The sequence below is a fragment of the Hoplias malabaricus genome, chromosome 1 (assembly GCF_029633855.1).
Source record: "Hoplias malabaricus isolate fHopMal1 chromosome 1, fHopMal1.hap1, whole genome shotgun sequence".
Lineage (NCBI taxonomy): Eukaryota > Metazoa > Chordata > Actinopteri > Characiformes > Erythrinidae > Hoplias > Hoplias malabaricus.
The window spans coordinates 49,702,590-49,768,864 of NC_089800.1; the positions used below are offsets into that span (position 1 = coordinate 49,702,590).

A 66,275-nucleotide genomic window follows, 5' to 3' on the forward strand; every position below is an offset into this window, starting at 1 on the left:
CAGTAGGTGAACTTTGTAGCTCTACAATTACAGACTGTAATCTACCTTTTGTTCTGCATACTTTAGTACCTTTTTCCCTGTTCGTCAACGACCATTACCCCAACAGGTCACCACAGAGATGTTCCAATATAGTAATCTCACTGCTGGACTAAGAATGCTCCACCATCCAAATGAATAAAACATCAGCCGTAGCATCTTGTGTTCTCTGAGCAAAGACTAGAGGACGACTAACACAAATACTGCAGCAATGAACGAGCTACTATCTTTGATTTTATATCTACAGTATGAACCAACAAAGTCGATGTGTCTGATAGGGTGGTTAGTGAGTAGACACAGTGTTTTTTAAAAACTCCAGTAGGTCTACTGTGTCTGATCCAGTTTGCAACACACACTAACACACCACCAACACATCAGATTCACTCTGGCACTCTGCTCTGTCCTGACAGTTGAAGAACAGGATAAAAGGGGAAAGTATGCAGCGCAACAGGTGGAGCACTGTCTGTAATTATTAAACTACAATATACCACTGTATGTCAAGTCTGCTAAACACCTCACACTCACTCTTGTCTCACTCTGATTAGAACCCAATAACAACAGCTAAAAGCTGGCTAATGTCCAGAGTGGAGATGTTTTATGTGCGGTAACTTAGTTGACACGCATTGTTTGGCTCTCTGTGATAACTATGCTTACTGTTTGTGCTGTCATCCTGTTACTCCGCACTGATTTGTTTTGATCCTGCTCCATTCATTCTGCCATGTTGGTAAGGTTCCAGACTGACTCATGCGCTCCTTTTTTGTAGTGCCTAAACTCTGCTGCAGTGTTGAAGAGAATGCACGATCAATACATGTTTTTAAATCCAGATTGAAAACATGTAACTTTAACCTCACGAAGATACAGACAGTCAAGTTTGTAATTTTGCAGTTTTTTTTAAAACCATGGTATGTTATTTGTCCAAAAGTTTATGGACAGGCGTTCAGTTGCACATTAGAGTTTTCAGTCTGTGAACTTATTGTCCTTACTGATAAATATCCAGCATCTGTAATATATACATATATAGAAGCTGTTAACAATCATTTTTAGAAAAATACTTGCAGACACAGTAAAGGATCTATACTCTTACACTATACAGGGGGGTTGTTTGAGTGATGTCTCTCATTAGCTGAGATTGTGCTGAATCTGGGGATACTCTATATTTACTATCAATGACAAAAAGACATCTCGCATCGTCTCGCAAATCACAAAGCAATGCAAATCTAATGTGTACTTCATATCCCTGTTGCTGAGGAGAACTGGGCAGTGACAGAGCTGTGTGCACAAAAATAGAGGAGTGCAAAGTCACAGGCCTCGTGCTGGGCACCAGGCTGGCACAACCCTGGTACCACACTTGAGCACGAGAGCGAAGCTTTGCCCAGTCCCCCACCACCCGCACATATAATCATCATTGCCCACTGATCAGTCATCAGCACTCGAGCAGAACACACTTCCTCCTCGGCTCCTAATTGTGTGCAGCTTGCTGTCAGAGTCATGTTAAAAAGCCCATCCTGAAGTGACAATTACCACTGGAGCTTTAGAGGGGAAAAAAGAGAGGGCTTTGAGAAGCTGGAGATGTTTTTTTTTTCTTGTTCATTTGTTCAGACTTGTACATGTGTGGGTCGTAATGTAGTGAAGGTCTTGCTCTCTTAGTCATACGCACTCAAACGCACACGCACTCAAACACTCACTCCAAAAGTATTTGATCTGCTGCTTTATTGTAGCATTTTGTGCAAAAGAACTTTCAAAAATAAAAAATTGTCCTCTCTCCTGGAGCTATACCCAGATGGTGCTGTCATATGATATTGGGCTTGTACAGCATAAAAGGAGCTAGGAAGAGATGAGGACTTTCACTTCCCTCTCGGTAAACTCTATGACCTATTTCTGAAGTAGCATGTCATATACATAAAGGAGAATTGTCTGGTAAATCACAAGAGAATGACCATACACTACACACGCAGGCAACACTGTCATATCCTTAGACTGCCTTCTCCAACACGCTTCTGTAAGAAATAACTGAAAGCTTATTATAGTTGTGATGGCCGAGATTTGATTTCATGCTTTGTTTAAAGAATATGTAGATTCTTCAGACAAATCATCATCATCATCGTAACTATCATTGATCAAATCACTTTTAACTTCAACAGTCCTTGTCCTAAATATTTTTACTATTAATATTACTGTTTCTTTAAGACAGATATGTAAAACAAATCTCCAACCGTTATTACACATTGTTCAAAAACCAGGAAAAACTGCTTCTATCTTCTTAGTGAGTAGGCGGATCTAAAGTGCTGTTTTCATGCCATCACAACTACAACAAATGCAAAGTGAGCAACGTGTTTGTTCTTGAACTGTGTGGACAGAAGAGTGAAGGCTCGGTACCACAATTACGTCTACAATTATTAGCAAAGGTTTATAAATGGTTTATAAATTTATAATATTTATTATATGGTTATTAATTAGGTTGTTAACAGCCTAAAGGTCATTAATAATTATTTGTAACACAGAGATAGAAAGTGCGAAAGTGACCTCTTTTTTGCCTAAATCTGTTCAGTAAGAACTTCAGAACTTACTGAAAATTTCAAGATTAAGAATAAGCTGAGACTTTGGAATGTGAATTTAGTTATTTCATGTGTTAAGGTGCACCACGTTATCATTACTGTATGAAAAGACTCTTTGCTGGTGGTTAATTTATTAAATGGTTAAACTTATTACCAGATATGTGCTGGAGCTGACAGGGTTAATATCAACTGATGGAGGAGACAAAGGACGATAAGTATCCGGCAAGATCTGAGGTTTAACTGTGTAGATGGATGTGGGTTCACTATTTGGCAAACAACAGGTCACTGTTGCCCTTTCTATCTATGTGTTATAATTAATTATTAATACCGATTACTGTATTAACAACATAATTTATAGATAGTAATAAAAAGATTTTAAATAATTTAAAAACCTTTATAAGTGTAGTCTTATTCTAAAGTGGTACCGAAGACTCTTTATACAACAAACAAACAATCCACTCCCCAGTCCACACCAACCAAAAAACTAAGCTGCAAACAGCAGCCCCTGTTGAATTCACAGTTTACAAACTGAATATCCACTTATTCAGGGCGGCTGCTCAAAAGTGTCCATGGGTGTGAGTGAATGTGTGTCACTCTGCGATGGACATGCCACCTCCAGGGTGTGTTCCCACCTTGCGCACAGTGACTCCGGGTAGGTTCCGGACCCACAGTGGCCCTGAACTGGATAAGCTCTGGAATGAATATCCACATATTCACCCTAAAGCTTTTTGCTCTGTCTGTTCATACTGAAGTTATACAGAGTGTTTTAGCCAAGATTGCTTTTTGAATTAAGCACAGTGCAGGATGGCCAGTCAAAACATACGTGATTTCCATATAAAATCATAGCCTGTTTTATTCTAAGAAATAAAGGGAAGATGTCAAAATGAATAATGACTGATTTTGGTAAATCAAACCACACATATGTTGTAACTGAACCTCCATGAATCACCAATTAAAATCACCAATAGAATAGATACGGAAAAGAAGAAGCAATACTATAAATAGCAACAATCTATTTTGGAAAAATGTAAATAAAGATAATTTAAAAAGGCTAATTAAAAAAATGAAAACTAGTTTAGTTCTAAATTATCTGTAGGAAAAATACAGATCTCAGTAAAGCCAGCATTATTCAGCATATCCAGTCATAATTACTGAAATATGTTAGGAATGTTTGTAGAGATTATGAAATTAAAACCACAAGAAGGAACCACATTAGCGAGATTATTTGGATATTTCAGAACGTACAAATAATTACTGTATCTTAGAAGTGTTAGAAGTGCTTTAGTAGTGTTCAGACACCTCTTCTAATGACTAAATTGGGTTTATTTCTTGTAGAATCAAGCCAGTAGAATGTGATGCTCTGGGGTACTAATATTTGGCAGGTCAACATGCCCAGATGAAGAAAATGTGGGGTATAAAGCTTCTCCAGCTTTGGGCTGTAAAGCAGTGGAACTATTCTCTCTGGAGTAATAGAGCACCATCCAATACATTTGGGATGAGTTATAGTTGTGTTTCAAATTTACAACTACTCATCCATCATCAGTGTCTGATCTCACTGAATATTTTGTTGCTGAATGCCTTCAGATCCTCACAGCAGTGTTCCAACACGTAGTGTAAAATATCTTCAGAAAGTAATGGAAGGGGAGGACAAACTCCCTATGAATAGTTTTGATTTCTGAAGAAACTTTAAAGATATGAAAATTGATTTTTTAGGGGAGGCATAGACAGATTAAGAGTCCTTCAGTGTAAATGGAGAATTACTGTAGGCAGTATTTTAACTGTACTTTCTAAAGCTATTAAATAATAATATCATAATGTTATAATTTTATATAATTTTAATGTCAGTATAAGTTGTATAACCCTCTCCAGGGTGTTTTCCTTGCGCTCCATGATTCCAGGTAGGCTCTGGACCCTGAACTGGATAAGGGTTACAGATAATGAATGAATGTTGTATAGTGTGTAGTACATGATTAGATGTTAAAGTTTTTTTGATAGTTTTCATGAAATGCAGTGGAATGGAACTGAGTAAGTGCAACTAGTTTCCCGCCACCTCCAGCACAGAAAAGGGAAGTTATCGATGACAGCGGCAGTGAAGTACATCAAAATAAAATAAGCCATGATTCAACATGAGACAGGCTACGGCTTCCTCATCATCCGGCTTCCCACAGAGAAACATCAGGCTCCACGTGCTGCGCCACAACAGCCTTTAGGAAATCACAATGGTGGCATATTCACAGGCAATGAAAAAATGTGATGTCTGATATTATGAAACAGCGTTAAGTTTTGATGCCTTCATCAGGAAAATAAGACATTAGATGAATCACTAATGCTCCTGATGTTTATTTTAGTCAATGGTCAAATTTTCCTAATTCTTGGGAATTCCCAGTTGTGTTAGACTCACTTGAGGTACCAAAATAGACATGTACAAGCGCAGATGTTGACTTCAGTTAATCTTGTGTGCTCTAAGGAAGAAATTCATAATTGTACAGTGGGGAAAAAAATAAAGACTAGAAGACTAAAGCAGGAAAATACAAGGCAATAATGTTGTAAATACTGAGAACAGAGATGAAATGGGAAAGTGATCTGTGTGTGGAAACTCATCCCAAAGTACAGTAATGAACAGGAATATATTAGCTTAGGGGGAAGTCTTCAGACATTATACTTACTTTTAGATTTAAACTTGGACTGAAATACATGTATTTGTAGGGCTAGGCGCTATGGCCAAACGATAGATTTCTTAATTTTGGCCGATACAATATAATTTCCATATTGATATGAACAATAAAAAGCCACAGGAAAACTTCCAAGTATAAACACAAAACATGAAATCACCATCAAACATAAATATAATGTTGTCAGTATTAATATTGTGAAACTGAATTTTAAATTGAGTGCTGAACTGACAACAGTGCCCTTAATGAATGTCAGTCAGTGACAGAAGTTATAAATAATGTACATTGAAATATATATATATATATATATATATATATATATATATATATATATATATATATATATATATATATATATATATATATATATATATATATATATATAAAATAATATCATGGTTATTGAAACATTTTATATTGCGATATACAGGGTGGGCCATTTATATGGATACACCTTAATAAAATGGGAATGTTTGGTGATATTAACTTCCTGTTTGTGGCACATTAGTATATTGAGGGGGGAAATTTTTCAAGATGGTTGGTGACCATGGCAGTCATTTGTGGTGTGCCATTTGTGAGTAGATATTATCCGCTGAAGGAATGTTCGACTGATGCCACTCTCCAGTGAAATGCGGCGAGTGCTACGTTGTGGGCTCTTGCTGAATGAAAGGAGATGGGTGGTCTCCTAAGGTGTCTTGCATTGAAATCTGCTGCAATGACCTGGTTACTGCATTCACCAGACACAATTTCAACACAATTTCTATCCGCTCCTCACATGTTAACCTCTATGACATGTCAATGGCTGAAAACAAAGAGAAACTTGTAAAACACTCATGAAAGAATAAAGTTACATTAAAATCAAGCACACCCTTGTTTTTCTTGTGAAATTCCCAATAAGTTTGATGTGTCACATGACCTTCTTCCCATTGAAAAAACAAAAGTTGGATCCAAAATGGCTGACATCAAAATGGCCGACATGGTCACCACCCATCTCGAAAAGTTTCCCCTCTCCCATATACTAATGTGCCACATACAGGAAGTTAATATCCCAACCATTCCCATTTTATTAAGGTATATCCATATAAATGGCCCACCCTGTATATTGATATTGAATTACTGTCCAGCCCTAGGTGTTTGTCATTCCAAAGCATAGAATATATGGGCTAAGGTGCAACATATATAATTACTTAATCTGTCCAATGTCCAGTCATCTGTCCAGTGCTGTCTTTACATAAATCAAAGAACCAAACAAATTGCTGTGAACTTATGAAGAATTAGAATATGTATCCCACGTAGTTCCCTTAACATACATTCTTAAAAATTTAACATTTTGGAGATTAATGGTATATTTCAGGCATTAAGAGGTGTAAGAACGTACAGAATGCAACACAGTACATATGAGGTATACAAGACGTTTGCTCCCAAACTGCAGTTAGAATGGCACTGATGATATTTACGTACACACTGAATAAAGCTGAGATATTACACCCATATACAATAAAACCAGATCCATGAGCCACTTATGGAACCTACTCCTCCACTCAGTAGTAGGTTATATATTGGGGTTGAGGTCAGGAGACTGGGGAGACCCCTTCTATAGTCTGATTTGTGGCTCACTGGACTATTTTGTATGGTTTGGAGTATGGTGAAGAGCCTGGGATGGCCAGTACAGAAGCTTGATTATTGTGTCAGTTGACTATTTTTGTGTGGATCTGCCATGGATAAGTGTTCTGCTGCAACCAAATCTAACACTGACCCTTTTTCAGCTTCTTGGCAAAGCAGGTCAGCTTTTGTTATTGTTTATGATGTTTTGCTGTCTCATGGTGCCATGTTTCCTTCCCAGGTTCCCTTTTAGAAGTGAAACAAACTGCACGTGGTGGATTGGGTTCTTTTCTGCATGAACATCCTTCTTTTCTTTGTTAGTATCTGAGCAAAAAAAAAAAAAAAAACTCTTGTTTTGGTCTCATCTGATCTCAGAAATGATCTCCAATGTTCTTTCTCCTTTTTCTAGCATGTCTTAGTAAATAGCCTGATGAAATGGAGGTGGTGTGTTATAGTTTTGGAAACTTGGTGACCCTCAGATGCAAATGCACATCTGCACATTCTCCAGCTGTGGTCCGGTCAGATGGTCTTGACTCTTGACCCATGCAATTCACTGGGGGGTGGGATACACACAACTCATCATCTTGGCAGGCTATCCACGTCACAGTTTTAAGAGCTTCGTAATTATTGCTCGGAGAGGAGATGATTATTGTTGGTTATATTACTATGTTCATTTTTAGAACCATTAGCTAAGCCCTGCTCACTATTGTATGTCCTCTGCCCTTCTCCAAGCTGAAGTGTGTGAGGGGGCTTGGCATGTGTGTCAAGTGTACCTCATTTATTCCCATTAGCCTATTATTTCTAAGGCTGCTAAGAAGTGTCACACTATGACACTATTATGTCACAAGCTTTGCACTCAGGCTTTCACAACAAATAGGTGCTTTCTCTTAAAGGTTATTTCTCATTTTCAAAGTGGACGCTATAGACAGTACCATGCCAAAGTCAAAACTCCACCAAAAGTCCACCTATTTATTTATTTCATCCTGTCAAATAGGCTATAAGGGCATCTTTTTGAGAAGACTGGATATTAAAAGGTTGGGAAAATGCAAAAAAAAGTTAGAGAAATACAAAACCTGGAAGACCAGAAATCTGCACCTATCATAGAAATCAACCCTATTGATTCATCATTGAGAGTAAATCAGGCTTCACTTTGCACTTCCTGCAAGAATTGTTGGTACAGCTACATTACATACCATCATTTTGCTACAACAAATATTTATCTTCTCAACATATTTGCTTCATACTCCAGTCTTATTTAGTGTTTCAGTCTTGTTCAGTTCTCCAGGTTTGTTCAGTGGTAGTCACGTGTGCTGCTACATTTTGTTCAGTCCTCTTGCCTTGTTTTGCACTCCAATCTTGCACAGTCTTGAGTATTGTTCAGTTCACCAGTCTGGTTTTGTGTCATGTTTAGTGTTTCAGTCTTGCGTTTCTGTGTGTGTATTTACTGAGGTTTAGGATCTGGAAGATGAGAGGAAAAATGAGAGATGGCCTGTTTTCCCTAAAATCCCCCCCGATTTCTTGGCATGCTTAATGCTTTGCTGTGTGACATAAGACTATGGTAATGAAATCCATTTGTAGGAGAGCAAGGAGGCTACAAAGCTCAGATATCTGCAGGTCAGACTCGTGTGTGATCACAACGGAATTGTTGGGGCTTTCTCACTTACTTTTGTTCTTTTCACTTAATGTTCCAACTGGGCAGCACCGTGGCGCAGCAGGCAGTGACTGTGTCACACAGCTCCTGGGACCTGGACGTTGTGGGTTCGAGTACCCGCTCCCGATGACTGTGTGTGAGGAGTTTGGTGTGTACTCCATGTGTCTGCGTGGGTATCCTCCAGGTGCTCCGGTTTCCTCCCACTGTCCAAAAACTCACGTTGGTAGGTGGATTGGCGACTCAAAAGTGTCCATAGATGTGCGTGAGTGTGTGTCGCCCTGTGAAGGACTAGCACCAGGGTGTGTTCTTGCCTTGGTAGGCTCCGGACCCACTGTGACCCTGGTTACAGGCAATGAATGAATGAATGTTTCAACTTAAGTCTTGAGTTCATAAATGAAGTCAGAGCCCAACATTGGCTGCATTTTTATTTATTTATTTTTTCATGTGTTTGGTGTTAATGTTCATTCATAAAGTTACATGACTCTTGTTGTTGTACTGAATATCAGCTCAGTAACAGCTCAAGACAGATACTACTTGTATTTAACCGTTTACAAGAGCGGTTAGTAATAATCAATAACACATTGCAGTCACACAAACGGATCTGCAGCAGGACTGGGACTGTGCTATTCCAAAGAAACACAAACTATTTCCTTCACACTGCATTGTAAAATATTTCACCAGCTTCAGCTCAAAGCATAAGTTCAAAAACTGCCTTAAAATGTTAAGAAGTTAAATTCAATTAGAATGACAAGAATATTTATTTCAACTCATGACTTTAAGTCAAATCTGGCCTTGAATTTTTTTCTGCAAGTTCAGTGGACTTTAAACTGCTTGTTGTTTCAAAGTAACTGCATATATTGAAAGTAGAGGCGGCACGTTGGCACATCAGCTAGTGTCACAGTCACACAGCTCCAGGGACCTGGAGGTTGTGGGTTCGAGTCCCATTCCGGGTGACTGTCTGTGTGGAGTGTGGTGTGTTCTCTCTGTGTCTGCATGGGTTTCCTCCGGGTGCTCCGGTTTCCTCCCACAGTCCAAAAAACACACGTTGGTAGGTGGATTAGCGACTCAAAAGTGTCCGTGGTGTGAATGTGTGAGTGTGTGTTGCCCTGTGAAGGATTTCTGGGTAGGTGTTTCTGGGTAAGCTCCGGACCCAACGCTACCAGACCTTACAGACAATCGGACAATGAATGAATATTGAAAGTCATGGAATTTTTCCATCCAATGTTGGTATTTAAGTTTAAAGCATTATATATTTATTTATTTATTTATTTATTTATTTATTTATTTATTTATTGTTTGTTTGTTTGTTTTTTGTTTGTTTGTTTGTTTGTTTGTTTGTGACAACCAGTGTCAATAAGAACTATCCGGCTTCATAGCTGCCTTTAATGCTCTTAATTAAAATACACTGGAAAAAAACATCAGAGAATAAGAACAAGCATCATTCAGTATTTTGGCATGGCGTGTAAAGAGAGACTCAGCCGGAACCTCACCAAAGCTGCTGTGTTTCACCCTGAGGGTGAGGCCTTGAACAAAACACAGTTCTTGCTACAAAGAAAGACCTAACAGGCCCAAACACCAGTAAACATCCCATATATTATTCCCACATTCACAGCACACAACAATGAAGATAAAATCCCAAAATCATCCCCCAAAAATTGAAAAAGGTGGGTCCATGGTGAATGCTAGGAGCTCTTCCTGAGCATACCAAAGCCTCGCCCATAGCCATAACTCACAATTTCAAGTTCATTTCACTCCTTAAAATGTCCTATTTATTGGCGTAATTTAAAAACTTGAGCGTTAAGACTGAAAACTCATAATATCCAGTTGAAATCACAAAACTTAAATTGATAACTTAAGGTAAATGGCAAAAAGATGTCATGACTTACTGCTTGACTCATTTTTTACAGGGTACCTTGCTACTTGGTTGCTATAAGCAGCTTTCACAAGTGGAGATAGAGTGGGTTTAACCAGCAGTTAAAGGCTCAGGTTTAAACTAGAGGATCCTTGACAAATGAAAATGTGATCGGCATCAGAGTTGAGATGGTGAAATCTGTGTCCTCCTATAGATAGAAGGGCATTTTGCTCTGAAGCCCAGGCAGCTGCTCTTTAACACTGGCTATGACTGAATTTCATTATAATGTATTTTCCACAAGGCAGGAGTCTATTTGGAGTGTTATAACTAATCAATTGTTATTTTATTTCTCAATTTTAGAAGCAGAGCAGTCCTTCAGTTTTCAGTGTGTAGTTAGATGTGATTGGATTGGTCTTTTACTGTGGAGCTGGACGTTTTCCACAGCTCTGCTGCTTTCATCTCCACAGAAAAGTCATATGAGGACAGCAGAGTGTACGCCAGTCTGAACACAGCAGAACTCCACAAATCCACTCCAACTGCATCTGCTTCTGCTTTACCACATTTCTCTCTCTCTCTCTCTCTCTCTCTCTCTCTCTCACTATGTGTGTGTTTGTGTGTGTGTGTGTGTGTGTGTGTGAGAGAGAGAGAGAGAGAGAGAGAGAGAGATTGCTGGTCATGTTCACTTTGTGTGCTACTTCAGTGATTTGGGGCCAGACCGCTACGTCAGTTCTTAAATGCCTCCAAATGCTGCAGCTGAAATATTCTCCATTCCAGCCTCCAGACATGCCACATCTCATAAACTACATATTAGATTCAGTTTATGATATTTTTAGATATATTCTACTTTTTGCACTGCATTTAATAATTTACATAATGTCACTGTTGCTTTAAAAAACATATCAGAATTTACAACATCAACAATAATTATTATTATTATGTCTTATTAATTTGCCTTTCTCATAACCATATTACACAATCCAGGAGTGATCAAGCCGTAGAAGATTTCACTCATTCACTCCTTCACCACTACATTGTGACGGCTGTATAGACCGACAGGGGAATGGCTAAGAGATTTAGAATTTGAACTAGCACTGAGTAGTCACACGTGTAGGAGCAGACAAGTCACTGATTGGAAAATAAAATTAAAATTGCATCTGTTTGCAGGCCCCTCAGTAAAAAGACCTAAAGGTGAATGACAGGAAAGCCCATCCACATTGTGGAAATATGGACATGTGCACTAGCTGAAAGAAACTTAAAAAAACATGGGTTATTTTGCATTATTTAAACCAAACAGACAACTTTTGCCAGTGACTTCAAATATGATTTTGAAACAGTCTTGTGTTTTCAGTTTTTTGTTTAAAAGTTTCTCCACATTCTAAGTGACTGGAGCCTGGTTTTGAATGAGTGGAAGTAAACAACGTGGCCTAAGACAGGAAAGACTTTCCAATGATTTAGTTCAATATTTCTGTAGGAACGGAAATGATTCTGGACACATGTTAAGGGCTCAGCTCATAAAGGCTTTGTAAACGATCTGATGAGCTGAATCATGTGCGATGAATTATGATTTTTTTAATGTGTGTCAGTTGGTTAGATTAACATTTCCAAACATCTCTTTCAGGCAGCTCGGTTTTGTAGTGAGTTCAGTTTTGGATGTTGTCAGTTCCATAGCTGCTATTTAAATGTAGCCATATCTGATTTATTCATTCATTCATTCATTAATTGTCTCAAACCGCGTATCCAGTTCAGGGTCACGGTGGGTCCGGAGCCTACCCAGAAACTCTGGGCGCAAGGTGGGGACACACCCTGGAGGGAGTGCCAGTGCTTCACAGGGTGACACACACTCACACCTTTATTCTCACACTCATACGTACAGACACCTTTGAGTCACCAATCCACCTACCAAAGTTTTTTGGACTGTGGGAGGAAACCAGAGCACCCGGAGGAAACCCACGCGGACACAGGGAGAGCACACCACACTCCTCACAGACAGTCACCCGGAGGAAACCCACGCGGACAGAGGGAGAACACACCACACTCCTCACAGACAGTCACCCAGAGGAAACCCACGCAGACACAGGGAGAACACAACACACTCCTCACAGACAGTCACCCGGAGGAAACCCACGCAGACACAGGGAGAACACACCAACTCCTCACAGACAGTCACCCGGAGGAAACCCACGCAGACACAGGGAGAACACACCAACTCCTCACAGACAGTCACCTGGAGGAAACCCACGCAGACACAGGGAGAACACACCACACTCCTCACAGACAGTCACCCGAGGGAAACCCACGCAGACACAGGGAGAACACACCACACTCCTCACAGACAGTCACCCGAGGGAAACCCACGCAGACACAGGGAGAACACAACACACTCCTCACAGACAGTCACCCGAGGGAAACCCACGCAGACACAGGGAGAACACAACACACTCCTCACAGACAGTCACCCGAGGGAAACCCACGCAGACACAGGGAGAACACACCACACTCCTCACAGACAGTTACCCGAGGGAAACCCACGCAGACACAGGGAGAACACAACACACTCCTCACAGACAGTCACCCGAAGGAAACCCACGCAGACACAGGGAGAACACACCACACTCCTCACAGACAGTCACCCGAAGGAAACCCACGCAGACACAGGGAGAACACAACACACTCCTCACAGACAGTCACCCGAAGGAAACCCACGCACACAAAGAGAGAACACACCACACTCCTCACAGACAGTCACCCGAAGGAAACCCACGCAGACACAGGGAGAACACACCACACTCCTCACAGACAGTCACCCGAAGGAAACCCACGCAGACACAGGGAGAACACACCACACTCCTCACAGACAGTCACCCGAAGGAAACCCACGCACACAAAGAGAGAACACACCACACTCCTCACAGACAGTCACCCGGAGGAAACCCACAGCAACACAGGGAGAACACAGCACACTCCTTACAAACAGTCACCCAGAGGAAACCCACACAGACACAGGGAGAACACACCACACTCCTCACAGACAGTCACCCGGAGGAAACCCACGCAGACACAGGGAGAACACACCACACTCCTCACAGACATTCACCCGGAGGAAACCCACGCAGACACAGGGAGAACACACCACACTCCTCACAGACAGTCACCCGGAGGAAACCCACGCAGACACAGGGAGAACACACCACACTCCTCACAGACAGTCACCCGGAGGAAACCCACAGCAACACAGGGAGAACACAGCACACTCCTTACAAACAGTCACCCAGAGGAAACCCACAGCAACACAGGGAGAACACAGCACACTCCTTACAAACAGTCACCCAGAGGAAACCCACACAGACACAGGGAGAACACACCACACTCCTCACAGACAGTCACCCGGAGGAAACCCACGCAGACACAGGGAGAACACACCACACTCCTCACAGACAGTCACCCGGAGGAAACCCACAGCAACACAGGGAGAACACAGCACACTCCTTACAAACAGTCACCCAGAGGAAACCCACACAGACACAGGGAGAACACACCACACTCCTCACAGACAGTCACCCGGAGGAAACCCACGCAGACACAGGGAGAAAACACCACACTCCTCACAGACAGTCACCCGGAGGAAACCCACAGCGACACAGGGAGAACACCCCACACTCCTCACAGACAGTCACCCGGAGGAAACCCACAGCGACACAGGGAGAACACCCCACACTCCTCACAGACAGTCACCCGGAGGAAACCCACAGCGACACAGGGAGAACACCCCACACTCCTCACAGACAGTCCCCTGGAGCAGGGCTCAAACCCACAACCCCAGGGCCCTGGAGCTGTGTGACTGAAACACTACCACAGGATACTGAAGTGATTTATGTTAATATTGCTTTTTAATTGTAATGTTATTTACTTGTGCTCAGTATAAGGTTTTAGCTTATAGTTTTACAAGCTCACACTCATTTGTGGCCCAGATGGTTTAAAATAATTTCTTAGCTAGCCTTAAGGCTTTTGTGGCATACAGTATATTCTGAACTGTGAGGAGTGGAAGAAGACCATATACAGTGCTTCCAATGTCAATGTTCTTATCCACTTTTCTCCCCAGACAGTACAGTAGCAGCTAGCAGGAGCTGTTGGGCCCTCGGCTGTGTCCCTTTGTGCCTTATTTACTGCAGGAGCATAGAACCCACAGGAGCCTGAGAGACACAGGTGAAATTATCGTTATGAGTAGACACACAGAATCCTATCCTCAGAGAGAGTGAGAGAGAGAGAGAGAGAGAGTTTTCAAGGCTGAATGAAGTGTTGACTAGCTGGTACAGTGTGAATGTTAGATGAAGCATAATTGTCCGTTTTTTGCAGTTATAAACACATTTCTTCAAGCTCTAGATCTACTAATCTATAGTTATCAGTGGTTATATATGATTCACTAATTACTATGTAAGTAATTATGTAAATATTCATTCATTCATTGTCTGTAAGCGCTTATCCAGTTCAGGGTTGAGGTGTGTCCGGAGCCTACCTGGAATCATTGGGCGCAAGGCGGGAAAACACCTTGTAGGGGGTGATAGTCTTTCACAGGGTGACACACAAACATATGCTCACACCTACGGACACTTTTGAGTCGCCAGACCACCTACCAACGTGTGTTTTTGGACTGTGGGAGGAAACCGGAGCACCCGGAGGAAACCTATGCAGACACAGAGAGAACACACCACACTCCTCACAGACAGTCACCCGGAGGAAACCCACGCAGACACAGGGAGAACACACCACACTCCTCACAGACAGTCACCCGGAGGAACCCCACCCAGACACAGAGAGAACAAACCACACTCCTCACAGACAGTCACCCGGAGGAAACCCATGCAGACACAGGGAGAACACACCACACTCCTCACAGACAGTCACCTGGAGGAACCCCACCCAGACACAGAGAGAACAAACCACACTCCTCACAGACAGTCACCCGGAGGAACCCCACCCAGACACAGAGAGAACAAACCACACTCCTCAAAGACAGTCACCCGGAGGAAACCCACGCAGACACAGAGAGAACACACCACACTCCTCACAGACAGTCACCCGGAGGAAACCCACGCAGACACAGGGGGAACACACCACACTCCTCACAGACAGTCACCCGGAGGAACCCCACCCAGACACAGAGAAAACAAACAACACTCCTCACAGACAGTCGCCCGGAGGAAACCCACGCAGACACAGGAAGAACACACCACACTCCTCACAGACAGTCACCCGGAGGAAACCCACGCAGACACAGGGAGAACACACCACACTCCTCACAGACAGTCACCCGGAGGAAACCCATGCAGACACAGAGAGAACAAACCACACTCCTCACAGACAGTCACCCGGAGGAAACCCATGCAGGCACAGGGAGAACACACCACACTCCTCACAGACAATCACCCGGAGGAAACCCACGCAGACACAGGGAGAACACACCACACTCCTCACAGACAGTTACCCGGAGGAAACCCACGCAGACACAGGGAGAACACACCACACTCCTCACAGACAGTCACCCGGAGGAAACCCACGCAGACACAGGGAGAACACACCACGCTCCTCACAGACAGTCACCCGGAGGAAACCCACGCAGACACAGGGAGAACACACCACGCTCCTCACAGACAGTCACCCGGAGGAAACCCACGCAGACACAGGGAGAACACACCACGCTCCTCACAGACAGTCACCCGGAGGAAACCCACGCAGACACAGGGAGAACACACCACGCTCCTCACAGACAGTCACCCGGAGGAAACCCACGCAGACACAGGGAGAACACACCACGCTCCTCACAGACAGTCACCCGGAGGAAACCCACGCAGACACAGGGAGAACACACCACGCTCCTCACAGACAGTCACCCGGAGGAAACCCACGCAGACACAGGGAGAACACACCACACTCCTCACAGACAGTCACCTGGAGGAAACCCACGCAGACACAGGGAAAACACACCACGCTCCTCACAGACAGTCACCCGGAGGAAACCCACGCAGACACAGGGAGAACACACCACACTCCTCACAGACAGTCACCCGGAGGAAACCCATGCAGACACAGAGAGAACAAACCACACTCCTCACAGACAGTCACCCGGAGGAAACCCACGCAGACACAGGGAGAACACACCACACTCCTCACAGACAGTCACCCGGAGGAAACCCACGCAGACACAGGGAGAACACACCACACTCCTCACAGACAGTCACCCGGAGGAAACCCACGCAGACACAGGGAGAACACCCCACGCTCCTCACAGACAGTCACCCGGAGGAAACCCACGCAGACACAGGGAGAACACACCACGCTCCTCACAGACAGTCACCCGGAGGAAACCCACGCAGACACAGGGAGAACACACCACGCTCCTCACAGACAGTCACCCGGAGGAAACCCACGCAGACACAGGGAGAACACACCACGCTCCTCACAGACAGTCACCCGGAGGAAACCCACGCAGACACAGGGAGAACACACCACGCTCCTCACAGACAGTCACCCGGAGGAAACCCACGCAGACACAGGGAGAACACACCACGCTCCTCACAGACAGTCACCCGGAGGAAACCCACGCAGACACAGGGAGAACACACCACGCTCCTCACAGACAGTCACCCGGAGGAAACCCACGCAGACACAGGGAGAACACACCACGCTCCTCACAGACAGTCACCCGGAGGAAACCCACGCAGACACAGGGAGAACACACCACACTCCTCACAGACAGTCACCTGGAGGAAACCCACGCAGACACAGGGAGAACACACCACGCTCCTCACAGACAGTCACCCGGAGGAAACCCACGTAGACACAGGGAGAACACACCACACTCCTCACAGACAGTCACCCGAAGGAAACCCACGCACACAAAGAGAGAACACACCACACTCCTCACAGACAGTCACCCGGAGGAAACCCACGCAGACACAGGGAGAACACACCACACTCCTCACAGACAGTCACCCGGAGGAACCCCACCCAGACACAGAGAGAACAAACCACACTCCTCACAGACAGTCACCCGGAGGAAACCCATGCAGACACAGGGAGAACACACCACACTCCTCACAGACAATCACCCGGAGGAAACCCACGCAGACACAGGGAGAACACACCACACTCCTCACAGACAGTCACCCGGAGGAAACCCACGCAGACACAGGGAGAACACACCACACTCCTCACAGACAGTCACCTGGAGGAAACCCACGTAGACACAGGGAGAACACACCACGCTCCTCCCAGACAGTCACCCGGAGGAAACCCACGCAGACACAGGGAGAACACACCACACTCCTCACAGACAGTCACCCGGAGGAAACCCACGCAGACACAGGGAGAACACACCACACTCCTCACAGACAGTCACCCGGAGGAAACCCACGCAGACACAGGGAGAACACACCACGCTCCTCACAGACAGTCACCCGGAGGAAACCCACGCAGACACAGGGAGAACACACCACGCTCCTCACAGACAGTCACCCGGAGGAAACCCACGCAGACACAGGGAGAACACACCACGCTCCTCACAGACAGTCACCCGGAGGAAACCCACGCAGACACAGGGAGAACACACCACGCTCCTCACAGACAGTCACCCGGAGGAAACCCATGCAGACACAGGGAGAACACACCACACTCCTCACAGACAGTCACCTGGAGGAAACCCACGCAGACACAGGGAGAACACACCACGCTCCTCACAGACAGTCACCCGGAGGAAACCCACGTAGACACAGGGAGAACACACCACACTCCTCACAGACAGTCACCCGAAGGAAACCCACGCACACAAAGAGAGAACACACCACACTCCTCACAGACAGTCACCCGGAGGAAACCCACGCAGACACAGGGAGAACACACCACACTCCTCACAGACAGTCACCCGGAGGAACCCCACCCAGACACAGAGAGAACAAACCACACTCCTCACAGACAGTCACCCGGAGGAAACCCATGCAGACACAGGGAGAACACACCACACTCCTCACAGACAATCACCCGGAGGAAATCCACGCAGACACAGGGAGAACACACCACACTCCTCACAGACAGTCACCCGGAGGAAACCCACGCAGACACAGGGAGAACACACCACACTCCTCACAGACAGTCACCTGGAGGAAACCCACGTAGACACAGGGAGAACACACCACGCTCCTCCCAGACAGTCACCCGGAGGAAACCCACGCAGACACAGGGAGAACACACCACGCTCCTCACAGACAGTCACCCGGAGGAAACCCACGCAGACACAGGGAGAACACACCACGCTCCTCACAGACAGTCACCCGGAGGAAACCCACGCAGACACAGGGAGAACACACCACGCTCCTCACAGACAGTCACCCGGAGGAAACCCACGCAGACACAGGGAGAACACACCACACTCCTCACAGACAGTCACCTGGAGGAAACCCACGCAGACACAGGGAGAACACACCACGCTCCTCACAGACAGTCACCCGGAGGAAACCCACGTAGACACAGAGAGAACACACCACACTCCTCACAGACAGTCACCCGAAGGAAACCCACGCACACAAAGAGAGAACACACCACACTCCTCACAGACAGTCACCCGGAGGAAACCCACGCAGACACAGGGAGAACACACCACACTCCTCACAGACAGTCACCCGGAGGAACCCCACCCAGACACAGAGAGAACAAACCACACTCCTCACAGACAGTCACCCGGAGGAAACCCATGCAGACACAGGGAGAACACACCACACTCCTCACAGACAATCACCCGGAGGAAACCCACGCAGACACAGGGAGAACACACCACACTCCTCACAGACAGTCACCCGGAGGAAACCCACGCAGACACAGGGAGAACACACCACACTCCTCACAGACAGTCACCTGGAGGAAACCCACGTAGACACAGGGAAAACACACCACGCTCCTCCCAGACAGTCACCCGGAGGAAACCCACGCAGACACAGGGAGAACACACCACACTCCTCACAGACAGTCACCCGGAGGAAACCCACGCAGACACAGGGAGAACACACCACACTCCTCACAGACAGTCACCCGGAGGAAACCCACGCAGACACAGGGAGAACACACCACGCTCCTCACAGACAGTCACCCGGAGGAAACCCACGCAGACACAGGGAGAACACACCACGCTCCTCACAGACAGTCACCCGGAGGAAACCCACGCAGACACAGGGAGAACACACCACGCTCCTCACAGACAGTCACCCGGAGGAAACCCACGCAGACACAGGGAGAACACACCACGCTCCTCACAGACAGTCACCCGGAGGAAACCCACGCAGACACAGGGAGAACACACCACACTCCTCACAGACAGTCACCTGGAGGAAACCCACGCAGACACAGGGAGAACACACCACGCTCCTCACAGACAGTCACCCGGAGGAAACCCACGTAGACACAGGGAGAACACACCACACTCCTCACAGACAGTCACCCGAAGGAAACCCACGCACACAAAGAAAGAACACACCACACTCCTCACAGACAGTCACCCGGAGGAAACCCACGCAGACACAGGGAGAACACACCACACTCCTCACAGACAGTCACCTGGAGGAAACCCACGTAGACACAGGGAGAACACACCACGCTCCTCCCAGACAGTCACCCGGAGGAAACCCACGCAGACACAGGGAGAACACACCACGCTCCTCACAGACAGTCACCCGGAGGAAACCCACGCAGACACAGGGAGAACACACCACACTCCTCACAGACAGTCACCCGGAGGAAACCCACGCAGACACAGGGAGAACACACCACGCTCCTCACAGACAGTCACCCGGAGGAAACCCACGCAGACACAGGGAGAACACACCACGCTCCTCACAGACTGTCACCTGGAGGAAACCCACGCAGACACAGGGAGAACACACCACACTCCTAACACAGACAGTCACCCGGAGCGGGGCTCGAACCCACATCCTTCAGGTCCCTGTGTAAATAATAATAAAAAGAAATTTAAATATTTATAAAAATTAGATAAAAATGAGAAACTGAATTGTGTTTAAGGGAATATAATGGTGTTAATAATAAGGGGGAGTTTTTTTATATTTATTTAATTGTGATTATTTTGTAAATCAGTGCATGGCAAGAGAGCTTCTGAACACCAAAAAGATAGCTTTCACTCAAAATAAAATTTCCAGACGTGAAAAATTGTCATTTTAGGTCTGGCTTTGTTGGAGAAGGGGACACATGCTAAAGAACCTTTAAAGTTTAAAAAAACGTCTAGATGAAATGAGAGTCATGTATCATTACACTGTGTCCAGAGGCCCATGGCAATAAGTGACCCCACTGTGGGCACACATCTGTACCATAAAGAAGAAGAGAAGAGTGAAATTATTGCATTCTCTAGAACTTTACGTCCGAGCCAAGAAACTTTTAGAAAAGAGAAAATGAGAAAGCCACAGTTGGTTTGAATGTGTTTTTTCGTACATCATCAGTGACTGCACCAGGGGTCAAAGGTAATTTCAGGTCTTTCAGTGGCCCAGGCGGCTCGGTGTGGGCTGCTTACAGAACAGAAAGTCTGAGGAGAGAAAATAAAAAGCTGCTGGTGAAAATGAAATGTTCTTGGCTGAAGAGATACTAAGTGTGTGTCCTGATGTAGCTTTTTGCCTGGTTGCCTCGCCTGGCCCCTCAGAGAATGCATGGACCCACATAGGCTTTTGGCAGCTTTCCATATTAGCCTTTAAAAACACACACACACACAAACAAAACGAGCAAATTCCACAGAAGTCTACTCATAAGCAGTCTCTGGAAGGGGGGAGTTCTCTCTCTCTCTCTCTCTCTCTCTCTCTCCCTCACTCTCTCTCTCTCTCTCTCTCTCTCTCTCTCTCTCTCTCCCATTCTCTCTTCTCTCTGTCAACACAGGCCGTTTAAAGGGAACATTGGACCACACTGCTGCACAAAGCGAGTGAGGGAAGAAAAAAAGAAAAAGAGAAGTGAATTCAGGACAGCAGAGAAGAGAAGAAGTAAGTGGCAGCTCTCAGACTGAGCTGAGCTTTTCCACCTGTCCTCTCTCTGCTCAACCACTTCTGACACAGTAGAGCATGTTATAACTTCACATGGAGGATCTTAAAGGGATGTGGAGTGATTTGGTACTGCAGGTTTGTATAGTGTAGTGGATTACGCAGAGCAGACATGGTTCCATTCCCAACTCCCAAAGGCAGGATCACTAATCTACAGCGGCTGCCTTGTCATACATCTGTAATACCATAGATATTTCAAGGTGCACTGGACAAAAGCACCTGCTGAATGCCATAAATATAAATGTGCTTCTTTAGAACGGTGCGAGACAATTCTGCATTTTTGTTTAAGAACATCACCTTTATCTTCCCAGGGCAGAAGCATCGGCATCATCAAAAATATCTGCTCTCCACAATAAATGTCATTGTGGTGGTACCTTTTGCTGTCAGTGTGGTGGTACCCTCGAGGGAACATATCCAGTACCTCATAGAGAACTTAACTGTAGGTGTCCATTCATACGCCCAATTTCATCTACAGGAGTTTATAGTTAGAAATTGTTCATTAAAAACAACTTTATACCCATCTGTAATTCTTCTTTTCAGAGGAATATAATTGCAGTGCATTAGTGGAGTGTTTACTGAAGTATATGCTACCTACACTCTCCCTGAGGAATGGGATGGACCACTTCAAACTACATTTTCTGGTTTTTGAGCACATTTAGAAAAGAAAATCTAACGGAATATGGTACATTTCTGTTCCCTATAACTCAACAAACCGAATACGGATCCCTGAGGGGGTTTCTTTCTAAGTGCTTGCCGGTGGGCCGAGAACTCCTGGCTGGAGAGTTTGAGAGGCAGGGTGGTGGTGGGTTCCAGCCATTGAGATCTCAGCTGGAAGCCAGAGCCATAACAGAAACTCTACACCCAGACCTGGAGGAGAGAGGGAGAGTGAGAAAAGGGTGGAAAGTGCCAGAGCTGCACATATTTTCCTCCTGCTGGCTTTCTATACTATCAGAAGGAAGGAGTTTCAGATCCCCACAGCTTTTCTCACGGCTCACTCGCTCTCTCCAGTGCCATCTGGCTTTGAAGCCCATGGCTGATCATATCTCAGAGTCAGGAGAGAGAGACAGAGAGAGAAAGAGAGAATAGAGAAAGAGAGAGCTAGCTGGGTTCAAAAGGACACCAAGTCTATCCAAGGGTAAGTGGGTTCCTCACCACTAGATCCTTCTAGTGAATTAACAGTTCAGTTCTTTGAAACACTGATCGGTACTTCATGTGATTCCCTGCCGTAAGCCATCTCTCAGAACTTCCAGGCTTTGGAATAGCTACAGGGAGGGAAGCTTCTTCAAAGGGTCTTTAGTAGAGATAATGGTTACATAAAACCATAGACAAAATAGGGCTCCTATTGCAAGACCTGGTACACCACCAAAACGGTCTCCATCAGATAAAGGGTACTTAAATAGCTTTCATCTTGGAGAGAACTTGGTTGGTGTGTAAAAATGTTCCTGCAGATTTCTTTGAACTACTTTAAAGAAACCAGAGAATAGTAGCTGGGACACTCTCTGGGAAATGAGATAAATTTGGTCGTTGAGAAGAAGATGCTGATGTTTCTTGCTTTTTCCTGAGGCCAAAAGTTATTTGAAACAACAGTATAACAATGTATTATCACTGAAAACATTAACCGTCCTTAATATTGTTGATAAATCGATTTGAAATAAAAAAATGTATATAATCATTTTACATTACAGATGTTATTTACTTTTATGGAATATCCAAAGTGTGAAATACAGGGGATCCCAGGGGTGCAGGACTCCTTATTTACTTATCCTTATATACCAGCAGGTAGTGTCGCAGTCACACAGCTCCAGGGGCCTGGAGGTTGTGGGTTCGATTCCCGCTCCGGGTGACTGTCTGTGAGGAGTTGGTGTGTTCTCCTCGTGTCCGCGTGGGTTTCCTCCGGGTGCTCCGGTTTCTTCCCACAGTCCAAAAACACACATTAGTAGGTGGATTGGTGACTCAAAGTTGTCCGTAGGTGTGTGTGTGTGTGTCTGTGTTGCCCTGTAAAGGACTAGCGCCCCCTCCAGGGTGTATTCCTGCCTTGCGCCCAATGATTCCAGGTAGGCTCTGGACCCACCGCGACCCTGAATTGGATAAGCAGTTACAGATAATGAATGAATGAAATCGTTGGCTCACTAAAGCCTCCGGGTGTTCCAGTTTCCTCCCACAGTCTAAAACACACACGTTGGTAGGTGGATTGCTGACTTAAAAGTATCTATAAGTCTGAGTGAATGTGTCGCCCTGTGAATGACTGGCGCCCCCTCCAGGAGACTTTGCTCCCAGTTATTCTGGGTACGCACTGGACCCACTGTGACCCTGAACGTATATACGATCCACTATTTTACATACTTTGTATGAAATTGTATAAAAATGTATTTTTATTTACATTTTGTAATTTCCGAAATAAGAGCATTTCGCACACTGGGAGCGCTCATTTCAGAGATGTGACCATATTTATTCAGACATGATTCTAAATAATGATTGAGCACACATTTTGAATGATTTCCATGCTAAAGTTTGTCTGTTAGAGGGATATGAAACTCTCCAGCACTGGTCTGTAGAGGAGTGTAGCTGCGCTCTCTTGAGTGATCAAGCTCCCTCAGGTACAACCTTGGGTTGAACAGGAGTGGTGCATGTGACTCAGAGCTAATCGCCCAACCCTGTACCCTGACTTCCCTCATGTTCGTGTGGCTGGATATAATCAAATCCTTCCCAGTGTTCCAAAATCCGATGTAAAACTTTGCAGAAAGTCTGTTGTTTGACTTCAGTAGACATGTTAGGTAAGCACCCTTTGGGCGTACAGTGATGAGATATAAACGGGCTTTGTGTTTTCGCTCCAGCTACAGGATTCAAACTTCTATAACAGTGTTCCAGCATCAGGCAGAAAGAACAAAGTGGAACTCTCAGCCCTCACAGAAATTTCTACTCTGAGCTTAGCCATGTGGAGAGAAAACCCGTGACCTTAAACAACCTCAGGCTTCGTCTAAAGCAGAAATAGAGCAGCAGCTATTCCTGACAAAGTCATTAACTGGAGGCAGCATGAAGGACCGCCACACATCTAAGACATCAGTGATTTAAAAAAACATTCTCCTCTTTCATTAGTTATTCAAAATACCACCCCATAACATGGAGTTAGCTTTGAAATGGAAGAAGAAGACACAAGACAGACAAGAGGCACACTGAATTCTTCTTTATGTAAGATCATTTATGTACACATATGGCTTCATACAGCAGCAACATAGTCTGGTTGTTGTATGGGGAATTACAAGCACGACAGGCAACTGCATCAAGAACTAAGTCAGAGAGCTATGGCCTCACATTTTACAAACTGGCTTACAACTGCTGCTTACTGCCAGAAAGCTGAATGTACAACAAAAAGACGTACTGGATCAGTAAGGGTATGTCAGCATGACAATGATCTCCAAAGAACATCCTTTTTTTCTCTTCTAAAGATTTATTCTACATAAAGCTGATTGCACATTGAGATACATATATTCATATATAATAGTTTTCTGATTGTGAAACAAATCATTTCTGTACATGGGTTAAGAAATGTAACAGTTTGTTTCAAAATAGGTCACATCTTCACTGCTTTGTCCCTCTATGAAAGTGCAATATCTTAATTTATAGATATTTATTTTTCTATAAAAATTGGTCCGAAACCCTCAATCTTAATAAACAGTTTGATTTTTATTTCACTTTCAAATCTGATTTAGATTATGTTTTTGCATTTTTAAAAATCTGTTTTTTTTCTAACTCTATTTTTAATTTTAAAAAACAGCTAAATACAAGAATAACAGAGTCAGTTTACAAAAATCAAAACAAAAGCTTTACATGTAAAAGGTTGTCTAATGTCTAAATACTTCATATTGTTTTTTTTTTTTTTTTATCATTACGTCATAACTTCTCCCACAACTCCATAGTACACGAAATATATTGTCGTCAGTAAAAACAAACCGAAGGTAACACAAAATAATAAAAATAAATGAAGTACAAGAATGCATAGGTGTGAGCACTTGCTGAATTAACAAAGCAAAAATACAATACAGATCAGGTTTTGTCCTTGTATATATGAAATATATTTATACCGATTAATATTAGTAGAAGAATTCCAAATCTATGTTACAGTATTTTTTCTCTGCTTTAAAATGAGTGGCCTGCACAAAAAAACAAAAAAAAAACCAAAAACACACAAACACCTCAGATAATAACTCAGTCTTATCAATAATTCTCTATAATAGACTCAGGGCAGCGTTCTGCCCAGTGCGTGTCCCACACTAACCTCAGGTCTGGAAAGAAAAATGCCATAATTTGAAGGAAGAAAGCATTTCTGTGAAAACTTCAACTGTTTGACATTTAAAAAGCAGCGACTGCACATGCTTTCACATAATGTTAAAATTGCTCCAAAGTGTACACTCTTTATTTATACGTCAGTATTCAAGAATTCAGAGTTCAGCTTGTGGAGCAGATTCAAGTCTTAATGCACTGCTTAATCATTTCAAAAACGCTGTTCGTTTTACACAGAGGCTGCTATATGATTGGGCTGGATGTCTCAGATAAAAAAAAAAAAAAAAGAGATTTAAAAAGTGCTGAAACATAAATACAGTGATATAGCCTCGTACAACCCTCTGGAAATGTCCAAACTCTTATTTTGTCTTGTTTAGGGCACAACAGTAACAAAGCCATGTAAGTGTAATGTGACTGGGGACGTCATAATACTGATTTTCACTTTAAATTCCTTGATTTTTTCATACCACATTCCAGAACTTGATAAGGAACTAAAGACTTGTCCTAGAATGTTTTTATGTTAATAGTCGCTTCCTCTCATCGTCATTGCTATTTATCATTATGTACAATGTGATACATACATTGTACAACACATTTTTTGGTCAATTTGCTGATTATAGTCAAAGTTTACAGAACACTAAACTGAATGTGTCATTAGAAACAGAGCATAATTAGTACTAATTTAACTGAATTTAGTGTAGCATAAGTATGTGGACTGTAATCTGTGTATTTTAGTATTAATATTAGTATTTTAAATGTGGCAAGACTAGGTTGTTTTCCATCTGTTCTTTTCATGCATAACTGTAATTAAAATAACTACACTCCCTATGGTAGACTATGGTTTGGATCCCAGCTCAGGTAGAGGCACATTACCATACCAATAAGGGTCCTTGAGTCTTTAAACTGCACTTTAAAAGCCCCTGTACCTTCATTGAAATTGTAATTTGCTCTGTATGGGTGCCTGCCAAATGCTCTAAATATATATTTTTCTTTTTTTTATCATAGCCAGGGCAATCTGTGTCCTTCAGATCAAATCCAAAAAGAAAAGAAGCTGACATTTTTCCGTTTTATCACAGCGGAGCTGGAAAGCACAACAAACAATAACTACGCTTTGAAGGCTATTGTTCATTTTCCATGAAGTTCTCAATCTTTTCCCAACTGGGTGCTTTTGAAGGCTGATCCAGTGATTCAGAAAGAATGCTATGAATTGCCCCCTGGCAGTGCCCAATAAGTACAAATGCTGGGGGTGTCAGAGCGAATAAAACAAAACGAAAGCTTGTGTGCTTCATAATGGTGTTCCAGGGCTACACAGAAGTGTCAGTAATATTGAATCTCATCCACATGGGCTCTAAAGGACATGTGTTCAAACAACAGTGAGCAGAAAAAAAATGACAGATAGAAAGATGGCAGTGGGGCTACGTTGTCGAATCTTGAATAAGGCATCTTTTTCTTCTGATATCAATAAATGTAAAGGCAATACAAAGTCATAACATCACACACATATTGACATGTACATCACAGTGCCTGCATTTTCAGAGAAAGAGGAAATAAAACCCAAATATAACACATTTGTCATAATCTGACGTGATTCAATCACATCTCTTCTCCTTCACTCTAATAAATAAACAAAAGGAAATAAATCTCCCTACGCTTTCTTAAAGGCAGAGTACTGTAGCTTTTCTGCGAACACAGATGGAGGCTCATTCTGTGTTATCATACTGGCATAAGCCTGCCTGCTCTGTAGTTTGTAACTACAAAATGAGCCACAATCACAAGACCCCTACGAGAAATGTTAAAGAATAAGTCCATCCATTTGTCAAATAAAAATCTACAGTCTTTCCAAACCTGAGAGTAGCAAACCCAATGTGAGTTTTGGAAAGTCAAATAATAAGTGACTGTAAGGTCAAACTTCTGGTCAATTAAAATGCATATTAATATACAAGTTTATTACATATAATTCAGAGTATTCAACATAGGCTGAACAAATATGATAGCTTTAAGGATAGGAACACAAAGAAACTTTGAGAAAATGGGTGGACTTGTTCTTTAGAGACCCCAAAACGCTGTTGACATGTGCATGCATTATACAGAGCTTAATCTAACCTCGGCTAAAGCAATACATACACACTATCAACAGTAACGTTAAAAAAAACCTCAAATATATCAAATTTATGTTTCTGCCGTATGTATATTTACCATGTATTTACAAAGAAATGTGGAACCGTGTACACAGTCTGAATGAGAAGCACCCTTACAAGGGAGAATGAGCCAAAAGAAGTGTCAAGTGTCAGATCCAGTTCGTTCAGATTTACAAAACATGTTATATCTGCTGCCCTGATTGCTGAATTCTTTGTGTAAACTACATAATCACAACACACTTTTAAAAAGTAGGACATCTGCTTTGATTCTAAAACAGAAAGTATTATTATGTAAAATAGTCAGAGGAGGTTGAGGGGTTTCCCTAACTTCTTAAAAAAGGTCCTGCCTTAGAGAACCTTGTCCAGATCTGACTATATACACTCATCTGCAGGATCCAGTTCACCTTCCCAATAAGGCCAGCAGTGGAATATCCAGGGCATACAGCTCTGCATATAGACATTAGGATGCCCAGCAGAAAGCTAGAGGCAGCAGTTTGAGCTCGAACAGCACGTAATGACAGGTTTTAAAAAAAAAAAAAAAAGATTACATATTACCACACAATGGTCAAGTTAAAGGTCTGTGGAGGATAAAGGGCTTGGGTCTGATTATAATGCTTGAAAAACATCACGTGATCACAGTTTGGGGTTAATAGAGAAATTGATTGTGTTGATATAATCATGATGGGTAATGTGAGGCGTATTTGCATATGTATAAATGTAAGTGTACATGCTTGCGTGAATGTGTTTTGTGGCTCATATGCGGGCCATGGTCGTGGACCATGCCGATTTTGCCCTGATTTGACCACTGGTTCTCTATATTGAGAAAAAGGCAGCAAAATAAAGCACGTGATTTGGCTAAGAAGTACAGGCACCTGGTTTGGCACTTGGTTTGAAGGTGCATGATAGCGACAGAGCAGAGCATCCTTCTGCCCCTCACAGATCTAACGTCCTTGGCAGTGTGCGGTCATATCACAGCCACAGCTGAGCAGAGGGAGAGCAGGGAAATGTCTTTGATGAGAAGCGGGAGAGAGAGAAAGGAGAGAGGGTATTGGCTGAACGGACGAGGATGACCTCTTTGAGCTGATACTCTCCAGTCTGAGACGCAGAAATGTTTTACCTGTAAGAAAAGAGAAAATGGAAGAAAACAAAACATTTATTGTATAATAAGTTGTGTACGTTTGATTGAAATATCTCAGAGATGTCAGGTGTTTGTATCTTTACCCTGACACCCAGCTGTGAGTGGTGGTCTTGACGCCATGTGGCGGGAACCCTTGCTGGCTGGTCATGGGGTCAAAGTTGAAGTCCAGCGAGTCTCCATCCATCAGCGTGTCGTGCAGGATGGACTCCATGTCACACTCAAAGCGCTCCACGGGCATGCCGTCCAGGTCGCTGGGCAGTTTCTCCAGATGCTGGTGGTGGTGGTGCTGCTCAGGGGCCAGGCCAGGGCCTCGGCTGTACCCGTTGCCGTTGAGGCTGCAGAAGGAAAGTCCTCCTCCTCCGCCCATGTGACCAGACGTTCCATACTGCATCTGCATGGCTGACTTGACTGACCCGAGACGGCCACTTACGCCCCCGTGGTTCATGCTGGGCAGGGGGTGCAGCGTGCGTCCGTTCATGGCCACCGAGGGGGGTGGACCCGGGCTGTGAATAGCATGTTGGTGAGAGAGGTTGTGGCCGTGAGAGGGTCCACCGCCCATGAGCTCACTCCGGCTGCTGGTGTAAGGGGGCAACATTCGCCCTGCTGTGTTTGTAGTTTGAGACACTACTGTGTCTACAGAGGGCATCATGTCTGCACCGTGTGGCTCAGAATCTGAAGTCAGAAGCTCCTTCAGCAGTCCCGCCGTGCAGTTAAACTGCGACATTGGTCCAGGTCCACCTCCGAAACTGGCCTTAGTCTCAGACAGGGGTTGCATGGACATTGAAGACAGAGTGGCCATGCTTGCCTGACCGTACAGGCACTTGCGGTAATCTTGCGGTGGTTGCTGGTTGACCGCAGCCATGCCTGGTGAGCTGTAAGGGGGGTACCCGGAGCTGCTCTGCAGGAGAGATGAGGGGGAGGACTGGTTAGAGCCTGTCCCAGGACCTCCTGAGGAAACCACAGCCGGGTTCTTGGGCGAGAGGAGATTGAGATTGTCCAAAAGATTCTCCATCACATTCTCTGAACTGCTGTGGCCCAAAGAACCGGTCATCTCTGACAGGCTCGGGAGAGTGGAGGTCATTTTGGCCCCGGAGCCAGGGCCCGAGTAGACCATGTGCATGTCAGAGTCCCCCAGGTCGTCCTGCTCTGACATGAAGGGCGAGAGGCGACCGCTGACCGTGCTGGCGTTGGAGCTGGTGCGAGGACGAAAGGCTGTCCAGGCGTCAAAGTCGTCGTTGCTGTGGGAGTTGGGGCTGCCAGGCCACTTGCTGAACTGAGAGCCCGGACTGTCTGCACCCCCATCAGGACCACCCTGAAGAGCCAACTGTGGAGAACAGGCAAGATGTCACTTACATATTGTTGCTGTTTTGTTTGTTTGTTTTTTCATTACATAATTTGAACTCTTTCTTCGTTACTGTAATTCTCTTTACAATTACAGCTCAGTATGAATATATCTTTTCTTGTATAAAGCTACCATTTTGTAGATATGAAACTGTTCTACAATGTTGACAATATTTCTGAATTTGTGCTTTTTTGCTATTGAAAATATTTAATAACTTAATAACATCTAAAAGCTTTCTCAGTTCAAGCATTACTAAATATGTCTCCAATGTGTTGACCTCACAGGATTACTACATGAATAATGGCTGGCCAGGATGCGAGGAGGCGGATGAGGACAGACTTTGGCAGTGTACCTTTTTCTTGGCTGCGCGCCCTCTGCTCTTGGCAAACTTGCCGGTGTTGTCCATGGAGGCGGCGCGGCGGCGGGGCGACTTACCACTCTTACCGCCCTCAGGGTTGAGCATCCACCACGAGCTCTTCCCCGTCCCCTCATTCTGCACCCGCACGAAGCGGCTGTGAAGGGACAGGTTGTGCCGGATTGAGTTCTGAGAGAGAGAGAGCGAGAGAGATTTTATGACCAACATTTGCCCTTTTTTCCAGTAAATTCTGCTCTGACGGTAAATCACCACAGTGTAAATCCTCATAGCAGCTGTTTTCTATTCAGCTACCTATTTTCTCTTGACCTTTTCCTTTATATTTGCCCCCATTTCAACTTAACACCCATCCAGTCATCTGTCAACACTCAGTAAGGTTTCAGTTACTTTTTATGTATCATAGTCACCTGATTTTCATAAACAAATGCATACTGATACTTTACAACTTGCATGTTTTTTATGCAAATGTTAAAGAAATGTAAAACCATCTAGAGAACTCTGTGGTGTTTTATACACACAAAGGAAATGTTAATAGACGGATGATGCCCTTGCAGCGAGCTGTTTGTTAATAAACATCTATACACTATCTTCAATCACAAAGGGAGCCATGGAGATAGAGATACAATATGCAAACTATTTTTTTTTTGCCAAGTGATATTAAGAGACACAAGCTGAGTGATCCTCTTATCTCCAATAAACAAAAGCAGCATTTATTGATTAGACTCCCTACTAAGACTTTAATAAGAAGAACAAAATGCGGAATTGTTCTCAGCGGGCAACATCTAGCAAAACCGTTATTAACACGACGTGTCTCTAGCACAAAACTAATGGAGCTTAAAGAAGAGAATGAATGCCTACGCCAAGGTGATGTGGCCGTACAAATATTTGTCGACATGCCGTTGTCAGGTAAAAGAGGGGAAATCTTTTTTTTTTTTTTCCATCCTGTTAGCCAGGTGTGTGCAATAGGTTTAAGCAGAAAAAGTATTTCTCTTCAACAAATGGTTTCATCAATATAACAATATACATACAACGAGACAAACTGCATAGAAAATGTCTTTCTTTAAAAGACACTTACAATTCTCAACAATAAAATGCATGCTGACTATTGAAACATGGTCCGTAGTTCGGCTTCTCTGCTCTTTATGGCATAAAACTCAGTCCTGCAGTGCTGTTCATCCCGTGATAGCAGGAAGCATTGGAAATGCAGAGCCACACACTGCAGGTAAACATTCAGGTGGTTGGAAACGTACTACTCAAGTTGTCATAGTGATATTCACCATTAGGGCTATTTCTCGAACAAAACTGGGCATTTTTGAGGCACTGGCCTAATGGGTTGTGTGTCTAATTTAGAGTTGTTAATGGATGGGGACTAAAATGCTTTGTGTTCATGTAGAAAGAGGACTAATCATGGAGAGAGAGGGCAAGAGAGAGAGAGAGAGGGAAACAGAGAGTGTTTGTATTTTCATTTGAGAAAAAGTAATAGGCATTAATGCTGTGGAAGCAAAATCCCCAGTGAAGTAACATTAGAGGAAAAGGAAGACCATTATCTTTGAATGTAAGGTAAATGTAAGAAGATTCTGCTCTTGTATACGTTACTCTACAGGGTAATGCTTTTTCTAAGATGTGAGACGTATAAAGGTTTTTCCCCTCAAACCGCTGCTAAAGCAATGATGCTGGACAGCTCAGCACATTTGGAGAACAGCGTTGACTGTCCATTTCTGTTATGTTAGCTAACAGGCCTATGTTGAGTAGCATTGTGCTGTTCTACCCACCCAGAGAGAGTAAGACTAGTTTTGCCCTCTAGGCTCCCAATCACTGATAGCTAAACTCTTTGTTATTTCTAGTAGCACATTCACAAATACCTATTGACACATTGTAAATGACAGCCAATACTTTCACAGTGAAGGTACACGGCTTTGTTCCGGCAGTGACAATATAACACCCAATGGCCGAAAGCACTGCGTTTAGGAACCACAGAAAACCTCAGGCCACTTTGTGTGATTGTGTGTGGTGTCAAAGAATGACTGCAATTTTAGAACAGACGCTGAAGCATCCCGTGACCCTAGAATATCAGTGGAATCTGCAGGAAGTAGAGAAACCACAAAACTCCAAAATCTATCCAGCTCCAGGTCAACACACATTACCTAACGCCTTACAACACATACTGAATTACCCATTATGCCTTTCACCAGGAACAGAATAGTTTTCAGCAGAGAACTTGGCCCAGCAGCACATTAGACAACTCCCTAATCTGACCGGTGCAAGACAGAGTAAACATTTCACATGTGATCCATTCATTAAAAAAAAAAAAAAAAAAAAAAAAAAAAAAAAAAAAAAAAAAAAAAAACTTTTGTTCTGTTCAAATATCAGATAATTCCATAAGCTTCAGCATCTGAGCCAGGTCACAGCGAGTGCTCAGTGAAGCAATGTTGTTGTTCTATCTGCTTTCTAAGAAGGACAAATCTGTTGAAACCATTTGGTACCAGTGAAAGTAACATAATAGCTATGGTTTAAAAAAAAAAAAAAAAGAATAAAATGCTTTAATGTTAAAAATGACATGGCTATTTGAACATATGACTATTTAACTTTGTTTTTCATTGTATTTTCCAGGTTGTAAGAGTCATAACTTGAAAAATTAGGCTGCAATTTAAGATGTTAATAAATGTTCCCTAACTGAAAGTACAAACACCAGTATCATTTTCTATTTTGATTACTCTTACTGTAATCTGACACACCTTTAGTGTGATCCTTTGACCTCAAAAATACCCGCCTGGCTGGTATGTCACATGACAAAGTGGAAAAAAAAAACCCACACCTTTCCCTTTATAACTGTTTTCATTCAGCCTTGATGATTCAAACATGATGATACTCTTGTAAACATTCATTTAAAAGGGGTGTCAAATCAGGACACATTTGCAGCTAAATCACATTTACTTGAAGCAATTCTACTGCTGAATCATCAATGCAGTTTTCAAAACATTTGGAACATGACAAATAACTGAAAGGGAGGGGGGGGGGCTCCGAGTTCCTAAGTGTCTGGCTGTGTTGTTGGGCTCTGAGGTTTGGAGGCGGGGTTTCAGTGGAGGAGGAGGAGTTTGTGATCGGGCTGCAGTGGAGGGGGAGGAGACTTTGGGGGAAATACCATGGCAGAACTCTGAGTGCTGTGTGAGAAGAGTTTGGCAGGCAAGTGTGTCTGGATGTGGCCAGACTCAGAGAAGCCCAGTTTCCCGCTTTAGGTCATGTGTGTGTTTGTGTGCATGTGGGTGTGTGTGTGTGTGTGTGTGTGTACGCTCTTCTGAACTAAGCGTGAACTAATGGAACACCAGGTCCTCGCTCTGTCATTACCCACGTCTGGGGAAAGAGGAAAGCTGTGTGTATCTTTTGAATGCTCCACTGTGTGTGTTTAGGAGTGTGTATTTACAGTCCAAACTGCAAAACTTTGGCCCAGTCTGGAGCCTGAAGACAGTCAGTAAAAAGCAATAGGCATTACACTATTACAAAAAAGAAAGGGTAATATTATAGGGAAAGCTTGGATCATTCCAATAAAGCAATTAGGGTCCAAAATGAAAATACTGAAAATATGAGTATAAGTCATTTTCTGTGAGGGATGCTTCACTGTAAATGCAATAGTATGTAATCTTCTAAGGAATCTTGTTCACAAGTTATTAAGCAATATATGTCATGTTTTTGCGCAACATGGTCAACCTCTGCGGTTAATGTATGTAATATAATAAAATGTGATTTTATACGATCTCTACTTGTACTCACACAATGTGCGGATGCTGCCTTTTTCAAGCTACACAAAAATGTTGCAGGCGCATATTATTAAATAATCATATATTAACAGTAATACTAATAATATTCCTCCTCGTCATCATCATAGTCATCACATCTCACAATGCCATCTACTTAAGCAACTTAAATAACCTTGTTCCAATTTTGACACATTCTAGTGGAATCCCTCTTCCTGTTTTGACAATAGTTTATTTATTAGCTGTGAAGGAACACAGGAACCTCAGCATTCCAACTAATCACTGTGTTCAAAGTTCAAACACAATCACAACTAGTCTGCCAGGGTACAATCTCTTAGGAAACAAGAACGTGGGATCCTACGCTGTCCCAATCCACATTCCTAGGCAAGGTTACCAAACCCAGCCACCGTCCCTCTGCTTTGGAGACACTCTAATCTCTGGTTTGCAACAATTCCACCATTCCGTAAATACCACAACAATACAATGACACAACCCAAGTGGAGTAATTTCAACAGAATGTCATAGACTGCTTAGAACACAATGTGTCAGTTTGTAGAGATAACTCTGTCTTATCTGTATCGATGGAAGAAATGGACACACTTTTCTTATCAGCACTGTGCACGCAGTATATTTCCCTCACTCTCCATGTTCTGTAAATATTGCTGCAAAAAATAGTAGCTATACGACAGATGCAGATAAGCTGAAACAGTATTCACAGTACTTCCTTTACATTGTGCTAATTGTGTCATGACATTTACATACAGAGTATTGCTTTCTATAGATAATCAATGCGAGTTATTCCTCTGACTGTATATAACTGTTAGTCCTTTGTGAACATGTTAAGTCATGTGTGAATAGTAAAAGGCCAATACGCACTGTGCGTAAAGTCCAGGGTGGCAGGAACCAACCAAGTGAAGTCAACAGCAATGGCCAAACACCAGGAAGTGACCACATGAAAGAGGACTGTCACAGGAAGTCGGCCTCACTTCCTGTCTTTCAGGAAACAGCGGTTGCAGGTCAGAGTGTGGATGTGTGTGAGTAGAAAGCACTGGAATGCCAGCCCGCAGTGATCAGAGCCAAGTCCTGGGCTGGGCGGGCGGTGTGGGGGCTGTAGGCTACACCTCCACCCCTCTAGCCTTCTGTTTTGGCTCCAGCGCCAGCAGCAGTTACACATACTGGAGAGAATGAGAGAATGCACAATGGGCTGGAGTTCATCGTGAGCCCACACAGAAAGCTACACAACTACAGCCTGAGAGCAGGCAGCACAAACTCCCACCGTATCTCCGCTCATTTGGAAGCAGCAGGTCATTGGACAGACTGTCAGATTCCTGGTCCTCCAAAACAGCCCACCCAAATGTACTGTGAAATGGTTCAGACCGGAACACTGGTTTATGTTATGTCTTAATGTGACTTTAGTCATATTTTTGATAGGATCTTTCATTTTGAAAAGATGATACAGAGACGACACTGGCTACAAGTTAAATAAAGTTTTGCAAATAAAAATAATATAGTGTTCACAGATAACGCTATACTGTGTAAAAGTCAGAGACCACTCTTCATTTATTTAATTTACAGGAAAAATTGCCATTATGTATAATTTATTATTGCCAGTGTCCAGTGTTCATTAATTTAAACTCTAAATAAATAAATAAATAGCTTTAAATAAATAAGCATGAACTCTGAACTTTACAGAGTACTGTTCATATTGCTGTGGCTGTAAACATCCTGTGCTTATGTATGTAGATACCTATAGATCTGATTGCTTTGCCTTTCGAGCTTGTGTGTGTGTGCGCGTGTGTGCGTGCGTGTGTGTGTGCGTGTGTGTGTACGAGTGTGCCTGTAAGCTCCATAAGCAGCTGGGGGTCATGTGTTTGGGGCAGTCCGCAGCCAAGGACATAGTGTGCTGTTTCTCTCTCTCTCTCTCTCTCTTTCACTTTCCTCCAAACCCTCCTTCCTTCCAAGGAGCCTGAAAGGCCACACTGTTCTCCCTCTCTCTGTCTCTGTCTCTCTCTCTCTCTGTCTCTCTGGGGTCTAGAGAAGCCTCCAGACTTGGCTGCGCAAAATCACTGAAAGGAAGATCTCAAATGCCACATCACTCTCTTTGGAAAGAAGAAGAAGAAAAAAAACACTCCCCAGAAAGAGCATGAAGAAGAAGAGCAGAGGCTGGTTTGAGTCAGCTATGGCCACATAAGAGCTTCTCTGTGGATGGACAGAATTAGATGAAAGCAGGGGGCGACTCGCACTTGATGTTTAGGCGTCAGGACAGACTGAGAAAAAAAATAAAAAATAAAAGAAGCATGCAATTACAGGAGAAGGCTTCAAAGCCATTTTCACGCCCTCACACGGGAGGTTACAGTCAAACCGTGAGGCAGTGCTGAGGCGTATATTCAGGTTGGTTTAAAAGGCCTGGCCAAATGGTAAAATCCCTCTTAAATCTAGGTGCTTCTCATAAACTTCCCTCAGGTAGAGAGAGGACAACTGACATTAGGCCAGTACACGCAGTCTGTGGGCTCGTGTTGGGTCATGTCTGGTCGAAGAGCCATCTGTTGACAGATCTAAGCGTGTGTGTGAGTGTGTATGTGTGCGTGTGGTTAGCAGGAGACTGAGAGACAGTCCAGACCTGTCATTACCCCATCACTAGCGCAGCAGGTTTCTAGCAGCTTAACACCCTAAGTATAGCTTGCAGCTCTTACAGAGGGTAAAGTCAGGTAAGAAAACAAAAGGAGATAAAAAAGTAAACATTTCAGGCCTTTCAGGGCTGACCTGGCAAGGAGGGCATTTGTACACCCGGAGTGTTATTGTATATATTCAAATCTGTAAGATAACGAATACTCTGCAACTAAACAGCGTTATATATAAACCCTGTAGACCACAAAGCCTGTCACTATCAGTGAGCAACATATTATCTCTGCTGTTTTTTCCATGATGCTAAATAAAAAGAAAACGTAATACTACTTCTATGTTACTATTGGGTTTTTTTTCATGTTTTAAAAGCATTTCTGAAAACTACACATTTCCAAAACACAGAATCAGAACGTTTCGTTTTTTTAGCTTCTATTCAACATGAAATGGCTGTCATTATATAAGATTAGAGAGATGTCATGGCTCCTCAAGACCACTAATGTTATACATGGGAAGTTTTGTTATGACACAAGCACTAACCTGATAACACCATGGCACTACAGCTGTCTGGGAGTGAGTGTATAATACTTCAGATGGGAATATAACAAACAGGCTGCATCTGACAGTTATTTTGCGGGATAATTGATGTTCATATCTCAAACTGACCAAACTGACATCAATGTTGAACTTTGTGCTTTCTTAGAATTAAGCTGCTCTTGTGGATAACTCCGGTTAAGGAAATAGTTTTCCTAGAATCGCTCCATGCTAAAAACTATGCAGGGGAAGCCTGGATGCACTAAAACTTAACTGCAAAGACATCAAAAAGGGTCAACAACTACCAGTTATAATTGTCACTAACAAAAGCTAATGCTTCTGCTAATTTGCTTTTAATGGTAATTTTAGGGCCTTGTAGAAATGAAGCTATCGAGTATTTCTTCAAGGACAAGTCCTTTCACTGGGAGCATCAAGGATGAGTATGTTTTGAAATGTGTATCACCTAAATAACCTGACTGCATCAGTGTAACAAAGCCATGAATTTACCTGTTTAACAGACCAGCTAAAATCTAAATCAACATCAACTTCCCCATTCGGCTGTCTAATAATCTTCTTCATACACTTACTTAGTTAGAGAGGGAGTGTTTCCCTATAATTTAATACAGGTTAATGGTTATATAGGAGAAGGCAAACAGTGTTAATTAAAAAAGAGACAGCTTGGGATAAAGTATAATCTCAGATGTTGTCACTGAGTATTGTGTGAGCATGTGTTGAATTATAAAGGTTATCACGCTCTATAAAGCATTAATCACATTACTGTGTATTCTGCTTATCTCCTGAGATGTACAAATCTCTGCTAATCATGATCTCCATATACTTCACTATACTGGGATATCAAATCTAATTTATTTGGACCCTACCTTCAGCTGCACAACAAACGCAGCTCCTAGATTTGCACCCCGTGTGCTTCACCACATCCTGCCGTGAACTTCCTGTTCCTCCTGACCGATGCAAGTTTGTAGGTTACAGAGGTGTCCTGGGACAGAAAGTTTCTCAGAAGTAAAGAGATCATCTGAGATTATAACCATTCTTAATAATGTTTCTGCACTAAACGTCTAGGGGTAATTAAGAGAAGGCAAATGAAACAGACATTTCACAGTTCAACTGCACTCTATATATTTGCATATTGCAGCCATACTGTGAATTAATTTTGTGAAATGTTTGTGTTTATATATATTCTATGATCGGAAGAGAAAATGAGTGCATATAATTGTGCAATGCCAAATTCCCTGCAGATATTTTATGTATACGAGTACAAGTAATTATTCACTTTTCAAGATATATTTGAAAATAATTATTCATAAAGTGTTCCACTTACGTAAGGGAAAAATGTCGAGGGGAAAACTTGAAAATCAAATTTCATTTGATTTTCTAATGCGAGAAGACTGGGTTTAAATAAGGAGCATAGATCTCAACATCTTTGAATTAGTTTGGGATTCCAAAAGCTGTTGGAAGCAGATATATCACATTTAAGTCTGAACTGAATGTGTGAAAAAATACCCAGCCTGCTCTGCACCTTCGCTTAAAAAAAAAAAAAAAAGACAAACCTCACAGTTCTCTTCAATACTATCAACAGCTGATACACACTACTGTGTGAATACAGCTGCAGCCTCAAAAATAGCAGGGCAACGATTAGTGTCATATATTTCCTCGTCTGCACAGGTCATAATTAGAATGCTCTACAAACTTATCCAGGCCTATCCCAGAAAGAGCAATGCAGTCTCAGAGGTGAGTAAAGTCCTCACTACCGCTCCTACCTGCAACACGTGCTTGATGACCCACATCAACCACGAACAATTCACGAGCAACAATCAAATGGACTTATCAAGAAAGGGCTGCAATGGAAGAAAAGTCTAATAACCATAAAAGTGGGAGGCTCACATGAGACAATGGCGACTCCTCAAACTGGTGTTGATTTCCTGTGTTTGCACTTTGATAGGTTATCTCAGCCAATGGGGGACAATCCCTGTGATGCGCGGTGGCCTACTTTTGTAAAGTCAATACATATGAGCTGGCGAACATCAGGTGGAAGAGACATGGATAGGGAGCAATGATGTCCCTGGCGTCCACTCATATTTACATGACTCCTCTCATTATAAACGGTTCCCGTAGGTGATTGCCGTTGCAGTTCTGAAGTACCTGGCAACCAGCGACATGTTACCAAGGTATCGCAGCTGAGGAAAAAGTAACAGGTCAGAGGGAAATCCCAAAACAGTAAGTCAGTCTGAAGTGGTTTGAAACATTCTTAGAGTGAGTGTGTAGTTCACATGTAACCAAATGTATTTAAAATCCTTTTCAAACTATAATAGCATGTATCAAGTTCACAGGAAGGAAGCAGCAGACATAAGGGCCCATCCTCTTCCCTTTACCCACTGGTTCCACCTCTTTTGAAACACACCACTCACACGCACGGAGCCCAGCTGATCATGCACTCATGCTGCCGTGGACAGTGGTCACAAAAGAGTCCTTGAGTCACGCAGTTACGTCAGTCCTGGCTAATTGAATTATGGGTGAGGAGAGGCCTGCTAGACAGAGTGCTCAGTGTGGAGATCCTCAATCCAATTTGCTCACTCTGCGCTGCTCTGGGCTTCCTGGAAAAAGTGCTTGTGTCACTTCTCTGACCTCAAACTGCTCAACTTGCTGAGAGTTAGAAGATAATGAGAAGCCCTTGCTCTAATAGACCACATTTTTACACACACAGAACATCTGCAAAAAAAATAAAAAAAAGTTAAAAAGAAGAAGAAGAAGAAGCCCCTTGACTTCCACTGAATTTTCAATACCGGTGAAGCTGCACATGTGCACATTTTTGAGAAAACAGTCTTTCCACATAAGCACGACACAACATAATTTGCACTTCTGACAATGTAATCCATGCTATCATTAGGCCTTAATGCTACAGTTTTCCCAATGATTACTATCTCAATTTACTTTTTAATGACTAACTGTCTCTACAAAGTGGTAACATGAGAGTTTCTTTTGGTTGTTGCTGAACCTGAGTCTGATAGGCATTGACTTAGCCTGCCCTTGTTTTTAAATTTCATGCATTTTTATGCACATAAATCACATGTGGACAGTAATGTTCATATTGTTTAGTTGTTTTCCCTCAGAAAGTCAGGCAGAGCCATGATAAAATCTGTGAGTAAAAGAGAGTTTACCTTGGTTGGGGCACTTTTGGCAATCTGCATTTTTGCTAATGTCTGCAAAAAGAGTGAGCATGGATAAAGCTGACACTGACTCTCTTTTTTCAGAAGCTAAAGTCAAAAGAAATAGCCTGTTTCACATAAAAGAAACAGTTTCACAGAAGTAGCAATCCTTTGGCATGCACTAGACATTTGAAAAGTGCCAAACACTTTGATCTAAATATAGCTTAGAGCCTGTGTGCAGTTTTATGCCGTTTACTGCTCACTGGAGACCAGGTTAATAGTCTGTAATACAAAGGTTAAGGGGAGAAGATGGAAGTGGTCCTAGATCAGAAAAAAAGGAGGGAAACTCCAGCCTGAGCTGGTGATCGGCATGTATACAAAAGCCAGATCTGATATGCGGGAAAGCTGATCAGAGAGGAAAAATTCTGAACAACACTACGGTTAGAGTGGTTAGTCATGCCTGCATTGTATTGTGCCAAGAAACAAAATAATGAATAATTGCAGGTGTGATCTGTAGTGTAATGCAGTCTGTTAGTTTATTAGCTCTGTGCACTCTGTGACACTCTGAGGGCCCCTCTTTGGCATTCAGGCAGAAATGTATCGGCAGTGGGTGTGGGTTAGGGGGCAAAGAGCAAGCGAGTAAAGCAAAGCAACCAAGTGCGCTGCTATTAGCAGACTTCCTCCTCCATTGTATCCGCACAGGAAGTGCTGGCTAGCGCTGATACTGATCCTGCTAATGTCTCTGCACTCTGTGCAAAAACACTGGAATCACTGTCCGCCAAGTGAGGCCAAGCGAATGCAAACTATCCAAAGACGAAGGGTTCAAGAGCTAACGTTTCCTAATCAAAATGAGCCACTCTGATAGAGCAAAACAAGAGGAAAAGGAGGAAAATAGGAACCCTCCTACAGGTTTCCCTCCCCACTGCAGCTGCAATGGTTCCTATAGGGCTGGGATTTGAAGAGGCACTTAGAAAAGGCGATTCCACAAGTTACTACTCAACAACGTGAAGCGCCTCTCTCGAAAAGCCATTTCCTTTTGGCACCAGCACAGCCTTTCTCACGGAAAACAGCCTAATGTTCTTCATGAAGTCATGAGGAATCCAGATTAATAGAAAGAAGAAACAAATGCCTTGGCCAAGTGAGCTTCTGCAGAACATGGGAAAGATGCAAGTTCCTCCAACAAGAGAGCGCTAACATGTTTCGACACACGGTGACAAGCCAGATTGACTAACGACTAGAATGACTAACAAAGCAGGATGACGTCAGCATGAAAGTAGGTGATGAATCAAACTGAGAGTACTGCTGATGGCTTGGGTTAGAGATTCTAGAGGAAACAGAAAGATAGCACCTCTCATGCATCATTTCTCACAGGATCTGTAGATCCACCACGGACCTCTGGTGACAGGAAATACCTCTTTAACCTTTATGTAGGCAGCAGATCAGGTAGTTTACACAGAAGCTGTGTGGAAAATGCAAGTTTAATTGAGTGTTAAATCTCTAATTAGTTTTTCATTCATTGTTAGCTTTGCATGCTTTCAATTTTGTGTGGGCCACACAACCATATTTAAGAACATCTTGATGTCAAAATACATTACAATATGGTTTCCTGAAGAGACATGTGAGACTTGCCTTAAGTGGACTTCAAAATTATTTAAAAATTTAATTGGATTTGGTGAAGTGCAACATGAGAACTGTTAAATAAAAAATAAATGAATGCACGTTCTATGATTTGTAAAGATCAAATAAAGATGACTGTGTATAGATCAGATCTTCATCTCATCACTTCTGAGACAATTCTTTCTAGTACCTCATGCATTATGTTGAAATATTTTACCGCTCTGTGAAGTACAAATTTTAAAAATAATACACACATACAAATTATTTCTTTCACATCTTTACTCCTTCTCTTAATCACTCACGCCATGGTATAAGCCTCTGGGCTACTGCTGTCTTCTCGGAATGACCCCATGAATGGACAGAGCCATGTTTGTGGCGGTCAGGGGTGGTAGAAGCGATATTTTGGAGTGTGCGTGCGTGTGTGTCTGTGTTCTGGGGGTAAAGTGCCTGTGTTGTTCTAGCATAAAGACCCAGTGTAAGAGTGACACACTAGCTCATGTCAGTATTGGTGAGGCGGGGCTTCACTGGTGGGTTTCCTTACAGTCTGTGCGTTCGTGTTCAGGCAGACTATGGTACAGTGCTCGTGTGTAGCCTTGCTGAGTTCTGCCCCTGGGGTGTTGTCAGAGCCTGGCCACAGGAGACCTGCTTTAAGACCTGCGGACATTAACTAAAGCTAAAATGTCACGCAGCCTTCACAGCTAAGGTGAGAGTGGTTAACCAGTGAGACTGTAACATTGAAGAATATAGAGAATACGAAACACTACTTTGTGCAAAAGGAAGGTATACAGTTTTCAGGTATTAAACAGGGCCCATACATTGTTTTTTTTATTTTCTTGCATTTTGCTCTGTGATGTTTGCTGTGATGCTTATGTATCAAAAAACTCCTAAATAACATTTACATATCCATCTTCTATTTTCACTCAGAATTCCTCACACTGTTTCTGTTAATCTACATTGTGTACAGAAAAACTAAAACACACACTGTTCTGATTGGCTCACCTGTTCTATGCCTTATTTAAAAAGGCATAGATTTTGATATGAACGAGGAGGATTATCCGCTGCTGGCTGAGTTTATTGTTGTGACATCACAAACACCAGTGTTTTTTTGGCAGCTTTATATGGACTGTCTTGTCAGGAGTAAATGATGCATTTTGAAACTCAAACTATGTTCACAAAATGCATCCAAATCTTATTTTATAAAATAATTTAGAACTTTTAAAAAAGCAATAGTATTATGGGAAGTAGAATATAACTACACTATAGAAGTTACCCTTTGCTAGTTACATAGCCAGGTGCAGAAACACAAGGGCCTAATTCAGGAAGAGTATGGCATCTATTTCTATACCCTCCCATTTGCTCCTGAAACACAGGTTAGTCTTTCTTGAGCAAAACCACAGTTGCACAACAGCTAAGCCTATTTTCACAAATGCTAAATAAATGCCTGCTTCTATTCCTAGCTTCAAATAATGTCCTGAAGCAAACTCTCCCTTAACTGGATGATTCAACGTTCCGCTTCTCGATGATAAGAAATTAATAAAGTCGACTCCAACTGAGCCAGATTTAAACAGCCATCTAACATTATTTACAAGGACCACAAAAGTACTTCATGCTGCTGACATCACCAGACAGACACAAGTCAAGCTACACGCACCTTCATTGCATTAACATAGTCCATGCTGAACAGGTTATGTCTGCTTTGTGTAATTATGTTGTGTCCTTGGAATACAGTGTGTGTTAACTGTGGGCAAGATTCTGAGTCAGCTAATGTTCCACACCCAGACCAATGGCCAGACATATGTATTAAAGTGCATTATGAACTAAGAATGCACACTGGTTACTTTAAGGTGATAACAACAAAGGAGACTGAATCAGAAGGCATGGTTTATGGACGCTGGCTTACACTGAAAAAGAAAGAAAAACATGCATCACCATAGAGCATTTACTTCAGAGATCCTACTGTCACTCTTTTGAAAGCGAGAGGGCCACGATTCTATGTGATAATTTCACAGATTTCCCAGAGATAGCGACACCTAAAGCACATTGTTTTACCAACATTTTTCAGTAAGTTGTTGCTAGGGTTATGCAACAAGAAGAATCATCAGACAATGACCAGACAGTTCAGCTAAATAGAGGATCTAATGTGTCACCTGATTTACCAATCTTTGGTTTACTGCTTTGGGAACGTTAAAGCAATTCAGTTCAGAATGAGGCTCTTTAAAGCCTTGGATAAGACTCCTATAAAGTTTCAACGGTTCCAATTACATTTATGCATTATCTATCTTGCCCTAGGACTCGGACTGATACAGCATTCATGAGTCTATTATTATTTATAAGCCCAAATTGCCTGGGATAATGCCTTTGAACTTGTTTTATAAGAGGTGAAGCTCTGGTTTAGCTCATGTTTTAGGGAAGACTGTTTATCGGAAGTTGTCTGCAGTCCCTCTTGGCTTCGAGCCAACCAAAAAACCCATCATGCAAATTCCACGGCTGCTGCTGTAACATTCCAGTCGAGCTTTGTGGCGGAGAGGGACCGGCGGAGGGGGAAGAGGATGAGGGTAGGAAGGATGAAAGGTACAGGAGAGAGAGGAAGTAGAACAGGAAGAGCCCTTTCGATTGGCGTCAGGGTTAACGCTCCACCCCTGGGGCTGACATCATTAACGCACAGCTGTGTACCCTGCTGTCTTCTTCAAAGCATCCACTCCTTATCAGCGGTGAGCACAATTTGAATCGATGGAACTATTGTGAGAGGGAGATAGACTGGTGTGATGTGATTGGAAAATTTCTTTTGAACTAGGTAACAGAGTTCAGGGGACAAGGTGTAGTGATATCAACAGTTTCAACTCAAAGCTCTGGAGGTTCACCAGAGGCCTGGGGATTTTTTGTTATTCCACATTATCTTCTCTGGAATTTCAAATTATAATTATCAAAATAGTCTACACTGAATTCATTGTAATATTTCAAATATTTAAATGCCTCAGAGCGTGGGGTATAACAGTGGCTCCAATGGGTTGTTTGCAGATGACGTCATGTCATGAACAGCAGTGATTATATACGCTGGGACCTCTATTAGAGACTTTAATAAAGACTGTGTTTTGCGTCGTTTACATATCGCTCATCATTTCAACCAACACATCACAAGGAAAAAAAAAAAACGTCTTAAGAACCGCAGTCTGGGGTCAGGATGAGAAAGCAGCTTCCTTTTCAATAGCTTCTAGTTCGAAATTAGTTGTTTCTTGTAGGTGTTGTTTTATATCTATCACCAGCACAGACACATTACCAAACGCCTTATGAAGGTGAAGTCAGCTTTTTATTCGCCTGAGTTCCATTCCACTTTAAATGGCTCAGTAGAATCCATTGACCTATTGCAACATTTAAAGTGGAATGGGAAGCTAACTTGATTGTGTGGTCTATGAGGCCTGAATTTTTTTTTTTTTTTTTGCTGTGGTTGTCCACTGGTGATGGACTTGAAATTTAACGTTAAAATAAACAACCATAATGCTAACGAGGTTGGCTGCTTGGTTAATCCACAAGACAAAGTGAACCACATGATTGTCTTCGTGGCGCACCTTGATACTGAGGTCGACCAGTTGGCTAAAAATAAGCTGTATGTCTCAATACATCTTTCATTGCAGTCCCTGAGTTAAAAGACAGTTCCATTAAAGATCGGTCTCCAGAATATAAGCATCACCCCCTTCACGTTAGGATATATTTATTTGTAAATTTCTCTCAAAATATCACCTAAATTAACACAGTACAGGCTCCTTGCAAATTCTGTTTCACTCTTCCTGCGCCCCAGGTCTGAACCATGTGACTGAAAAAAAAACTGTAAAGAAAATAAATGAAATGCTGTTCACTATGTAATTGTGCAATATCCAGATGAAATGAAATGGATTTTGAAAAATGTTGTAAACACTTCTAAAAAAAAGTGAGACACGGAGCATTTGCCAAGCTCAAAAAATAAAGTATTCAGAAAGTTTTGACCTTTAAGGGGACTGTTTACACATTCAGGAAAATCAATCTGCCTGAACTGTGATTGCGATTTGGAGAGGTCACAAACAGACGGCACTCAGGTTGAGATCCAGAGCTTTGAGTTCAAGTAAATATTTACCACTTCAAATACTGCCACCGCTCTGTACAGTACTAGTGTTTCTGCGCTTAAAAGGGACATGTTATGGCACATATTTGTTTTCAGAGTACATGATGATACACAGAACGGTACTCAGTGTCTGTACCCTGAATCCAATCAGGGGCGGTAACCTATATCCAGTAGAAGCTTAGTGGGATTAGTGCATACTTGTGAATAGTGAATACAGAGTAAAGGAATACCAATAAGAGCTGGGACACAGTTCAGGATTCAACCTTCTTTCGTTTTGTTGCAATTATTGTGAGGTCAAATGCGGGTTATAAATCCCAGCTCACCAAAAGACCAGAAGCATAAAGCAGGTCACTCGAGCTCTGAACTCTAGCTTGTTTAGCTTCCTCTGCTAAAGCTGGTACACCAACACAACATCAATGATTCATTGAGACAAAAATGACTGCACATGTGGGCACACGGTTAATCTGCCTGCCTGGCTCGGCATCGGTTCAGGAATTTACCATTCTGAAAACACCCCTACCCCCTATTTTACACACATACACAGTTCCATTATCACTTTAAATACACTTGCCTTTCAATTATTCCATGATGGCTAAAATGAAAACAAAAAAAGAAACAGATACAATTGTTTTTAGTATTTTGTTTGTTTTGAAAAAACAGTAATGTATGCTTTAAATATGCTTTGAACTAGAGCTGAAATATCTATGCTATGAAATATCTATATCTATGAAACAAAGCTAGCAAAGGAGAGAGACAGAGCAGAGAGTGAGCAAAGAAAACAGAGGCCAGAGTAGACAGATATGTAAAACGATGTGAAAGGAATTCCCACAGTGTGTGCCAGTTAAGCCCAGAGGAGGAGCACATTGATCTACGGTAGCGCTGTTCTGGGTCTGCTACCAAAAAACAAAAAATAAATAAAAAGAGAGAGAGGTGCGTTCACATTTAGGGCACTTCTCCCAGCCAAGCCTTGGAGTTTGTGAGCGTTTGTCTGTGAATATGCAGTTTATGCATAAAATGTCAAGCATTCATGCAGACTGTTATTTGTGTGTGTTTCGGTCTGTGTGTGTGTGTATGCATGAGCGTGGTGCAAGCTGGGCAGTGTGTGTGTGTGTGTGTGTGTGTGTGTGTGTGTGTGTGTATGTGTGTCATAATGGTGGGCCAGCCTGACAGGCACCACTTATAATCGCTTTAGGGCAGGAGTTGCACAACAATGTGGGGAGGCTAATGCCTGTGGTTAGGGCCCTTGGCGGCAAATGGGCTAATAAAAAAATGACTGCTAGATTCGCAAGCAATGACACTGGAATCAACAAATACATTATTTATATCTCATTCTCTTTCACATATACTCACGTATTGATAAACACGCGGACTGTAAACATTAAGAGTGGCTGGCGCAGTATCCATCTCATTTATTTCTGCAGTCTGGATGACCACTTCAATCATCTGTGACCCTATTTAACAGGCATACTATTAGTGACACAGTGTAATGTCAAATAAATGACTGTGATTTCTGAAATCATTCAAAGTAAACTGATGTGAACTGTGCTGCTGTAGAAAAATCTCCATTCCAAAAAAATGTTTAAAGATATTTCAGTATTTCTGCAAAATATAACCATAGAGATAATGCACTACAGAAAAGTATACTCAGTCAAAATTCAAAGTTGAGGATAGCATCCAGATGTTGTAACGTCTACAGCACAAATATAGCCATTTTATGGTCTCTAAAATGACTAGTGTACTTTTTATATGTCTGAGTTTTTCTTGTACTGTTGATGAACGTTAAATAGTTTTGACTCTGATATTTTGTGCTGCTATTTTGCCTAGAAACACCCTACACGTATACTTCAAAAATATATGTATATATTTAGAAAATAATTTTTGCTCAAAATTACTGTAAAGCATTTTTCTGCTTGGTAGATTTTAGAGGAATTGAGCGCTTCAGACTTCTAGTTCCACGATTGTGAAATTTGCTTGAGCAATATAGTTATATTATGCAAAAACTGAATAATCAGCAAATTTCCTCTTTAAATGCCATAGATAAATGCCATCACAAGAAACGGAGTTGGTCTAGTTTTCCAAGTATTGCAAAGCTATAAACAGGCCAGGTTTCCTTATATTTGCGCTTCCTTCATCGGCAGTGTTTTAGAAAACATGCAAATCTGAAATTCTTGCTGGATTTTCTCTATTGCAAAGATTTTCCCTGACTGAAACAAAAGAATCCTATTCATACTTAAGCTGTACTCCCAAATACAATACTGTAGATTTCAAGTATTAGAAGTGGAGGTGTTATTTTGATATTGTAATAATGTAATGACAAATTTCATTACTTAGAATGGTATGCCGTGAATTCCATTCATTCATTCATTCATTGTCTGTAACCGCTTATCCAGTTCAGGGTCGCGGTGGGTCCGGAGCCCACCCTGGAGGGGGCGCCAGTCTTTCACAGGGGGACACACACTCACACATTCACACCTCACAGACAGTCACCCAGAAGAAACCCACACAGACACAGAGAGAACACACATAACACTCCTCACAGACAGTCACCCAGAGGAAACCCACGCAGACACAGAGAGAACACACCACACTCCTCACAGACAGTCACCCAGAGGAAACCCACGCAGACACAGAGAGAACACACCACACTCCTCACAGACAGTCACCCAGAGGAAACCCACGCAGACACAGAGAGAACACACCACACTCCTCACAGACAGTCACCCAGAGGAAACCCACACAGACACAGAGAGAACACACCACACTCCTCACAGACAGTCAGCCGGAGGAAACCCACACAGACACAGGGAGAACACACCACACTCCTCACAGACAGTCACCCGGAGGAAACCCACACAGACACAGGGAGAAAACACCACACTCCTCACAGACAGTCACCCAGAAGAAACCCACACAGACACAGAGAGAACACACATAACACTCCTCACAGACAGTCACCCAGAAGAAACCCACACAGACACAGAGAGAACACACATAACACTCCTCACAGACAGTCACCCAGAGGAAACCCACGCAGACACAGAGAGAACACACCACACTCCTCAAAGACAGTCACCCAGAGGAAACCCACGCAGACACAGAGAGAACACACCACACTCCTCACAGACAGTCACCCAGAAGAAACCCACACAGACACAGAGAGAACACACATAACACTCCTCACAGACAGTCACCCAGAGGAAACCCACGCAGACACAGAGAGAACACACCACACTCCTCACAGACAGTCACCCAGAGGAAACCCACGCAGACACAGAGAGAACACACCACACTCCTCACAGACAGTCACCCGGAGGAAACCCACACAGACACAGGGAGAACACACCACACTCCTCACAGACAGTCACCCGGAGGAAACCCACACAGACACAGGGAGAACACACCACACTCCTCACAGACAGTCACCCGGAGGAAACCCACACAGACACAGGGAGAAAACACCACACTCCTCACAGACAGTCAACCGGAGCTGGACTCGAACCCACAACCTCCATTTTATTTGACGTTAAGCAGTGATGAAACAGTGGAAAAAACTTAAAAGATATTTTTCTTTCCGGAAAATTTTGCCCACTCACCTGATGATATCTTGTTTTTATAGTAGATTGTTAATAAATATTTATGGTCCGTTCCTGAATCATGATTCTTAGAATAACTGCAAAATAACACCTAGAGTTTAAGGGGTAAACATTTCAGTCCGTTTCAAGGAGCACACCAGTAATGTGTGGCTGCACGTGCTTGGTAACTGAAGCATGTCAAGTGTGTGAGGGCTGGAGCTGGGGTGGAGCGGAAGGCTGGGGCAGAGGGACAGAGCTTCAGAGCCTTTCTCTTTCTCTCTTCGCACGCGTCTGCTCTCCTTTCGCCACCATCCAAAACAGCTCTGTGACTCACTCTGACTCATGCGCCATGACTACTTGCTTTTTTAAATGGTCCAATATGTCTATCCTCCCCATCAGACACTTTCCTAAACGGAGCAGAAAGAGAAAAACAAGGCGGAGAAACTGGTCTGTGCTAGTGCCCTGGAATAAATCAGCCTACATGTGGAGCTTGGGCTGGTTCTGTTTGAATACACTGTCTGTGGCCCATTTAGTGCATACCACATGAAGATATTCGACCTGCACTCTGTGGATGAATAGCTTGAACATGTCGGGAAGCTACATTCAAACATGTTTTTCATACTCTTTTGGGACTGACATCATTTGGCATGGTACTCATCCCATGATCTAAACAATTTTCAGTAATCTAGACTTCTGAGGGGGGCTTCAGACATCATGTCACTCCTTTACTCTTACTCACTTTGTCTTTCCTTCAAAACACTATTCAGAGTTTACTGGTAAATTCAAGTTAATAATTTAATAAACTGGTTAAAAACAAAACGTGTTAAAATGCTGAATTATTTGAGTCATTTTCATCACATTTCCTCTTGAGAAGGTTAGCAGTGTGACAGCACTGGAGGGTCTGTTTCATAGAATGACACTGTGTTTACCACCTTATCCCTGCATTACCTTATAAATCACTGGCAATTGATGCTTACATTTACGTAAGTCCTCTTTTAAAAATCTGCCTTCAGTGTATTTGGGCCATGGTGAAATGAATCAGTGCATGGAACTTTCTATTACTATAGAAAAGGGTGAACTCTTAAGGGCGGTTTCCCAGACAGGGATTAAGTCTAGTCCTAGACTATATCCTCCCTGCAATGGAAAAATCACAATTTAAAAAGCTGTGTAGTCCCGGACTAGGATTAATCCTTGTCTGGGAAACCACCCCAAAGTGTCTGCAGTTGCTTACCCTTCAGTAATTTGCTGTCATAATTCTTTTAAGACTAAAAAATAAAACTAAATAATATGCATCAAATTTACATGGTCGAGTCATAACAAAATATCAGACATTTATATATATAAAAAAATAATTCCAATCCCATCTCTTGTTTCTCTCTTGTTAAACTGAATCTTGATGTTGTGATGTTCGGGCCCTGGACTTTGGCCAGCAGAATGCTGAAATAGTGGTGTGTGCTATGGTTTGAGCATGAGGTCACTGTTACGCCACCCCTGACTGGGCACACGGACGGACACAAGAGGGCACAGCGGGGTGGCAAAGCGTGCCAACCATTCCCTGGCTCTGTTATCACCAAAATACTTCCACCCTTTTATCTCCACTGGCACCCCTGGCTGGCACTGCGACCGTGCTACGCTTTTTAAGCTTCACTCTCTTGCCCGTCCTGTCCCACTTGGAACCATTTGCCCACTCAGGCTTTCACTTTCAAACTCTGGAACACAGGACACTATGTAATGCTGCTGGAAACCCATAGTTTTCCCTGATTGGCTGGGTGGGTAAACACAGCCTATTGTTTGAGAAACAAACAAGCAGAATTTTAACTTAGTGACAAGTTAAAATGTTTAGAGTCAGACCATTGATGTCCTCTACAAGTTTCTGAAAAAGACTGACACAGCAGAGGCTTTGGACACTTCTAAAAACAAAGTAAAATATTAAAAATGATGCAGCAATGAGAACACTCCTGTTATAACCATAAATCCTCTAAGTGCATTTTCATTGGACAAACTATTGACAGGCACTGGCCTGGCTGCAGCAGCTGGAAAGGTGTTGACAACTTGTCCATTGCTTTACTACTCCTACTATTCCTGAAGTCCTCAAATCATAGCTGAGTACTACATACTCCTCCTTTTTCTTCTTTCCTTTTTTGACTTGTCAGTGGTATGTTTAGTCTGGAGAAGGGGCACAAAGATATTCCCTCCCTCTCTTTTCTCCCTCCCTCCTTCTTTTTTTTCCACGAGGTGATGGCAGGCCTGAAAGGTAAACACGCTTTAGAAATGTATAAATGACAACTGGCAAGTCTTGGCTGAACATCTGTCTGCATATTCACCAATTAGCATGCTTAAACAGCGTGCTCAAATATATCAAACGCTTATTTTCCAAGTTTAAAATGGATCAGAAGCTGTGTGCATGTTCATAATGCACTCGTAAAACACATAGTAGAACCTTCTTTTGAAACACAAGCACACATCTGTTTTTTTTAAGACTGCTACCTCATCATGTGCCAGGAATAGAGATTCAGCACATCAAAACATTCACCAAAACAGAGTTTTTATAGATGAATCAACAGAACAAAAAGAAATGATACATCATAGGCCAGGTCTAACAAACTAGATAATGTGTGTGTGGGGGGGGAGAGGGGGTTTTCATAAAAAAGCAGGGAGATGGACTTGGGATGTAACCAGGATGTCTGTCCCTGCTGTTACTTTTTCAGTTTCCATCAGTCTTGGTCCGACTATCCTTTCTTTTTCAAATCCCGGTTTCTCCCCAGAGATTAGTCTTTGCCAATTCCACTCACAGCTAGATAGGACCCCCCACCCCCCCAATCTTACACACACAATGCCATCAAGGTGAATGCAAGCCCATATTTCTTGTAAGACATGTGAAGTCAACGGTCTCCTCTATTTGAACTGCTATTATGCATGCCACTGGATAACGCCAACTGCCAGGATCTGTCATGTCAGCCAACAGCCTGTCATGCTGGCTAGCACTGTACTTGTTTGTTGAGGAGAGGGGGGCCATCCCACCCACGAAATCCCGGTGACACTGCCAACATTTAGAACTATGTCCCCTCGGGACCACTGGTATTATGAGATATTGTGATTATTTAAATAACGGCTGACATTATGCAAATTCTTTCATTCGTTTTCAAGCCACATGATGTTCTCAATTGAACTGTAGTTACATAATCATTTTAAAAATAATGTAATACAAATTATTACAGATTATAATAAGTACAAACAGTCTTTCTTTGTACAAAATTTGAAACTCTCAGTCTGACACTAATGCCGTGGGACACTAAAGTGAAACAAGGCATCCAGAAGAAGGGTGCCAGCATGTGCCATGTCTTATATTACCATCAGGGAAAAGCCAGCTGTTGGGTAAGTTTTTGTTTGCTCATGTTTAATATCTAATAGATGAATTAAACCACATTTATACTGTTTGCAGTAATAATTCTGATAATCATTTTTCTACATCTCCAAACTGCATCCCTGCTGGACTATTTTAACTCTTTATATTCTTGGAGTATTATTCACGTACTGTATAATGTACTATTACATTACTGGTAACTACTGTGAATTGAAACTAATACAACACTATGTTTGTGTATGTATGTTTTGTTTATGTGTGAATGCTCACAGGACTTTAATGGGTTAATCCCATTTTAATTAACTGATATTTATTTGGTTAAAGTTTCGATTCATTTGTTGAGAACAGGGTACACTGAAATCGTGATCATGCTGTAAACAGTGTCACTCCACCCTGCGTCCCCAGCTACAGCCCTGTTTAGTAATCTAGATCAAGTTTCCGTGCGCGCCGCTACAAGGCGCCCCTCATGTCTCAGACGTTTTGCCACGGCAGTTCCGCTCAGTAACAAGTGGCACCAGACTTTGGCCTGGGGCTCAGGGATTCCAGTAAATGTTTCGTTATGCAACCTTTAATAGGTGTCATCTTATCTGAACCCGGAGTGAGTGCTGTACTGTGGCGGACAGAGCCTGGAGGGGGTGGGGGGGAGTGAGAGAGAAGCACCCTGTTCTCCAGCTCACTGCGGCTTGTCGTGCCAGCTGAAATCCACTGGTTTATGCCCAGTCATGTTTGACAGAGCGCCTCATCCCGTGCTGATGGTGGGACAAGCCACGGAACAGTAGTTCTTGCCAGGATGTAAGGGGAGGAAGAGGTAGGAGGAATCAGAGAGGAGGGGGAGCTTCTGACAAACACAACTATCTTTCATGTCCCTGTGTGTCCCAGTGGGAGCTCCATGTTCAAGGCGTAGATGCTGTACCCTGATGTCATCTCGCTCTCCAAACTGCAGATATCCTTAGTACAAGCCAAGGGAGAGAACTTCTGTAGCTTAGTCCACGAATTATTAATCTTTGTGCAGTGCCAATATACACTTGTGTTTTGGTTTGAAGAACCTCCGTGTGTTTTCTGGTCTACAGTGTTCATTTAAACAAAAATAAAAATGTTCTTCACAGTCTATACATTTATTAGATGAATTAATTATCAGAGCTACATCTGCAACCATGACACTCTAGTCTAGAGTTTTTAATGCCAAAATCAAAGTAGCCACAAAGCATTTTTCCAATACAGCTTAACCTTCAGAAGGACACTGGAATGTAGAGTTTGTTTTGAAAACAGTTCGCCCTGTTTCCATGAAGTGTCAGGTGATTGGCGGAGATAGCAGTATGATGAGAGTAAAGTGTGACGTACTACAGCACAGCAAAATCGATGGTGGGCATCAGAACCAAAGCTGATGATTGGTGGCGATGTCCTATTTCAAATATTTGCACTAGCAGAGTGACGTCCATGTTGTATAAAAGTAACAGGAAGAGCAGCCATGGGGTCAGTTGTGCATGAAACTAACTCATCTGGCTAGGTGTGTTTGAATGAAAATATACTGCTGTGCCACATGTAACCGTCTGACTTCCAAACACTCACCACACTACACTCCACAGATATACACTGAGATATAAACTGAGGAAGTATGAAATATGTTCCATTGGATGCTTTAGAGGATGGTTTTAGAGAAAAGTGCTAGAAAACTTAGAGATATTCTATAGAAATACTTCTGATTAATTGTCCGTGGCAACTGAGCATGCCCTGGGCCTTTATAAGAACCTAAAGGTCAAGAGGCTTATGAGATTGTTTGTGATATTATTAGCGTGAATCCCAAGTCGTCACTGACTGACTGACAATAGTGTAATGGAGTGTAATGGACGCTCTATATATGTCAACCCAAATGCTTCATGCGGAATTTTTTTTTACTGAATAATGCAAAACATATTTGATTTTTATTTGAATATTATCACTAATATCTCCATTTATCTGATCTTCATTATTTTCTGATGCAAGAACCGTAAAAGCCTTACTGTACTATGCATTCATATACTTTTTTGCGAAATGCAGAAATTGACATATCAAATCAAAATTGCTGCACATCTACAGCTGATTCACAAAAAAATAAACAAACAAACAAAAAAAACCAATAGATTCATTCATTCATTATCTGTAAGCGCTTATCCACTTCAGGGTCGCAGTGGGTCCAGAGCCTACCTGGAATCATTGGGCGCAAGGTGAGCACACACCCTGGAGGGGGCACCAGTCCGTCGCAGGGCGACACACACTCACACATTCACTCACACCTCCGGACACTTTTGAGTCACCAATCCACCTACCAACGTGTGTTTTTAGACCGTGGGAGGAAATCGGCGCACCCGGAGGAAACCCACGTGGACACAGGAAGAACACACCACACTCCTCACAGAGTGCTCACCCGGAGCGGGACTCCAACCAACAACCTCCAGGTCCCTGGAGCTGTGTGACTGCGACACTACCTGCTGCACCATCCCTACCCTGTTTCAGCACTTCATATATTACTAAAGAAACGTGACAGAAGCTGCATGATTATCCATTTTTAATGTTTTTCTTTAGTCTGGAGCTTGGTAAAGCTTGCAGTGTCACTGTGCAGACAGGCTACGGTAACTGTAGAAATGACACAAAGTCCAGGGGCTTCTAAAAATAAAAGCAGATGAAATAGTTTTACCCTGGGAGGTATGACATTAAAGGAGTACAAAGTTACTTTGTAAAAAGAATGAGTTTACACTCTGGACTTAGGTCCAACTGGAACCAGTTCAGAGTTCCTCTCCACTCCAAGAATCAACAATTTAGCTCAATGAATCAGCAGGAGACTTTAAGCGGTCATGGAGGAGGATAAGAATGATACATCTGTCAAAAAAGGCTTCTTTTGCCATGAGAAGAGGGAGAAAGAGCTGGAATCTCTATCTCTCTCTCTCTCTCTCTCTCTCTCTCTCTCTCTCTCCCCCTCTCTTTCTAAAAGGATGCCCACAAACCATAAAGAACAGTGCAGGAAAAAAGCAAAGCACTTTTGTCCTCTGTCTTGTTTTTTTTTTTTTTCTGAGCGCGACCCAGAGACGATAACAAGTGGCACTGACAAAAGAAGCTGAAAAGCTCCTTTCAAGTTCACTAGGACATCTAAGATAAAAAAAAAAAGAGATGTGCAGTGAATGTCACACATTTTCCCACACTCTCACCTACCCTGACCACACACTCACACTCACTGAGTAACTCAAGCACCTCTGTACTCCAAAGTCAATGACAGCGTAGTGTTAGCCGGGCCAGGGCACGGTGCCCCAGCCAAGCTTTTAAAGGGGCTGCACCTTTAAAAATGAGTTTTTCTTCCATAGGTAAACTTTGTTATTTTTAAATATCTTTTAAAAGAGGGTTTACAGCCTCTTCTAAAAGTATCGTTTTGTGATTTCACAAAAACAATAAAAACACAGCAATAACCCCAGCCCTAGTAATTCTTCCACAATGCAGATGAGCAAATGAGGAAATCTGCAGACACCAATCCAAAATAATTAAAAACCTTATTCCAAATATTTGTGGGTTTTTTAAAACTCTGAAAATATGAATCTAAGACTAAGATAGACGTTAGAACGTCACACATTTAACTCAGTTGTAAATTGGTCCAGGAGAATGTACAGTATGCATTAAATAATCAGAAAATACATAGTCTTAGCACAATAGCAATAGCATATAACCAAATCACCCATATCTAATTTATTATTATGCAGGGTATTCCAGGGACCTATTCAGCTGTTGCTCTAGATGAGCTTAACCACAACAGCTTGTCCACAGATATGAGTCACATGACAGAGATGTGCTATTGAAAATTGCCCAGTTTAGGAAAACCATTTACACATGAGGGAATGAGGCCAAAATTCCTGAAAGACCTCTGCCTCTTTAGAAGACCAGAGGATGAAATAAGGTCATGGTTCAGTGGACCTTAGGCCTCTGTAGGACTGTTCTAACCTATCATTAGCCAATGCATATTCTGCACACATTTATGGAACAAGTAAGTAAGTAAGTAAGTAAATAAATAAATAAATAAGAAACCTTGTACAAAACCCTCAATGGACCTCAAGCTTCATAGAATACATGCTTCGCCACTCCAGTGAGTCAGATGTATTTGATAATCTAATCATTCACTTACAGATGAAATGTCTTTTCAGCTTACACAACCACAACATTGGCTGTGGCTTTAAACCATAATCTTGTAGCCTGGATCCTGCACAGATTTCCCTTTGATAACCGGTGGGGGTCACGGTGAAAAGCTGCCTGTACTGTCATGCACCATGTGTCATAGAATTCAGCAGAAAAGCAGAGTCTCCTCACAAAAGGAGAGCACTCACAGTGACTCATGCTCCATAGTAAGGTCGGTCGTAGTACTTTAAGCTGGCACGGCACACTCACAAAAGCACAAAGCTTTTGGAATGTTGAGAGAACGCACCCAAGTCTGTGGGCGGAAGCAGAGCTTTACCTGCATGTGTAGTCTTTCAGGCACACATATTTGGCAAGCACCACAGGGGCACATACACATAAGCCCTCGGTTATTAATAACGTGTGGTGTGACGAGGTGCTACGCCTAACAACGTAACTTTGGTCCCATCTCACAAGGTAGTTTCCATGGATTTCAACAGGACTGTTTTCTTGTTTCTCTGGTTGTCAGGTGGCTTCAGGCATACATACAACACTACAAAGCCCGATAGTATCTGTGCCATCCTAATTGTTTTGCTGGGATCTACTAAAGAACACAATGATCCCACACACAAAAAAACGTATACACACACACATATAAACGCACGAACAATCCAAATCACACAGCAGCGCTATAAATGAGGCAAGGGCCAAAAAACCTCTTTGTCAGCAGACACCTCATATCAAACATTACTCGGGACCAGTCATATGACTGCCTATGGTCACGGCAGGCAAGTGACCTGTTGTCTCCACTCAAATTCACCATGTGCAACACATAATGAGACACCAGTGCCCTTATACAAGTTAGTGAATGGAGATTTCTTTGGACTATCCCATGACAAAAACTATTAGGGAACTCACAATGAGCTAGAGCAGTGTAGTTATTTTACCCAAGCTGAGAAGTGTAAGTCAGACTTAAGCAGGAGTGTTCCGGATCATTCCACCAGGGCCCAAACTATCAACCTGGCATACGTACATGTCCACCAATAAAACTATTTGTATCAACACTTCCTTAAAGTCTTAGGTTCCCTGCAGTGGATCTTAACGTACGTCTATCAGCACAGAACTGACGGGCCGAGGTGGTCTTTCTGCTAACATTTTGGTCTAAGATAAAATGTAAGAAAATCTTGAACCAACAAAATTGTAAGAAAGTAGGAAATGTGAAGGACTGGTATCACCAGTAGTGTGTGCATAAAGGGGACTGACCGCACTTGAAAATACTGTACCACTTTACAGCTGACATGCAGTTTATCTGTCAGCTTCAATAGACGTTCGTATACAGCAGATACAGTCCCATGCAAAAGTCTGGGCACCCCTGGTCACACTGCGTGTTACATGTCATCGACGACTACAGAAACCTGCACATTACAAGGCACAGTTGCTGATATTTGAGGAGTGTAACCTGCTGAAATGGACAGATGTATAAAACTGGCCTTTGTACAAGTTATTTGCCATTTATTTGTATCTCGTTTATTGTGAAGTTGAGCACACGAACCCTAGGAATGTCAAACTTCAATTTTGTTTTGAAGACATGTGATCAACAATGTTTGTTATTGTCTAAAACAGGTCAGTGTAGCCCTTCCATACTGCTGCATAAGCCCTGATTAATAACCATGCAGAAACACATGTATTAAAAACCAATCCCAAACCCTTTGCAAGGGTGGTCTTACTGTAAAGTGGTAAAGAAAACAGTGCTAACTCAGCAGGGGGTCCACACTAGAGCGTGGGTGGGTTACCTTCCAGCCGGCAGAGCTGTTGCTGTCCCCCTTATCCTTGAAGTAGGGGACGCTCTTCACCATCCAGTCGTAGATCTGGGAGAGAGTGAGGCGCTTCTCCGGAGAGCTCTCGATGGCCTTGGTGATCAGGTCCGCGTAGGACATGTTGCCCCACGCATTGCGCCGGGACGAGCTGCTTTTTCTCTGTGCAGAAACGCTGGACAGCAGGGCCACGTGCTGCTGTGGGCTTGAGCCCTGTTGCAGCTGCGCCAGCTGTGGGCTGGAGCTCTGCTGCAGCTGCTGGGGGCTGGAGCCCTGCTGGAGAGCCTGTTGCTGCTGCTGTTGCTGCTGGTGAATGCAGTCGAAGTCGAGCCCTTTCTCCTCCTCATAGTCCTCGCCCTCCTCCAACAAGCCCAGGCCACTTACTAAGTCCGTGTGGCCCGCGGAAACCGCTGCCTCCCGCTGGCCAGAAGACGCCGGCGAACATGTGCCCGAATCCGCGGCGTTAGGGATCTCCGGCCGGGGCAGCGGCCACGTGCAAGAGCGCGGCCGAGAGAGAGGCGCGAAGTCCGGGTCGATTTCTACCGTGTGTCGCGGGGCCGCTTCAGCCATAGCGCCGAGCACATAAGGAACGGCGGAGAAAATAAAGTTGACTCAAAACACTAAACACTTAGTGGAGCGACAGAAAGACGAAAAGACCGCGAAGAAAAACAACAGCAGAGTGCTTTCTGTTCTTCTCGGCCGAGATACACTCACCTACATTTGTGAAGGGTTTAAAAGTGAGGAGAAAACGGTTTAAACAGAAAGCGGAGAGGGAGCCGTGAGGTAAAAACTGAAAGGTACAGAGGAAACTGAAAGTAGTGTCACTTTATTACTAGGCGTCTGAAGTACACTAAATTACACTGAAGAAGCTTGAAAAAGGCAGAAATAAAGCAGAGCTGAAAAATGAACTAAACCACTAACTCACTCGAGATAAAATCTGAAGGAAAACCCTGTATTTCTTCGCGTCAGGGATAACACTAACCTCTATTTGAGAAAGTTTCAAAAGTAAGGAGGATGAATGCAGAGCCGAAAGCGGGGAAACGAGGAAGAAAAACACGAGAGAAAGAGTACGGTCTAAGTTGTTTTTCTCTAGTTCTGAGCTCTTCGGTCTCTGTCTCCTGTCACTAATGTCGCGGCTGAGCGGTGTGTTTGAGCGTGTCAGTGAGTGTGTGTGTGTATATGTCAGTCACTGGGTGCTCTCATATGGCACTCAGCCCCGCCCACAGCTTGACTGACAGTTCCTGCACCAATCAGAGCTCGAGATTCTGAAAGCGAAACAGCGGGAGGACTTCCCCTCAGCGCTTGTAAACACGGCTTCTTAAAGCGGCAGAGTCGCCGAGTTTAAATTCTACTCAATGTTCAAAATACAGCCCTCTCTCTGGCTCAGATGTGTTTATCGTGGGGTTCATGGGTAGCCGGGGGTATTACACAAAGCAGGATTTCTCAAATCATCCAGATAATATAAACCTCGTGTCAAGAAAAAGAGCAAAGAGAAATTAAATTGTACAGTCCTCAAATGTAGGTTATCTCACAAATCCTGCTTTGTGGATTAACCACAAGGAGTCATCACATCTAGAACCCTTAATTTACTTTAATTTAATTTAGTAACTACTAGGGAAGACGTGTGTCTTCTTTTTATGCACCGAGGATAATGACAGAAGACAAGTTTGTTTTACAAGTGGGTTTTTTTAGGGATTATTTTGCTTTACAAACCAGCCAACACAGCATGTGGCAAACATATGGGCAAGTTTTGTTCACTGATAAAATGTTGGCCCTATGTATGGACGCCTAGCAGGGTCAGTGATGGGTCCACGGTGGGTAAAACATGGCGTTTGTCTGGGCACTCCAACAGAAAACAAACAAAAAAAATCCTTCTAAATGAATATAACCCACTTTATAGAGGGTTATAGGGGCTGCTTTTCAAACACAGGCAGCACAGCTGGGTCCCACGGTTTTGCCCGGTACAGTGGCGCAACAGCTAGCATTACTGCTCCTGGAGATGTGGGTCCGAGCCCTGCCTCAGCTGTGTTGGGTTCCACTAGTCCTTGTACTAACCCACTCAAGGCCTATGTCCATTTTAAACCCAGCTAGCTCATGTTCTACCAAAGTGGACTCCACATAGATGTGCTGACTGGGCAACACAATGCATCTTCCTCTTTTCTATGAATTATTAAAAAGTAGAAGCCTGAGGCCAAACACTATCTCAAGACAATTACAAAAGTATCTCTCAGGCAGGCATCAGGCTACATTTGTAAAGCTTTTAAAACAGTTTCACAGACCTAGCTTTAAGAGGTGTTGAACCATAAAAGGTGTTTAGTTCCTGTCACCACCACAGTGAAAAATTCTGGCTTTTTTACATCTTAACAATTACATTATTATTAACAGTCTCCATTGAATCAAAGGGTTTGATGCTGTATATATTTTATTTACTTTTTGGAAAACTGAGTAATTCAAACATTTGGAAGCCCACATATCAATAAACGTATATATATATTTGCAATGTTTCAGTTTTTTACTTGAATTAAATTCTCCAGTTTCAAAAATAAATATATAAATAAATTAAATAATCAATTAATTAAAATAAATAAATAAGTCATGTTTTGAGTGTATTGTTTTTCTGATGAGACTATAAATGTTAATTTACCTCTGTCCAAATTCCATTATTCACCTGATCCGCCTGCAGTCCACCCATTAACACTGAATTTATGAGAAGTGTTCAGCCTGGACTGCTTTCTTGAGAAACCAAATCAGCAGAACAGATATATTTAGATTTCTCAGACTTAAAGGCAGTGTAACAAATACAGCTGTTTGAACTGCAAAGGATAACTGGAGGCTGGAAAATGATTATGTGAAATATCATATATGAAGTCACATAAAAGCACCCATAACATAAGTGGGACTTAGTAGGAAAAGAAGACAAACAGAATACAAGAAAAATATGAGAAATATGTAACATTTAAACCGTTTAAAGGCATGTTTACCTCAGCATGCTGCTGGTAAACACTCTTTCATAAAGCCTCACATAATAGCACCGTTCTGCTCATGAGTGGTATGCTTTCTAAAGCCTGTGGAGCTTTCAAAATCCATTAATAAACTTTGTGGAGTTTAAATACTTCTGTTATTGTGCTTACTTTTGCTGAGTGAATCTTAGCTAAAGTGGAGTGGTGTGCCTAAGCGTTGCGTATCTATGAATAGCTCTCATAGCTATGTAATTATAGCATAATTACATAACTGTGAGATAACTGATAGCACAGAACTAAAGTATAGTTTACTCACTTGGAGAACAGAGAGAAATTATGAGCTAAAGACACTTTAGATTAAGGGTTACAATGAAGCCCATATTAATTTGGTAAATAGTGAACAACAGTAAGTATCGTGAACTGTGCAGGGAAATGATTAGAAGTGTGAGCACGTCTTACTGATTCAACCTGTTCTTGCCTTGCACCCAGTGATTCTGGGCTCTAGACCCACTATGACTATGAACAATATGAGAGGTCATAAAAAATTAATCAATCAATCACACAGCACAGGTATCTTAATACAGCATATGTAAAAATATAAAATATATAATAACAATAATTACAAAAAGGACTGTGTACCCAATAAACAAAGACTATCATTACAATAATTCAAATATTTTCACCACAATTGATTTGTGTTGCTAAATTAGATTCACAAGACACAATACACAGTTAATCACATTTAGTTTGTCTGTTTATATAAAATATTTAATGTTACTTTTTTCCAGTATTCAAAACATACCTTATAATTAAACAAAGTAAACGATATAGAAAAATAAATATATCACGATATCGCGATACCATTAGTTGAACTGCTCATTTGATTCTGGGGAGTTTCTAATAGGCATTTGGCGACACCTTGTGGTCGGGTTAAGAATTACATGCAGGGTACAGTTGGTTCTGAGGAGAAATATGAGGTAAATCCGGCTCAAGTGTGGGAAGCCCATAATGAGCACTAGCGTCTGAGTAGTAACCGAAGAGCTTCCACGACGATGTGTCAGCCAAAATATGTGTTCATTACTTGACTTTGACGTATTCTTAGTTTCCCCACTGTGAGCAAATCGCCACACGAGGGTGACACACCCTGAGAAACATACACCTTCTCTGCTGCGTTAAGACACGTTCGCCGTGTGACCGGAAAAACTGCGCAGAGCTCCTAACGTCTTTACCCCTCTGAGGTCCAAGGACGTTTTCTCGATTCTTGTATATATCTTCAAATTCGCCTTCAATGCCGTTCATTTTAGTGCTGACGTCTGGAGGGAGCAGATAACCGCCGCAGTCACATTTGAAACCAAGGAACTACTGTGAGTGTGGAGTTACACATCAACAACTTTTATTACCGGCGACGAGGAAAGACTCGCTAGTGCTTAAGTTGCCACTTCACATTTTTAAGCCTGACGGGGGCTAGTTTAATATGGACTCATTCATGCCTAGAACGGGCTACAGTTAACGGCTTAAATGGTGTTTTCATAGACTTTCAAACGTATATTGTAGCTAATTAGGTCGTTGAAATTTCAGTCAAGTCTCTGGATTGATGTTTGAATTTTACAGATTATTGTACAGCGGTGTTGATACAAATAAGACGTTCATTTCTAGTAGTGTGTAAATCATGTACATATTCCTCAGCATTTAGTGTGAAATTCACAGGGTTATAGTGTTTAATCTGATAACTGCCAGTTTCTTTAAATGTTTTTTCTCTCGGTGGTTTTATATCAAAACGGCTAGAGTAGAAAAGCTAGAGTCGAGGCTCTGAGGTTCAGCTGAACTCTGGATTGAACCATTTCACATAAAACCACTTCTAAATGGCTTTTTTAAAATCACAAAAAAATGATTAGGTATTTATCAAAAAGTGCTGAAGCAACAGATTTAACTGTAAAACTTTAAGCAGATGTTTAAAAACATACAGAATATATATCTATATATTTATTTATTTATTTATTTTTCCTTTATGATAAATCTTAATGGACGTGTTCTGTGTTCTGACAGGTGAAAAAAATGGCACCGAGTCCTGTCATTCAAGCCATCATAGACTTGTCAGCTGGAGCCTGTGGTACATTTCACCTTTCTTTAACTAAAATCCTCTCTACTCTAACCTTTTTGGTGTTTTTAATCATAATATCATACACTTCTAAAATGGTGTTAATTAATTCCATCACTAGTATCACCAGGAATTGCCTTTTGACTTCTCTAAGGCTGGTTTTTAGACTATAATAGAAGGCAGGTAGTTGTAATTACATTTACCTTCTACCTTTTCCTTCTGTCACCTCTGTTGTGGGGTTAAATGAACACATCACACATGTTAGCAGATTTTCAGTGCACACATTTGTTCTGAATTGTTTATCCTAACAGGATGCATAGATGTCTCACAAAGCATTGTGTAGTTTATAACCCAGGTTTTGAGTTGTAAACAGTAGGATAGTGTATTGAATGTTGTTATATATTAATATACATTGGTTCCTATGTTTTGTGCAAACGCTCACCCCTTGTTTCTGTAAATAAATCCCTGAACATTTAGCTACTACACCTTCCACTAACATGAGCAGTACTTAACACGTCCTCCTTCATCTTTAAGGTGGCATAGCATGTGTGCTGTGTGGCCAACCTTTCGACACTGCCAAGGTAAAGATGCAGACTTTCCCCAACATGTACAGAGGCTTCGTCCACTGCTTTATGTCCATCTCGAGGCAGGTGGGCCTGCGTGGTCTGTATCAGGGCACCACTCCAGCTCTCATGGCCAACATCGCTGAAAACGCTGTGCTCTTCATGAGCTACGGCTTCTGTCAAGACGTGGTGCGCTTCGCTCTTGGGATGAACAGAGGAGCCGAACTCAGGTTAGAGAAACTTCTTTGCAGGCATCCAGTTTGCTCTTGGAATTCTGAAGATTTATTCATTTTTTTACATATAAATTGTAATGCAGTGCTACATTGTGAACCCATTACAGTATTATTCTGTTATTATTAAGTTATTTCACTCTACTTCTATAAGGTAATAATAATCATAGTATTTTCTTGAATCATAATTTTCTAAATAGGTTAGGGTTCATAGTTTTGTCCAAATACCAGGGCTTGTTTCAAGGAGTCTTATTAAGAATGTTAGAAAAGGCATTTTAATGTATATTTTAGGCGGCTTAATGATGAAATATTTGGTTCAGTAATCAGCATCTTCTGTGCAGCCGTTATAGTTATGTGAACACAATAAAGTTTTATTAGTAGCTATTAAAAGTTGTTGCAGAATGTGGAACACAACTTTGGAGGCTTAAGCTAACTGCTGTAACAGCTGATTCATTTGCTTAATGTGAGAGATAATGAATGTTGGGGGTTAACGGAAGCTTTGTTGTGTTTCAGTGATGTTCAGAAGGCTTGCTCGGGCTCTGTGGCTTCCATCTTTTCCTCTTTGGCACTGTGTCCCACTGAACTGGTGAAGTGTCGTCTGCAAGCCATGCACGAAATGGAGGCTTCGGGAAAAATTGCTAGTGGACAAAAAAGGTAGTCTTGAAAAAAAGCTACTATCGTTTTGAATTGTGTATGAATTTCTGCACATTGTCACAGATGAACTGTACTCATGTGGTGCAGTCAGTCTCAGTTATATTCATTCAGATAACCCTCCTGCACCATAATATGGACACAGTCCTATCTTCAAATGAAATCCTTTTTCTCACATGCAGTTTCTTTATTTCTCAGCACAGTGTGGTCTGTGGTCAGGAACGTCTTAAGGACAGACGGTCCCCTGGGCTTCTATCAAGGCCTGACCACTACAATAGTACGAGAGATTCCAGGCTACTTTTGCTTTTTTGGAGGCTATGAACTGAGTCGTTCACTTTTTGCCCACACTATGGGGAGGGACAAGGAGGACATAGGTAAACTGATTATAG

General features: G+C 42.6%; 2 protein-coding genes across 3 annotated transcripts in view; one reads left to right on the forward strand and one right to left on the reverse strand.

Annotated features, from left to right (window-relative positions):
* Positions 1-24,625: 24,625 nt before the first annotated feature.
* Positions 24,626-60,515, reverse strand: foxo1a (forkhead box O1 a). The gene is made up of 4 exons (XM_066665868.1): positions 59,364-60,515; positions 30,698-30,889; positions 29,087-30,327; positions 24,626-28,982 (listed from the first exon to the last, which is right to left on the reverse strand). Exons 1-4 carry the CDS (start codon positions 59,952-59,954, stop codon positions 28,979-28,981), a joined length of 2,028 nt encoding a protein of 675 aa, XP_066521965.1. The 5' UTR covers positions 59,955-60,515; the 3' UTR covers positions 24,626-28,978.
* A 2,850-nt stretch (positions 60,516-63,365) lies between these two features.
* Positions 63,366-66,275, forward strand: part of slc25a15a (solute carrier family 25 member 15a) — a 5,702-nt gene continuing 2,792 nt past the window's right edge. The window contains exons 1-5 of one of the 2 annotated variants that reach the window (XM_066678927.1): positions 63,366-63,708; positions 64,391-64,454; positions 64,977-65,235; positions 65,749-65,889; positions 66,085-66,260. In XM_066678927.1, the coding sequence (XP_066535024.1) occupies positions 64,400-64,454; positions 64,977-65,235; positions 65,749-65,889; positions 66,085-66,260 (631 nt within the window). In that variant the 5' untranslated portion in view covers positions 63,366-63,708; positions 64,391-64,399. The remainder of the gene's footprint in view (positions 63,709-64,390; positions 64,455-64,976; positions 65,236-65,748; positions 65,890-66,084; positions 66,261-66,275) is intronic. The other variant, XM_066678935.1, reaches the window with a different exon arrangement.

What these genes read in the sequence shown, in the direction of transcription:
- foxo1a (XM_066665868.1), bottom strand. Translation starts at nt 59,954, where the DNA reads ATGGCTGAAGCGGCCCCGCGACACACGGTAGAAATCGACCCGGACTTC. An exon ending in ACAGCTCTGCCGGCTGGAAG is followed by an intron (nt 30,890 to 59,363) that starts GTAACCCACCCA and finishes TCTCTCTCTCAG; the next exon opens with AACTCAATCCGGCACAACCT. An exon ending in GGCGCGCAGCCAAGAAAAAG is followed by an intron (nt 30,328 to 30,697) that starts GTACACTGCCAA and finishes TGTTCTCCACAG; the next exon opens with TTGGCTCTTCAGGGTGGTCC.